Source organism: Sparus aurata, chromosome 11, assembly GCF_900880675.1.
Source record: "Sparus aurata chromosome 11, fSpaAur1.1, whole genome shotgun sequence".
Taxonomy (NCBI): Eukaryota; Metazoa; Chordata; class Actinopteri; order Spariformes; family Sparidae; genus Sparus; species Sparus aurata.
This window is the reverse complement of record NC_044197.1, coordinates 29,835,208-29,907,296: the sequence shown is the minus strand read 5'-3', so window position 1 is coordinate 29,907,296 and position 72,089 is coordinate 29,835,208. Positions and strand designations below refer to the sequence as shown.

Below are 72,089 nucleotides of genomic sequence, written 5' to 3'. Positions count from 1 at the left end.
ATTCCACCCTACCCACCATATTTCACAAATGTCAGAGGTACTATAATATTACTCGTCCTGTGCAAATCAACATCTCACTAATTTCAGGTCATGTTTTGATTAACATTGGGCAGCTTTACATCAGGTGATAAGGCGAGTGGAAAAGTCCAGAAGGTTGCAGGTTCAATTCCCCGGCTCCCGACTGCATGTCCAAGTATCCTTGAGCAAGATAGTGAACCCCAATTTGCTCCTGATGAGCAGGTTGGCACCTTGCATGGCAGCATCTGCCATCAGTGTGTGACTTAGTGAAGGTGACAAGTATTGTAAAGCGCTTTCAGCAGTCAGAACACTGGAAAAGTGCTACAGAATTGCAAGTCCATTAACATCTGCTCTCTTTTGCTGCTAATGTTTAACAGCAGTCAACAGCTGTACTGTGTATTCGGCTATATTGACCTTTATAAGTGATGACAGAGTCAGGAACAACAAAAGGTTGTCATATTCAGGTTCCTTGATCTTAGTCACAGTACATGTGTTTATGATGTAAGACATGTAGACAGTAGGCAAGTCAACTCAAAACATATAGTATGGCTGTTGATGGAGAGACAATCTGTTTCTGAAAGTTAATGTTCCATGGAACCTTGACAAGAAGTGATGTCATTGAGACAGTTGAAACACAGACTTTGTACACCTTTTGTGGATGTGCCACATGAGACACAAACATGGGGTGGCAATTACTAATTCCTCATTCACATGAAATTCCCTGGTGATACTAGTACCCTGTGAACAGGGTGTAAGAGTCTACAGCAAACCAACAGTTTAACGAGGCTGCACTTGATGACATTACATTAACTTTTTCAGAAACATTTGTCAGCATTCTGACCTGCATGTTTCTGTAGATTGTTCTGGCTGTTCTGCTGCTGCTTCTTGTCTAAAGCCGTATTTGCAAGGCAGAGATTGCAGAGATCGTCTGAGGTCTTAATCCCATGCATCTGTAAACTGGCAAAGTATCTCTGATTAGGGCTGCACGATACTGGAAAAAACTGACATTGCGATATGAAAAAATACAGGAATTTTCATCAGATGACCTGAATAGCACTTTATGTTATGCTGCATTTCAAAATGATAGGCATGTATATTTCATATGAGCTCATTGATGCGTGCTTGCGCCCTCCCAGAACTTCCATTCCCCATACTGGCTTACTTTCATTTTTAAAAATTACATCCGTCTAATTTTCCTTCGGGTGCGGGTCGGGCTTTGGTAACAATTTATAGCGGGTCGGCTTGGGTGTGAAAGTAATTTGTGCTAATGTAGGAAAACGGATAGGATGCAGTTTTAACCTGTTCGCACCCACCTATTTTCATTAACTTCATCTATTTAGCATACCCAAATGGAAAAGCTGATAACACAAGAACTGCAAGTCCGAGATGGATGTATGATACGCCATTTGAAAGCTGACAACCTCTAGTTTCTGTGAATGTGTTTATTTAGCATGTACCATACACACAACCAAAATGACATCAGTTCAAACATGGCTCTAAAACATTTTTTTTGTCTTCGAAAATAATAGGTCATATTTGAATAACAATAACTAGGATGTGCTTTATGTAAGGCATATGGCAATATAGCACATACCTTCCTCATCTTGTCAACTACACCTGGGTGAAATTTTAGACTTCTAAGCCTACCCTTATGGGAGTTATGGAGGTTTTAGTTTGTGGTGTCACTGGCGTCCACGAACCTCTCCAAAACGTCTCCAAATGGCCAAATTGTGCCAAATGCTTTTACTCACTTCTGTGACACTGGAAACATTACTGAAGCATTCTGGTGACTATAAAACCTTTCTCCATGATTCAAAACATAATTTATTCACACATTCATTTGATGGGTGGTTGGAGGGGTTTCCACACGCTTCTAGGTGGCCATATTGAGATATTGTCATGTGACAAGACACTACAGAATAGTTACCATTATACAAAAATGACAGACTATACTGAACTGAATTTCAAACAAGGATTGTATTATCTATCAATACACTATTACTGTATGTATAACTGTGCCAATATCAACAAAATATTAGTGTTTGCCATCAAAGTCCCAAGCACTGCGTCGGTGAAAAACAGTCTGAAAAACTGCAGTTGCCTGGTTGCCACTCTGGTCTCCTGCTGTGGTCCGGGCTGTCTCACCGGCATGAAGGCAACTTGAGCAGGCTCAACGTCGTCATCCCCCACATCATGCCACTGTTGTTCCCCCGTGTGGGAGCTATGTGCTCTGGAGGATCCTCCTCTTCTGCCCCTCCCCCGGGCACGTCTGGCAGCACGGGAACGTCCAGCAGTTGGTGTAGAAGCTGCAGCTTCCCCTGAGCCAGAGGGGGCAGTGAAAGATGCAGCGGGGGAGGTAGCACTGGTGGATGCAGACGATCGTTGCCGCATCTGCCGACCAACTTCAGCAGGAGATGGGGTTTGGCGTCTGAGTGTCCTACTTTGAGGCTCCCAATCCACGTCACTGTCAGACTGTGACCTACAAAACACAATGCAATGCACAAATGTTACCAAATATAATGAAAAAATATATAAATGCATTTCAATGGGGTGTTATTTACATAGGAAACAAATAAACACGGATATGATATTATATATTACACAAAAACATCAGGGAAATAACTGTACATAAACAGAATAATTGAATTGGAGGAATATTCCCAGTGTCTGGTCAGTGAAAAAGATCTAGTTCAATTTGTTTACAAGCTTGAAAAAAAAAATCTAAATAAAAGGGAATTAGAGGATAGTCTGTCCCGGGGGGTGGGGGAAGAGAGAGACACGGACGGACGGACGCTCATCGCCGTCAGCCGGGGGACGGACGCTCATCGCCGTCACGCGCGGAGTATAGCGCCGCTGACCTAGCGGTTTAGCAGGGTAGCGCCGCTGTTCCACCGTCTGGGGAGAACCCTGCTTAGGCGGGAGGCAAAAACGCTTGGGCGCCGCGCCTAAGCCGTATAATGGCAGGGAAAACCCTGACATTATAGAATAGGATTACAAGGATTACATAACTTTAGTTGAGTAGTTGAGTAGCTAGCTAGCTAGCTAGGCTTAGCAAGGCTAATTAGGCCCTGGGGCGCTAACCATTTAGCATCATTTATGACATGCTAATGTATACTGTACTGTTCACTGTAATCATAAAAAAAACCCCACCCACTAACTTTCATTCAAATTTCACTCATGGCTAAATAAATAAATAAAACATGATCAAAGATAACGTTACTCACCGATCTAAGATGTCGTCAAGTCCCTGAGCGAACATCTCCTCTCTCTCAGAGTCATACTCACTGTCTTGACTCTCATCAGATGATGCTATAGTCCATTCCTGGTCATCTTCTCGGATATATTTGGATTTCTTCCTGGCTTTCGCCATTGTAAACTCTGAAAATGCCTACGAAGAAATGTAAATGTTTGCTGCGTCTCTTCACCGTGGGTCTGCTGCGTAAAGTCCGCCCACGAGTCGCCAGACGCACGGAAACCCCTCGGCTCATAAATACCTGACCTGGGCACGCCTGCCCTCATTAGAAAGGTAAAATAATTGGCTAGAAGCCTGAGTTATTGACATGTCGATAGCCAATACGCTATTCCTATACTAAGGCAGCGAAAAACAGTAAACAAAGTCTATTGGTCCTTCAAACAGGCAGCGCTCGATCTACTTCAGGGGCTCTGCTGGGGTGAAAACTGAACAGAAAAAGATGGGGACACTTTTATTTTGTAGCTAGCAAAGTGATGAAAACAAGCATACCCAACATCACCATACAGGAACTAGAAAACATTTCGGTGCGGCCGGTAAAGTATGAACTTTATATGCCGGACAAAGTTGGCAGACGGTAAACAAATGGACTTTACAGGACGATATTCACAAGCTGGAATAATTTTATGAAACACCATTTTGATGCTTTTGATCAGTGGATTCTTACGGACAACTGGAATATAGATAATTGAGGAATGGACACATATTATGGCTTTATGGCCGCTTCAAAGGTAGGGAGTCGCCGTGTGTTTCTTGTGTCTCACGTTTACCATGCTGGTGAATATCAATGATTTATGGTTTGGTGCTCATGATTTCTGCAAAATCAACTGGATGAATGAATTGCGGAGATTCTCCTCTTTCTAACGACGTATAGTATGTTCATATTGATGAAAGTTGAAGCGGGATACGTCACTGCGCAGTGTAGACATACAGTCATTTATCTGAAATCGCCCGTCGGCGGGCGGGTGGGTGCGGAGAGGTTAAGTATGGCGTGTAAGGGCGGGTTTTCAAAATAAGACCTGTGCAGGACTCTGCTGTGTGGTACCGACGTAAACAACAAATTAGTTGTGTAACCTCTCGTTGTGGCAACAGATGCAAGGCACTGTTGACACAGAACATGTGTTTGGTCAATATCATCCTTCTTGTAGCCGAAATAATTCCAGATAACTGACGTTGCTTTTCCTTTTGGCACCAAGTCTTCGTTTTCGCGATTTTCTCTTGTTCGTTGCTCATTTTTCTATGTTGTTACCAGCGACTCACTCCATGTGCAGGGGCTGGTCTGCTTCGGCACAATGATTACGAACTAATGTGATTGGTGGATCGCTGTGCATCCAGAGTCTGCATGCATGCAGGGTCTGCATGCACAGTGTGTGTCAGGTACCCTTGAAATAAGATGACTTCATTTGCGTCCTACATCGCAGGCTCTGCGATGTGACTAGTGCACGCACGTACATCGCGATGGCCATGCTCAAACGATATATCGTGCAGCCCTATCTCTGATTATCTATTTGTCATGCCGGTTCCTGCTTACAAACCACTACTGAAGCGCAGCAGGCCAGTGAAAAAACAAATCAGGACCTGGCCTGAGGGGGCAGACTCAGCACTTCAGGACTGTTTCATTCACACCGACTGGGAGGTTTTTAAGACAGCAGCCTCTCAGGGGGACCAGATGGACATTGAAGAGTATGCTGAGGTGGTTACCAGCTACATTGCAAAGTGCACAGAGAATGTCACTGTAATTAAGACTTTCACTGCATGTGGCAATCGCAAACCCTGGTGACTACAGAGGTGCGTTGCTGCTGACAGCCCGAGATGCAGCCTTCAGGGCGGGAGATATGACTACTCTCCGCTCTGCCAGATCTGCGCTCTCAAAGGGAATCAAGACTGCAAAAGGCACCTATGCAGAGAAAATCCAGGGACACCTCTGTGACACAGGAAACACCAGACGGATGTGGCGGGGAGTCCAAGCCCTGAGAGATTACAAGTCCAGGCAGGGGATCAACAACGATGCTTCTCTTTCAGACAGGCTCAACAACTTCTTTGCACGCTTTGAAGCACCAAACCCGACAACCAGAGGGAGAGCTGGTCCCTCTCCACCATCTATCGGGCCAGCCCTCACCATCAACGCAGCTGACACCTGCAGGACCTTAACCAGGGTCAATCCATGGAAAGCGGGAGGCCCAGATAACATCCCGGGACGTGTGCTCAGAACCTGCGCCGGTGAGCTGGCAGATGTCCTGACTGACATCTTCAACACCTCCCTCAGTCAGGCCATCGTCCCCAGATGCTTCAAAACATCCACTATACTACCAGTAGCAAAGAAATCAGTTGTATCCTGTCTGAACGACTACCGCCCCGTCGTACTGACACCAATTGTTATGTGTTCTGAGCGGCTTGTCAAACCACACATCACAGCCAGCCTCCCTGCATTATATGACCCATATCAGTCCACTTATAGTCCCAACCGCTCCACAGAGGATGCAATATCCACCACTTTGCACTCAGTCCTCACTCATCTGGACCAGAAAGACACCTATGCCAGAATCCTGTACATTTATTTCAGCTCAACATTCAATACCATCATCCCCCGGAAACTAATGGAGGAACTCCTCCTACTCGGCCTGAACACCGCCAATGGTCTCTGGATCCAGAACTTTCTGACGGAGAGACCTCAGTCTGTCCATGTCGGAAATAACACTTCCAACTCCATCACGCTGAGCACTGGATCTCCTCAAGGCTGTGTCCTCAGTCCATTGTTGTATACACTGCTAACACACGACTGTGCATCCAGACACGAGGGGAACCTGATCATCAAGTTCGCGGATGACACCACAGTTGTGGGACTCATTCATAGAAATGAGGGATCAATGTACTGGGAAAAAGTTAAACACCTAGAGGGTTGGTGCAGAGAAAATAATCTGGTGCTCAATGCAGACAAAACAAAGGAGGTCAAAGCCTGATCACGCTCCTCTCAGCATCAGTGGCCGCACAGTGGAGAGAGTGGAGAACATCAGGTTCCTCGGAGTGCAGATCTCGCAGGACCTAAGCTGGAATAGAAACACCTCAGGGATCACGAAATGGGCCCAGCAGAGACTGGATTTCCTGAGGAAGCTGAAACAAGCCTCTCTCCCCACCAGCATCCTCAGGACTTTCTACAGTGGTGTGGTGGAGAGCGTTCTGAGGTATTGTATCTCGACATGGTACTCCAGCTGCAGTATGTCGAACAAAAAAAGACCTGCAGAGAATAGTGAGAGGAGCTGAGAGGGTCATCGGAGTTTCCCTCCCCTCTGTCTGTGAACTCTTCCAAAAGTGCTGCAGGAGCAGGGCACTGAACATCATCAGGGACGCCTCCCACCCTCTCCACACATTCTTTGAACTGCTCCCATCAGGAAAACGGTTCCGGAGTCATAAAGGTCGAACTAACATAATTATCAACAGCTTCCTTCCACAAGCTGTTAGATTGATGAACTGCTGATCTGGAGCATGTGCACTGATGCACTTCACAAGCCCTTAGTCATAGTTTTAGTTTTGAATTATTATATTTATATATTGTGTGTTATTTATTATCTTCTGTTATTGATCCTGAAGAAACGTAATTTCATTTTAGTTGTGCTGCTTGTTGGTACAACAAAATGACAATTAAGCTTTGATTGATTGATTGATTGATTGAGATATTTCAGGTAGGAATGAGGTGGTGGACCAATGACTAATTGATGTTTTCATATAGTCACGTCCCTAGCATGGCTAATTATAGTGAACACTTTTAGCTTTACTTGTATATTACAAGCCAATTTGAATTCAGTTAAATTCAAATACAGCGACTTTGTTCTAATGATCAGGAAAGATAATTGTTCACCATGTGCAGTCTGAAGTGAACAAAGAACCTTAACAATTTGATCAAAAGTTGTTTAAAGGTTATGTGATTTCAGATGTTTCTGGCTGATGAACTGGAGTGTCGTACTGCTGTTCACATGAAAAGTCATTCTAGTTTTTATTTCAACATTTTATGATGCTGTCTTCCAGCTCTTACTTCTCATGATTACAAGATAATGACCTCATTATGTCCAGATGATGAGGTTGTAGTTTTTAGTAAGCAACAGCCTCGGATGTGTTAAAAATAACTTTAATATGGCAGACTGTACCTTTGTAATCACACAGCAATCATTTATAATCAGCAGAGATATGGTGGTCTCTGCTGATTATAGTTGGTAAAGGTGACAATGTGCTGCCCTGTCTTTCTAAAACAGGCGTAATATTCCTCCTTTTCCAAAAGCCACCACCGGGGTGGAATGCACCCCACTGGAGTTTAGAACCTGGTTCTCAGCGGGGGGCTTTTAATTTGAAAGTAGCCTTAGTAGCTTTCCGCTACAACAACAAGCGGACACAACCAAACAGCTACAGACACTGAGGAGATGCTAGCATCTCCTTGATCTCAGCGGCTGTCCAGTTGCTCATCTTGATGTCCGCAGATGAAGTGATGAACTGACTGCTGTGATCAGCTGTTTCTTGGTTTTAAAACCCCCTGGCTGTGGGTCGCACAACAGTGCAGGTCATCGACACCTCCGCCCTTCTCACGCAGTGGCTGGCACATTGACGCCTCGGATTTAGATAGCAATGGAGGGGGAAATAAGTGTACCCTCCGAGGCGGCAAATTGGCGGACCAAAACAGACCCCCAATTTGCCGCCCTCTGTCTAAATCCGCGGACCTAGCCGCAAAAAGGACGGCCAAATTTGCAGCTTGCTGCTCAGTCTAAAAACGGCTACTGATTGGTTTGCAGTGTTTTGAGCATGTTTTCATTTTCAGATCATTGTCAGACATCCCATCATGCAAAGTTGAAAAAGTGGATTTGAAAATTGGCAAAGCTGTCGAGATCACATATTTAAAATTTTTATTGTTGAGTGCCAAATCGTTCAATACTGACATTTAAATCTGTGTTTGAAGCTTACAAAACTTGTATTTGAAACTGAAGTTTATTTTCAGAGCGAACCCTGCAGTCTTTCAAATACTTCTTTCATGTTTTATTAAAATGAATCATGATTTGTCCTCATAGCGCTGCCTCGGGCTGGTTCACCTTGCGGACGTATTTTTTCCTATTTACCCCCATGAAGTTGAAGCTGTTTACTGCAGCTGTATTCACACTCTCAGCCCAACTCCATGCCTATTTAAGGGCAACACATTTGCAATGGTGACGCACTATATGATAAATAAGCTTGCTAAAATTTTATCTCCTGCACATTTAACTTGAACAGACGGGGAGAGGGCAAACATGCCAAAATATTTACTTTCTGTTAATTCCGTCTGAGTGCCTTCCTGCTTAGTAAGGCACAAAAATAGAATCAAAGATGCGTAAATTGTTTTTTTATAGGCAAAATCTGTTGAAGTGCTCGGGTTAATAATTCACCAATACCCTTATACAGGCCCATCAAAGTGGATAAGGACCAGGAGATTTTCCATGCAGACCTAAAATGGGTTGATCTTTGAAAACATCCTGACCACGCTGAGCTGTTGATGACATTCATCTTATTTTGCCGATTAATTGTTTCCTTTAAGAAGATGTTTGCAGTGACACTTGTACTATCTTTAGCACAACTCCTCCGGAGAATGAGTCACGCATAGTGTACATAAAAAGACCAATTTTCTTTCTGATATACTGCTGAACGTATGCCAGCCTCAGTATGCTGGGATTCGGCAGCTAAAACACAGGAGCTACAAGAATGTGATAAATCCAGTGGGGCCGCTGTGCTGGCGTGAATTTTATCTGTCATCTAAAATAAATGAGAGTGTGGGAGTAGTTGGGAGGACTCCGTGAGGGGGCCAGCAGCTAGAATCCGGAGCAAACCCTTTAGATTTTAGACTCCTTACTTGCTTTATTGGCCAAGTATGTGCATACAATTTGACTCATCTTTTAACATTGTTTTCAGTATACTCACATACAGAACAATTGACAGGAGGATAGAAATAGACACAGTTTACAATCAGGAGAACAAAGCTGATCAAAGGTAGCCCAAAATACATATAGAACTACACTGCCTGGCAAAAGTCGCCACCTGGATTTAACTAAGCAATTGGTTAAGAGCCACCTATTGGATAATTACTGCATGGGCGATTATCTTTCAACTAGCAACATGTCATTTAACCCCAACTGATACAATGAGTAGTCTCTCATTTCTTAAACAACCATGTCAAAAGACACATCTCGTGGTCGTGGAAAAGATGTTAGTCTGTTATAGAAATGTCAAATCATTGGCATGCACCAAGCAGAGAAAACATCTAATGAGATTGTAGAAACTGCTAAAATTGGGTTAAGAACTGTCCAAAGCATTATTAAAAACTGGAAGGACAGTGGGGATAGGATGTGGTCGAAAAAAAATCCTGATTGTTGTGATTGGCGATCACTTCAACATTTGGTGAGATCAAATCGTAGAAAACAACAGTAGAACTCAGGGCTATGTTTAATTGTAAAAGAAAGAGCATTTCCACACGCATAATGCGAAGGGAACTAAAGAGATTGGGACCAAACAGCTGCATAGCCTTAAGAAAACCACTAATCAGTGAGGCTAATTGAGAAAAAAGGCTTCAATTTGATAGGAACCATAAAGATTGGACTCTGGAGCAATGGAAGAAGGTCATGTGGTCTGATGAATCCAGATTTATCCTGTTCCAGAGTGATGGGCGCATCAGGGTAAGAAGAGAGGCAGATGAAGTGAAGCACCCATCATGCCTAGTGTTTACTGTACAAGCCTGTGGAGGCAATGTTATGCTCTGGGGTTGCTGCAGTTGGTCAGGTCTGGGTTCAGTAACATTATGTGCCCAAATGAAAAGGTCTGCTGACTACCTGAATATACTGAAGGAGCAGGTTTTTCCATCAGTGGATTTTCTCTTCCCTGATGTCATGGTAATATTCCAAGATGGCAATGCCAGGATTCATCGGAGACACAAATTGTGAAAGAGTGGTTCAGGGAGCATGAGACATCATTTCCACACATGGATTGGCCACCACAGAGTCCAGACCTTAACCCCATTGAGAATCTTTGGGATGTGCTGGAGAAGGCTTTGCGCAGTGGTCCGACTCTCCCATCATCAATACAAGATCTTGGTGAAAAATGAATGCAACACTGGACAGAAATAAATCTTGTCACATTGCAGAAGCTTATCGAAACAATGCCACAGCGAATGCGTGCCGTAATGAAAGCTAAAGGCTGTCCAATGAAATATTAGATTGCGTGACCTTTTGTTTTTGGTCGTGACTTTTTTATGGGCCAGGCAGTGTATAATGTACAAATAAGTAGGTGAGGAATGTGTATATACATTATACATTAAAAAATCAGCAATCCAGTCAGCTATTCTGTAAATTGTGAACAAATACTAATACTAATGCAAATAAAAACACATTTATTGTTTATTAACCAAAATCCATCACACATAAACTCTAACATCTAGTGCTACTTTAGATTGAGACTAGACCTCATACTGACAGTGAGAAATGTACGGTCAAAATTACTGTAATTATCACTGCAAACAAACCCTCAAGCACCTGCCTCAACAGCTGTTCTTACAGTTATATAAAGGGCTAGACAATGCAAAACTTGAACCCACATAGGCCCATGTACACAGCCAGTCCACACATGACTGTCAAACAAATGCACACCGATCACCAACATGACATAGGAACTTTGTGGCTGTAACTGAAGTTGATCTAAATGAGCGAGGGACGTTAAGTTGGATCTTTGTTTAAAGATCCTATATTATACTGTTTTTCAACAATTTGACACAGCTGTCAGAGGTCCAACAACACTGTATTTGAAATGTATTGCCCCAAACCCATCCGTGGTTCTTAATTTCAGCTGTCTAAACGTCCCTCAAGTAAGCTCTACTGAGAGCAGGCTGTTTCTGTGCCTGCACCTTTAATGCTTATGGCTATGTCTGTCAATGCCTACCTTGCCTGCTACACGCCCCTTTCAGACAGAGGATGCTGCTTACGCTAGTGGCAGCATGCGCTAATGTGGATGAATACGGTGGATGTAACACTATGGCTCGCCGAGATGCCTTCGTTCAACCATACCAGTTTGACCCAGAACCTGACCCAGAAGGAGAGGCTCCTGAAGAAATACAAACTCTGCGGCTGCAGCAGGACGTTTCAGAATGGTTAGTGTGTCTGAATATGTTACTTAGTTTGTTCCCATGTGTTGTTACAGTTACTACCATGTAGCTAATGGCTAACAGCTAGCAAAAGCTGTGTTTGTCTCAACACAGTCCAACCCCAACTCTTGGACACTGTTCGCATCGTCTCTGTCTCCAGTCTGCACACGTTTCCAGACTTTTTACTGTGACAACCAAGCTCCATCGTAATATGATTATCATTAAACTCACTTCAAACGCCATTGGATAGCGGACCGAAGCGGAGCTAACTAGTTAGCCAATTTCCAGCTGACTTCTCCATTCTTGTAGCCAACTGTAAATACTATCAAAATATGGCGACACTTACCTGTGGCTCGGGTGCAGTTGCTGGGTCTGGTATGGTTGGGACTGATCCTTTTACGAGGGACCACTGTCTCTTCTGTTGTTCTGTAGCTGAGACAGAATATAGGCACTGATGTTGATTTATACAACTAACAACAGTTTGGATGTCTAACTCTGAGCGACGACATTGCGAAACACTGCTATGTAACCGCTGGGCACACCAAACTTCACCTCAGGGATGAACGCCCCCCTCTCAGATATCTCATATCATCGCACAGAGGAGGCCGGCCTATAAACATCTCTCCTTTCGTTACATAATGAAAGGAGCAGAATCCAGACCGTTTTATCAGTGGGTGGGCTGCAGAGACCATGCAGGAATTGTTTGCTTTCCTCATTCTGGGAGTTGGTAAGCTAAGGGAGGACCAGTTTATATATGTAGAGACTAGTGGTGCAACGGATCATCATTGATCCGGGATTCGTTCAGATCAATATCTTCGGTTCGGCACACACATGATCCGCAGATTGATATATGAAAAAAAAAGGTTGTGCGCATCTTCGATCCACACACTTGTTAAGTGCAGCATGGTCATGGCGAGCGGAGGAACAGAGGAGCTTGAACGCCCTGCGTCATTTAAATCCCCTGTATGGGAGCATTTTGGCTTCCCTGTCAAATATAATGATGAAGGAAAGACAATAGAGGATAAAACCGTGACGATGTGTAGGCACTGTGGCACAAGAAAGCCATATGACAGTTGAAACACATCAAGCATGGCCACTCATATAAAGCGACATCACCCCGGTATTTCACTGACAGGAGTGAAAACGAAGGCTGCTCAACAACCGCGGCATTTACAAAGTTATGTTTATTTGTCTTGTCTTTTTTTTTTTTTTTTTTTTTTGCTGATCTGAAAAATGATCCGATCCGCTACTCTGATCCGTGAAACGATCCGAACCGTGACTTTTTTGATCCGTTGCAACCCTAGTAGAGACAAGAGAGTTTTCATAATATGGGACCTTTAAAGTAAGCTTAAGTTGAGTCTTTGCAAATTATTTAAAGGGACAGAACTGTGTTACATTGTCAATGATGACTTGTTTACATCTTTAAATGATTAATTGATCCCTTTTATTTGCACTGAAAATGAACGATGACCATTTGTTGTGGGTTTCCCTCTTGCACGACAAAACCAAAGTCCTCCTTTTGGCTTTTGATATAAAAACTCAGCAGCAACAAAAGTACTAAAAAGAGCCAGCCTCCCACATGTCGTAGAATACACACACCGTGCACCTGGAGCTGGTGCCAGGATGGTTTTCGTAAGGGTAATATGATTTGAATAACTGTAAATGCTGAATATGTAAATTGCACTGTATCTGGATTGATATATTTGAAAACTGTATTCAGTAACTAACAACATTTCAAAGTACTCCGATTCAAGCGAGTAAACATTTAGCTAAATTGTACCCCTGTGCCTGTCCTTACTAAAATTGCCCCTTTCTTCATGACTAAAATCCCATTGGTCTTCTCTTTAGCTTGATATATAACAATTGCATATTTATGTTAACATCGCAGGGAGGATTTAATGATTCTATTCAAGTTTTGTGTCACCAGGTCCTGTGTGTACAATGGAACTTCCTGCCATTGACCACATATTTTAATTTTGGACAAGACAAGCATCTACAGCATCTGTTTGTTTTATACCGGTCATGTGTTTGTGCCGTTCTTGGCCTACAGCTGAAATACTACCCAGAATCTGTTCAGATTCTACGGCCTGATTGGACCTTTATGCAGCGTTAACCTGCTTATTGCTGGATCTTCCCTCCTGCCTTCCTAACGCCCGCCAGCTGCGAGGCCTGCTAATTAAAACCTGACAGGATGATCTGCCACTGTAATGTAATCATGCATGCAATGAAGCACGTACACGCTGACAAGTGCACGCGCACGAGCCACTAATCTCTAAGGCACAAACACACGCACGCGTTCTACATACATCCCCAGGGCTGTGTGTCTGGAACTCTGGTTTATTGTCCTGAGAAGTCTGAATAATAAACAGTGCAGGGCTAATGCCATTTATCTTACAGTCCTGTCTGCTTTCTGTTGCGTTGTTTTAATGCTCGGGCTTTGGCCTTGTGACATGTCTTGACACTTGATTGTGTGCAGTTATAGTACCTTCATTGAAAGACACAATAATCGTTTTTCAAAATAAAAGTCTTACCTGTAGGTAACATCTATTTATAAACTGAGGCCTTTGTATAGTTTGTAAGCATTGTATATAGATTCAGCTTTCAGACAACCCCCGAGGAAAATGCATTTTATAAATGTTTTGAGTGTTTGATACAGTAAAATTGATAAAGAAAAATGTCTGCCCCCCTGTCATTGTTTCTGCTCTATATATCTTCAGTGAAAGGGTAGGATTCACAGTGTTATACACAGGTTTAATAGAAGTAATATATCATTGTAAAGTTTCTTTATCAGTGTAATGTTTTAACAATACAAAGCTAAATAAAGCTGCAAGCAGCGATGAACAGGCGTCGGGGCATGCTGCTATCGAGGAAGTGCAGCGAACCTGGCCCCAATTATTGAGTATGCATCTCTTAACTGTCTGTGTTTCAGACAGTGCAAGAAGGGGTTAAAGGGATAGTTTTTTTTTTTTTAAGTGGGGTCATATAAAGAACATATCTATAGTCGATCTGTTTCCTACCGTAATGAATGATCAGCGCAGCTTCAGTTTGGAGAAGTAGAGAGCCGCTCCAGCCCAGAGGCTCAGCTTTGTACTGCAGTGAACGGGGTCCAGCAAAAAAGCGAAATTAACCACCTAAAACAAGGCTCACGTAAAAAAATCTATATAAGTTCAAGTGTACGTTGTATGGGTAAAATTCACACCGCTTTACATCACCGTCAGACCTCGCTTTCTTTTGGCACTACATTTTCTCAACCGCAGAACCTCCGTATCCCTACGCACTAGCGTAACTGGGCAACAGCTGATCTGCGAGTGGCGGAATACAGCGCGAGGCCCAGTTGCTGGACGAGAGGTTTACTTTCGATAAAAACGAAACTTAACTCTCCGTATCCTTCCGCATTAGCGCTCATGCGTAGGGATACGCTGATCGGTGATTACAGTAGGAAAACAGATCGACTATAGATATGTAATATGACCCCACTTAAAAAAAAACGAACTATCCCTTTAAATGTAATTTCCTGTGTCCAACATGTGGCGCTGTGACTATGACTGTACATTGGCCTATGTGTTCAGGGCTTTATAATTTGGTGGCCTGCTCCTGCCGGTATTAAATATGTACGCTGATGTCAGAAGAACTCCCTGCAGTTATGTTTTGATTATTCATTCATAGTCCACACGCAGCAGCGGCGCTGTTGGAGGATGTGCTCACCTTTTAGTTGCATGTCATCTTGTAGTGTATGATATGGAGAAAAAACCTAGAAATGTTACGTAAATAGGATGATGTTTGTCTGAATTCATGTGTCCAGTAGGTGGCTCTATGGATAACACATTATTGATGTATGGAGGTTTTCAGGGCGACATCGTATACATGTGTGATAAATGTTGAAGTTATAAGGAATTGATTCTTTATGGTGAGGCATGAAATGGATCGCACCATGACACCCACCATGTTTGACAGAGGCGAAAGCTTTGGATAACTTTTCATTTTCATCTGAGGATAATACTGAGTGAAGTGGAGGTGTGTGATGTTCAATCTGTAGGAGGAGTTTGTCAAAGCATGAGTCATGGAAAAGGATCAAAATGCGGGTGAAATGGGAACTTTGAATGAAAATGGGCGACTTCCTGTTGGAGTGACAGTTTAGTACCCCATTGTTTTTTTGTACGTATGGTCATGATACATATGCATGGGGGCACTATAGAGTCCGATGGTAACACCTTCCATCAGCTATCGTCATTAGGGCATTGGCAATAATTGTACCAAGTTTCGTGTTTATCCGACCTACCGATGTGGAGATATAAAATACTTCAATTTAACCCTCTGGGGTATAATTGGCTGTTTTTGACTATTTTTGGATTTTACCATTATATCTGACCTTACCTTGCCTTGTTTGGTGTCATTATTTTCAGCACAACCTCACATGTGTGACTGTACAGTTATTTTGGACAAACTGTATTAACACAATGGACCTAAAATCACAAAAAACATAAAATCCAAGTAGGAAAAAGTTAGTTTTTTTACTGTGAAAACCACAAATATGTTTAACGAACCATTTTTATTACTTGTAATGCAAATATTAATTGTTTTTTTGCTAAATGTGAGCATAAGTTTTTGAAATTAATGAAGTTATATGTAACTCTTTACATTTAAATGCAGGCAATGCCTCTGGCTCAACTCTCCCTCACTCTTTCCTGCCTGCTCCACATTCAGCAGTCTCCTCATTGTTTTGACTCATTAACCAAAAAAACAACTCCACCACACACTAAACACACTACACCAAACACTACATAACACGCTAACTATACACTCAAAACACGCTAAATGTCACAAATCTTAACTCTCGCTCTCTGTCTCTGTCACTGTCAATGCTACTGTCACGCTTCTGCTGCCGTCCCTCGCACTTCCCCCAGTTCCTCAGCAACCAAATCACATGGTTTGCCATATAATTTTGTAATGGCTGGTGTGGTGCCTTTTTCCACCAATAGGAATAGGTGTTTTTTTGCTTGCGGACACTTTCGTGAGAAAAGCCAGTTTTTACCATCTCTTCCTGCGACAAACGCGCAGCAATGTGATGGCAATGTTAGCGAAAAAGCGTGCCGTACATAATATATCGTAAAACGGTTTTACTTGGCCTATCAAGACTGCCCCAATACATATAGTCAGAACCGAGACTCACAGAGGCTCCGTCTCCCTGCTACGTGTGAGAAAATTACATAAGCCTTCTTTTGTCATCTTATGTGCTTTAAGGACTGGAGGGGGAGAGAGATTGTCACACTACCTGAGGTGTCAATGAGCCACAGGTGGGGGCACATCCCCACATTGGAATGTACACAAAGTTTAGATAAGATGACATTTACTGTCCCATCTGTTACATCAAAGGGTCACTGTCCTGGGAAGACAGGACACACCAAAATATCAAAGAGCCATTTATCTGTAAAGAAGATGTTTTATGACTGTTGTAAATGAAGGTAACCTCCTCTCTGTTTCTGTACTTAAGGGATAACAATTTAGAGTTCGGGAGAGAATGCTTTTGCCTTCCCTCCACGCTGCGTGTTATTAAATGACATCTGATTCATACGCTGAAGTCTGAAGTTCTTCGGAGACTTAGCAACTCTCTACCTCACAAAGGAGAATTTCCACTACATACGTCATCTTAAATTGGTCACATGATTTTGACCCGCTGGCGTGTCAATCAACCTCAGAGGGTTAAAGAGCGCCACCTAGTGGTAATCGGCCAAAATTTTGCACAGAGCCTTAGAAGTAGTAACCAGAGTTTCATGTCATTCAGACACACCAATGTGGAGATATGCTACACTTCCTGTTTGTAACGAAATGTGCATGGAGTTGTTATTTATAACTTGAGTATTCTTTGGAATGTTGAAATTCTTTTAATAACTTTTGTCAGGAGGGCCATCAGATGCTATGTGTCATCAGATGTGCAAAGTTTAGTGCATATCGGCTAAATTGCCTGGGAGAAGTTCGAAAAAGTAGGTTTGCGACATCTTGCTAATTTGTGCAAAAAAACTGAGGCAGAAATGTGCGGGGCCTATATGATGAGATTCAGCACAATTCAGTGAACACGTGGATTTAAGGTTTTTCCTTGATTAAAGTGCCCCCTAGTGGTAGCAATTCAAGATGACAATAGATTGTAAAATTTTTCAGCAGGTGTGACCTATATTCCAAGTTTGGTGAGTTTTGGGGTATGATAAGGCAGTGAAAAATACAATCATTTGGGACAAAAATGTCGTCACTACAAACACAATAGGGACCTTGCAGGTCAAGACCTGCTCAGAGCCCTAATAGAGCTGATTCCTTCTTAACCGTCATATTAACAGAAACCACATTGTAAAGAAAAACTTGATGGTTTGGGATCAGGTCATCTTCTTTTCATTGGCGAAAACATGAACATTTTGTAAGTGCAGTTTTATGGGGGAACATTATGACCACCTTAAACAAATACAGACCTAACATTGAGGTCATGACTTGGCTTGCACATATCTGTTTCCCTTTGGTCCTTTTAAACGTGCCACATTACTTGAGAGACCCCATTATCCAGCATATTAAATAGTGAGGGAGACTTTGCTGAACACAAAGTGGAGTCTTGGCAATGAAATCTCGTTTTTTCCCCCCTATTTGAGATAAAGTGAGGACTTCCCATCTAATCTAACCTGCACTACTAAGGCAAAACAGAAATACATGCCAAAAAATATAAAGCCTTGTTCTGACTAAAATAAGAAAAAACTAACATTTGCCTCCAATAATTATACTCCCTTTGCCCAGACTCATTCATCATTTGTTAGGTAACGTCATGCCACTGGATCAGCTCCTCCTTCGTCTTTGACTCATTTGCTGCCTATTTCATCTATATTGATTTTTTTCAAGTTTATTGTTAATTGTGCCAAAGAGCAAAGGCAGAGGCAATCCATTCTAACTCAAACCACAATATCTGTGCTACCTCTTCAGGTGCTGTTTGTTAACATAGTGATGAGAGGTTCAATTGAAAGGAAATACCCAGCACTTCCCCCCTTCATATCTCTATTAAACTTCAAACATTTTAGACAAGATGTGTTTGAAACTCAAAAGACTGTCGGTTAAATGATCACCTCAAGAGACAAGTCCGACGAAGTAACAAAGCCGGCTCTTACATAAGTGTGTTGAGGTAGAGGTATACTTACAGGAAGCTTGATTAGGGGACGAGGTGCTGCTGAGCCGGCGGGCGGCAAGCTCAGCGGGATTAGCTGATAAGGAGCAGGTGTGAAGGCCAGAGAGACAAACTGAGGGCAGCCGGCGGGCAGGTGAGAGATGACACAAGCTGGAAAATACGTGAGAGACCTTCCCCTTTCACATCAGCGGGTCACTCCACGGTCAGAATCTGAGCTATAACTCATGTTAAATAGTAGTGTAAGAATAAACAGGTAGAAGTGTGAGATGTGTTTATTATTAGATTAGATGGTACACATGTATATGCTCAACCATGGTAGTATTTGTTAAGCTTCATTCTGCTGCGCAAGTGCTTCCTTTTATTGGCACTTCATTAATATGTAAAGTCTTTTATAGGTCAACATGCAAGCTCATACTCACTGTATTGGGGTTTTGAGTTGACTTCCACTTTGCACTTTCTGGTTTGAGTTACTATGACTAGCCCCCCACATGAATACAGGGTTAGGGGTTAGGGGTTATTCAGTGCACCCTCATCCTGTAAAGCAGCTAATAAAACTTTAAGGGGTCATTTCAACAATGATGTCAGACACGTAGAATGACAATGTAAACCTGTCAGTGAGTTTTAAGATGCCATTTCATCTGAAAATGCTATATGTTTAGGTACAGCTTTAAGGACAATCATGGGAGCTTTTGGCTTAAATGTGTGCAGAAACAATTATCCCCAAACCAAGTTTTTAATTTCCAAATTAATCCATCGGAGGACACAACAAACTCTAATGAATGCTGTTACAATGCAAGGATTTCTTGTACAATATTGGGCTGCCATATAACATTAAAGTTACAGTGTGTTACTTTTGGTTGATCGAGTAGAAATTTAATATTCATATTTTCTTTTCATTAAGTTTTCTTTACCTTACCATAAGTCAACATGCCTCTACCAGGAGCCCACAACAGAGAAATCAAATACTGGCTCTAGGGACGACCTTTCACAGCTTTTGCATTTTTATTGGCCACTACAGTGAGGTAAGACGAAGGTCGTTCAGTCAAAATTAGAGGGCGCTAAATCCTCCTCGCAGGAGGACAACACTATGACCTTACAAGCAACAATAAGCCCATTTCCTACAGCTGGGCAGAAACAGCTGACTTGTAATTTGTGTGGCCTTTTATTGCAAAAGAAATATTTACTCGACTACTAACATCTGATGACTGTTTGATTTGTAGGTGTAGGCTTAGTACCACTAGGAGCACCCGGGCCCAGTGCTGCTTAGCAACCGTAGCAGACCTCACTACGGTCCCCTCTGGGAGGTCAGCTCCATGTTTTACATCTGGTTTCTTTCTATGGAAGCTCATCAACAAAGATTCGCTTACACCTCTGACTTCATTTATTTCCACATCTCATTCCTTTATGCATTACGCACCACTCCCATTATTTGCCATGAGCTCTTCATGACGAAGTGTAACAGAGAATGCACAAGCATTATCAATTGGTAGAGGAAACTAAAGCTGCAAAGACACTATGTATTTGTGACACAGTGAAAAGTTACCGCACAATTGGAATTGGACTTTTTTGTGGTCACCATTGTTGTCTTGAGTAGACTGCTGCTCCACAGCGCTGACCAGTTTCAATTTATTTATGGCGATGTGACTGTGAGCGCATGCAGGCACAGTTAACTGCCTGCTGTGTGCAACTCTAACTGAGTTGTGCAAACTCAGCTTGTTATATTCGTAGGAGGTGGTCTTCGGGCCTCCTCTGCTGTCCTACTGCTCGGCTTGTGGTACAAAGCATGTGCTCCGTCTCCTGGTGCTCCCCTCAATACAAATACAGCCTGCTGACAAGGTTTTGTAATTCAGTTCTAACTGGAGGAGATTTGCAGGCTTGCAGGAGTGTCCACAGAGTAGTTAGAGACACATGTGAGCTCTGAATTGTTAGGGCAGCTTTTTGGTCATTGACTTAACCAGCTTTCCTGTGGGTGCGTGTGATTACGCATAAACAAATAAAATTACACAACAAAGTGCATAAACACCCGAAGCATGTTCCTTTCAGCTCCGTAACTTACTAAGGTAACATGCAGTCTCCAGCAGTTGTCCACTCGCCGTCCCCGCAGCTGCAGTTCAGCCACTTTATCAGCAAACTTGAATATAGTTGTCCATCTCCCTCTTCTTCCGTCTCATCAAAATTCCTTCTTTCTTTGCAAAGTAGCTCTCCGAAGACGTTTGTTTTACACTCATTTTAGCTAGCTTGAGGGCTTATTTTTTAGGCTATACCGTAACTGAACAGGTACGTGTCAAGTGCACCAATAGGAACAGACAGATGTTGTTAAAAGATAATCAGTTTTTCAAAATGAAACAACTTTCCGAGTATGATCGTCAATATAACGGAAATCAAATAACGTATTTATTCTTTCTCTGTGGCCCGGTACCAAGCGACCCATGGACCGGTACCGGTCGTTCATGGGAGAGGTTGTTTTGTCTCCCTGATGTACAAATCTGTGCAGTCCTGGCTGCATTGAACAGCATCAACTACAATACTCTGTTTATGCCTGGTAGTTTTGTCCTCAGGATGGACAAGTTACTGCCTCTGTGTGTTGCTGGGATATTTTGGAGGTTTTGTCAAAGCAACGGGTTTAAAGTGCTCACACTGATGTGCATCTGTTCTTTAACCCTCTTTGTGGGCACGGTCTTAGCTCGATGGTTTAGGGTTCTGATGACATCACATTTAATCATGCAGCTGGGAATCAGAAATTAAAACAAAATACACAACGATGCATAGCTGTATTTTAATTTCTACTGCAATTATCAATTCACTGAATGAAGTGTCTGTCTGTTCATTTTGGATTAAAAAAAAATCCTTTGGAAAAGGTTCTTTTCTATGACACATATTAGGCCCAGTGCACAGTGTGATAACACCGCCCACATGTAGACTGGTTCCTAGTAAACCTTGCTTTAATCATGCATTTTGATCTGCCATCAGGCTTGAACTAAGGTAACATAGGAAGTGTGTCAGAGGTATCATAGTCAACTATCCTGAGTTAATGGTGGAACAACTGGGATAACTGTGGAAACTCTACACTGTGGAAGAAAAATAACCCTGCTGATGGAAGAGGAGAAACTTTATAATCTAATAACTGAGGTAAAACGAGAATGAACGGACATTATCTAGATGGAGAGCGCTCTGGTGTTAAAGTCTGTTCCCTCACTGACATGTGTTTCCTCTTCCCACCGTGACTTGAGACAGTTCAAAACCATTATTCTTTCTACTAGATCAGTAAGTAACAAAACCTGCCCACGTATCATGACAACATAACACGGCTGTGTTACTCTGCCTTCTAATAGCTCTGAGATCAGGGTTTCCTTGCAACAGGGACGCCAAAAGTAAGTTGGGGAGATGAAAGATTTTCTGTTTTTGCTTTAAAGAGGCCCCCTCTGAGTCTCCACTGTGTTTCACTCATTTATGGAGAGCTTTTAGTCTTTTTGCATTGCACACTAGTTCTCAAGGTGTAGTTGCACTTACGAACATGTTACCTCATCAAAAGCTGTTCTCACTTCACCAAATCAAGCAGGCTTTTGCTGCTTTCAACGACTTGGCCATGTCCGGCTTGTTAGTTACTGATTCACGCGTGCAGGTCACTTTTCTACATTTTTACAATGTTAAACATTTTGTTTACCTCTTTCTCAGTTCATTTTCATTGGCAGTCATTTAGCAACAGTGTTCCCACAACTGAAAGCTGGAAACCAAACACAATATGTCAGAAACACAACATCACTTGAGGCCAAAATGATTCTGATATGGAAAGAATTGGCAGCATTTAAAGCTGTGGCATTACCTCCAGTCTTAAGTGAGCAGATCTGGTGACAGATCAGACCGCTCAGACCTTCACAGAGAAACCCCGTGGGTGTAGCTTTGTCAGCATCGGATCTCGCTGCCAGCCGTGGGTATCACCGTGGGGAAATTACAGAATGCATTATTATTTTCTCATACATGACAACAGATCATTCTTGTTGACAGAAGTGTATAAAAAGCCCTGAAGTCATGAGAACTCTTTGCCATGATGTTGAAAAAAACGACCTGAGAAGCTGACTTTAATGAGGAACTAAGTGAGCAGTCGGCCCGGTCCTTTCTGCTCACTGATCGTCCAGCACCCACGTCGCCTTTTAATGGTCCTTGAGTAACTAGAAAGAACCCTGATTTAAGACCCTGGGGAGTACAAATCAGTTTTTTCCCCCAAGTCTAGATGACATGTCTGAATAACTTTTTACTTAGACGCATTTCCCATATGTTGAAACTAATTCAGACATAACGTTTGGTTTCTAATCTAAAGTCTGATCCAGAAAGATTTAGAAATATCTGTATGTGTTCAGATGGATTATAATTTGTGTTGGCAAGGCAGGCAAATTAGAATGTTATCGTGACATCCGTATCACGCAATCCTGAGTGAGATGTATTCGTCATCTTCTGGCACATTTGGAGGAAAATCCGGTCACATACCGGCAGAAATTATAAAAGATGGAGTGTTTGGGGTTGTAGTCAGAATCATACACTCCTAGCTGTGGTGTCAGTGGGGTTTTTTATCTGCTTTTTCTCTCTTTATCATCTTAGTACATGGTTTCAGGAGCGGTAACAGAAACTTGTTAGTGTAAAAACAATCCCCGGTTTGGGAAACATTGACAGTAAAGCTTCTGGTATGACATAATACTTGTTTTCATCCGAAGCTCCTACCCGGCCTCAGTTAATGCGACAGTGTACGGTGCATGTAAAAGTCGTGAGTTAAACTCAACAAAACATTTGTCAGGAATGTCACTAACCTCCTTTGGGGACCAAATGCATCTGACCTCCTCCATCCGTTTCTAGGAACTGCAGCAGTAATAGATGCGTCCACGCTAGTCTCTGACAGTGTTTGTGTTGGCAGCCGGTTCCTCAGCTGCATCTGTTTCCACTCTGTTTTTCACTCATCACTGACGTGTGTTAGTGGTGTACTCTTCACATGCTGCCTCTGGTCTCTAAAACGATTCATTTACTCTGAGTGGGAATTACAAAAAAAAAAGGGAATAGACTTAATGCTGTTTCCCTGAGAGGGTCTGAGGGATTTCCTCTCTGTTTTCTGTCATGTTTGTCAGTTTGATGACAGTTAAAACGATCATTCCACCACTACTACACAGGATGGTTTTTTTTTGCAAAACACATTTTTTTCACCTGGTATGAAGCCAGTAAGGGATCATTGTGCTCCTCTATTAGCAACTCTGGCTTGGCTGAGCGTCTAAAAGTTACATCCACTAAAAGTGCTTGTTCTTTCTACCGACTGAGGTTCAGGTTTTTATTTCAGAGACAGAGCTGTTTGTTGAGAAGCGAGATCCTTTTTTAAACCATAAAGCACAAGACTCGTTCAAGGAGAGGTGAAGCTCTGAAATCTCACCTAGATTATCAAAATCAGTTGAATGGTCATCCATGACTTTGCTGTCTATACCTCTACAGGTAAACTCCAAACACCTCTCTCCAACTCTGATTTATGTTCGTCATCGTCATCGTCATCGTCATCGTCATCGTCCTTGTCCTTGTCCCACAGCAACCCCCCTCCTGTGAGAGCGAACTCACTCCATTTGTTTAGTTATTATTTAACAATCAGCCTTTCACTGGCAAAAAAAAAAAAAAAAAAAAAAAAAACTTCCAGTGGATATAACTCTGGACAAGTATGAGTCATTTTCCCACCAAACCATGCAAGTCTAGGACACAGGTTTAAAAATACTGGATTTCCCCCTCTCAAACTGGAAATGGTGTGAGTGACTGGGAATTTTTTTTTGCATGTTTTATGAGAACAGAAATTCACTTCAGACTTTCCTTTGAGCTCAATGAGACACGCAATGAGTAACACTGAATATAAACATAGCATTAGCTTAAATTAAAGAACACCATCAGGGGGCCTTTAACATATTTCATTATCCAAATGACAAATATGAAGGATTTTGTGAAATCTGCATTGATGATGCGTTTCCTGCTTTGTCTTTGCAGTCTTAAAGACTCAATCACAAGATGCGAAATAGGTATCTTATGAAGAAAAACAAAATGACAATTGAAAGTCAGGTGTTTCTTCTTTTATATCAGTGAAAAGACTGGGAAGAGTCCTTACCAGCTCTCCATTCAAAGAATCATGGCTTCCATCGTTGTATGAAAGAATAACTTAGACACAATCGCTTGTAAATATTCGATATTTACACATAAAATAAATACATCTTCAGGAATTGTATGCATATATATTTTTATGTGATCCACTCCAAAACGTACATGCAAGGCTACATCGAATAATACATACTCAGCACTGTTTAAGCCCTTATTGATCGTTGACATGTTGACTTGTATGAAGGTTTTGACACCAGACTGGTCAATCTGTGCCATGATTAACCTTTGTCACTGCTGATCAATAGTATTTTTTAGCTTTTCAGATTTGTGTAAAGTAGCTGCATTTTAGGAGACATTTTAAGGACTTAAAAAATGCTGAATATCTAGATAACAATATCTGTGTGTTGGTTAAGACATATATGCTTTTGTTTAATATGAAAAGCATTAAAGAGGAAATATAATCACACTTTATGACTGCTACATTCAACTTAATATTTAGGACACTTAAACACTTCACACCGACACCAAATCCCCCATCACATCCATCTACATCTCAGCATAGTGTTAATAAGGTGAATACCAGTGTTCTGTTACAGTGTGTAGCAATGAAAAATAACTGGTTCAAAAGTCTTAACCTGGAAAATAATAAGTGCATAAGAAAAAATGAAAAGTACATGCAACTTCAGAGTTACGAACTGTGACTTTTTGAATTTACTTGTGTGATTGCAATTCTGCTGTATCCTTAAATTTCCTTTTTTTTAACTTTAAACTTTGACTTTAGACTTTAAAAATGATGTGCTCAATGACTTGTTATTAAACAGATCCTTGCAAGATTATTCTCAGTATCAAGTATTGGCATCATATAGTGCTGAAACCCTGCAAGTTTTCTGTCTCCCATGGTTTTTGACTAGTGTATTAGTGCTAAACCTGTTCAGGACCTTTTAAGTAGCTCCACATGCATCTGTCCAACTTTGGTATCACCACATGGGAAACAGACCTTTTTTTGTTGAAATCACTGCTCTGTTCGCTTCTTTTTTTTCTGAGATTCCCCCCTACTTGTTTTTCCCAACTTAGCAACTTGCAGTTTAGTGGTAGCCAAGGAGCTCGACCACTGAGCCAACCAGCCAGCACTGTTCTCAAGGAGGGCTCTCACAGGACGCAACCAAAGGGGAGTTTGGTGAAATTCCTGTCAAATAACCATCTATGTGAGAGAGTGTAGAGATAAAAAGAGAGCTTTGTTATAATCATTATTCACTCATTGATAAGAGGGTTTGCTCTGTTCCCAGTTATATTATTAAGATGTCAAAATATTTGGTCCGTTATTCAGTGAGTCCACTGATTGAAAACCATCAACAGTCATTCTATTTAGCGTTTTCCCAATGCTTTTTTACCATCATGAGTCATCTTTTCAGGCTGAAGCTTTTTTGCTTGACGAAACTGCAGAGTGCTTATCATTTTGTCATATATTCATCTGGTTAATTTTGATGTAGTTTGCATTGTGACCCCCAGTAAATGTTAGTATGTTGTATTGAAAACAATCGACCATCTGGATAAGTTTTACAGTAAGACTAGCCAGTGCAGGTGAACTATGTGGTCAGAAAGGGTGTTGATGACATGGCACAAACAAAAGTTAAGCAAATGTCAATCTTTGATATAATAGTCAGAAAATAATGAAGAAATCGATGCCCTCCAGGGTGCTCGTGGATTTTTAGCCAAGGGCGCCAAAATAGCCTGAACCAGCCCTGCTTTAAGGCCAAATTATACGCGTACTTCAAAGTGTTGCTCTCCCTAAGACCGTCTCCAAACCGTTGGTATGTAAAAGGCCCAGCTGTAGCTGTGCTGCTGCTTTTCAGGCTTGCTAAATTGTGATTGGCCCACTGACTTGTCTGACCAGAAATTGCTTGCTAGTAGTAAAGACAATATGGAGCAGCCCGAAGTCCTTGAGCATGCTACAGAGTGCATGGTAGTCAGCGGGGTCAAGCTTACCCAAAAGCATCTGTCTAGATAGGTTTTTAGCAAAGCTGCACCACCTTGACGCACATTGAGGTCAGATAATGTTTTCAAGGGATAATTTCACGAGCATACTTTGCATGTGCACCCCAAATGCTGGAGAGCTGACTTTGTGGCCTCGTTGAAAAGACTGATTGATTGACTGTTTTTGTGGGCACTTCTCATTTCTTTATTTTGTGCCTCCTCTACTCCTCCGTCCTTCGCTCGCATCTGAGAAAGGAAGGAATAAGATGCGAGGAGAGAAGCTCGGGAAAGGAATCGAGCATGTACTAACCGAGAAATGAGAAGAGGGGATGAGTGTAGATTTTTATTTAGTCTGTGTTCTTATACTTCTAGCTTTTTTTGTGAGAACCAGTCGGGTTTTTGAGGCTGGTCAGGTGTCAGGTCCTTCTAGGAGACCGTCCTTTTTTTAAGAAGATATGGAATGACTGATGTCAATTGAAGGTCCTCAGTAGTGTAGAAGTTTAAGAACATTTGTGTGTCTGTGTGAGTGTGTTGGGTGGGGAGGGAGGACTATTTCAAAAGGCAGTTTTTACCTTTCATCTCATTCGAAATAAAATTTGGAAATGCAATTTCTTTTGCCCTTTGTGTTTGGGTATTTTTTAGTAAAATAAAAGTCTTCGGTTCTCAAGCTGTCTTACACATTGGCAGTTTATTAGGAAGATTTAATTAAAAAAGAAAGTATTTTTCATGTCAATTTTCATTTCAACTGCTGTTTGAAACCTCCCCCACCCCCCCCACCCATGCTGCTCAGATTTCTGCTCAGGCTTAGTTGACCAGGAGCTCCTGGTACTGCTCAGACCGGAGGAAACGACCGAATGAGTCTTTCTCCATCAGGGCGAAGATCCTCTTCTGGGCCAGGTCGAAGGTGGAAGGAGAGAGATCCACCAGGTTCCTCAGGGTCACATCCTTGGTGAAGTGGTCAATGTTGACCTGTGGTGGGAGGACGACAGGGTATCTTGTCAGAAATGGAGGATGAATGGTGAGCACATTGCACAATACCACATCATCCTAACACCATTTAAGGTAAAGTGCTATCATACTTAGTTAGTCACTCACTGCTTATTTTACCCAGCCACTTGTTATGTTTATTCCAAATTAAACATAAACTGCATCAAGTCATGTGTGCCAGAACATTAAACCAAAGAAAAAACAAGAGAACTGATGTTTACAACAATTGGATCAAAACACTCATCTCACATCGTTACTGATCGTAATTGAATGCAAATTTCGAGCTATAATAAACTGTGTCCTTTAAAAGAGATAAATAATTACTTAAACTGAAAAATGTTCAATTGGAAGTGAAACATGCATCCAACTTTTTACAGAAGTATTGTATGAAACTCCAAGAAGTGTTTTGGACAGTGCTAGGAGGCTATGTCGTCTTTGTGTTAAGCTAAGCTAACTTGGTGCTTCATATATACATGAGAATGGTTCAGAAAATGTCGAGCTACTCCTGAGAGTCTGTAACCTCATCTGTTTACACTCAGTTACACCTGTTTGTTCACCAAACCATCACTCCTTTAAATGTATGCACATTGTTTTACAGGTGATTTGTTTCCAACAGTTAATTCTTTTTTATTTTAAATACAGTGTCAGCTGTTCAGGAGTAAAATATTGGATAGGATTCTGTCTATATTACACACTTTACCCTGTTGAAAATGTCCTCTTATTTATGCATGGTGCATTTGCACATTGCGAAACACATTTGACCTTAAACAAACAAACAGCCTCTTAGCCTCTGCATGAACTGAACTGTAAGTGTGGTCAATTATGGCAGTGCAGAATTGGCACAGAATTTATGTTTTAAATTGAAAGTTTTCCATGTGGAGTTGAGCTCATAAAAAGGGGGAAGTCACAGGAGTCCCTGACCTCTCTGGGTCCCTCAGACTGGATGAAGTCTTCGTAGATCTTCTTGGCCTTGGCGGCCATCTTCACAGGGTTCTTGGTCTTCTTGAAATCCTCGCAGGACATCCAGAACTCGATATTCTCATCGCTGAACTCGGACTGCAGGAAGCTGCGGAAAGCACTCAGACCATCTGATGGAGAGAGGATAAAGATGAGTATCAGAGAGAGAGCTGTATTTAAAGCATGTATAATGATTTAAGCCCCCTTTAATGCATGCTTTTCAGAGTAAATATGCTGAAAATTGTGAACAAGAATATGAGTCACTCTTCCATTAATGTCACAATGACACTGTCTGAACTCTGGACTCAAGCTTAACATTTCTGTTGTGCTTTAAAGTTGGTTTGATTGAAAATATCACGTTTCCACATTAACAGCACAGTTTGAATATGTGCATGATATTGTGTGTATTTTAAGTTGTCATAATGTCATATCTGTCCATTAAAATGTGTTTTCATTTATTTATCCACCCATGGTGATGGGGAAGAAAAGGGAAGAGTATCCTCAGAAAACCACAGACCATCGGTCTCCCAGATTTCATTAAAATAATTAACTTAAACTTCAATTAACAAAAACAGACAACTACCCTCGACATTTTGCTGAATTGAAAAACAAAATCTGGTGAACAATGAACACTAAGCACAGTAGTTATCCCAAAATAATAAGGTTCGAAAATAAGGCTTGATAAAACAACCACTCTTTAAAACCATTGTAATTTAACATAATGCCTGAAAAAGGTCCCATTGTCTGAACAAGCATGTGCTGCAGATGATAAGCGTTCTGTTCTGGCCTCAGGCTGTTATCAGCCATCTAGATGGCTAGTTTGGTTCAAAATAGCACAGAGTCTCAATCAAGCGGCAGCTTTTCTTTTTTTCTTCTTCTGAGACCTGCAGTATAAGGACACATGGAAGAACACACGCACAGGCTGTTTGTGTTTCCGAGCCGCAACAACCAGAAAATGTTTGTTTTTCATGCTTATTATGATTTCATGATGAATTGTGTTAGTTTTTCTTCCATGTTTCAGGAAGTTCTAATTAACTTCTCTGACCTTCACAGGATGAGGAAACGTGTAATCTTTCACAAAATACTGAAAAATTGCTTAATTGAAAACAGCACCAACATCCATGTTTTTTTTTTTTTTATCTGATAGAAGTCGTACATTACTTACATCCTGTTGCATATGCGATTTTTAACTTAAAGGGGAAGGAAGGGGTAGTGCTACATCCGAGAGGCAATAAATCACAGAGAATCCCATGGGAATTAACAAGGAAGAAGTCATAAAGAGTAATGTTAATGTAAAATCTCATGTAGGTAAATAATCGCGGCACAGCAGTTTGCTACAGCCGCGCAATAAATCAACCCTGGTGGAATCATTTAGACTTCTCCCTAGAGATGTAACCATAACACACATACCCTCCATGGACTGATACGCACACAGATGCAAACACATTCACGCAGGCATGCAAACACGGGAGAGACATAAATCTCTCTGCCCCGGACTGCGCTGAAGGAGCCACTTAGAGAGGTCTTTTACCACCTACTGAGCTGTGCAGTGAAAAAGTTTCTCCGTTCACATTAGCTGGCCGGTCACATCTGTACGTGGACCTGTTTTGATGCACAGGGGCAACTTAAGTGACTTATTAGCAGGAGAGTTTACACGTACTGCTAAATACCATTACCCATTAAGAGTTAATCATCAGTCTTGCTGGCTCTCAGGCTCTCTGTGCACTTTGCAAAGTAAACAGTGGAGCCAGAAGTTGGTGTTTGGTATGTGTGGTGGCAGTAAAAGTGTTTTTCTCCCCCTGTGAGTCATGTTTTTTGTTTTTTTTCTCATTCTATACCTACAAGTGAAGCGATCAGGACATCATATATCAGCTCATACCTGTTGCAAAATTGTCATTGCAGCTATCTACAACAGCCTAATTCCAAACTAATTTGCATATTCATTCAAAACTAAGCTATGATATAGTGCCACCATAACGGCTCTTAAGCCCTGAACCCTTAAAGACTTTGATAATGTCAACTGGTAGTTGCTCTAGTGCAAGAGGCTGACATGTTTCCTTGTGGGTTTGGGACTTTTATTTAATCTTTTAAAATTAGTACACACAACAGGAGTACACATATACACAAGACATTTAGTCAGCTGTTGTTAGAGAATCAGTTTCCAGGTGGTTCCCAGGTGAGTTTTTTTTTTTTGCATGTAAGGGCTCCACTGGTTACATCTCAATGCTATGAGCTGTGGGTAAGGCAAAGTCTGCAAAGTCTAATGCAGACGTGAAGAAAGTGGCCAAAATGCCAGCGAGAGAGCCCTCATTCACTTCACAGTTTGACAGTGGGACAGCCCTAAAGCCCTCACCGGCTCACCAGAAACATGTCTCAAAGTCAGCGAATGTGGACGTTGGGATCGGGCCTAGGGTAAAAGTTTGTTTGGTGTTCTCTGATAAGCGATCCTGTTTCAAGACCACAAAGAAACCCTGATTAGACTCTGCAACAAAAACTCAACTATAAACCCTAAAACCTAATAGGGTTGGGCATGAAGATGTGGACGTGAAACCAACTTTGCTTATAATGTCAGGCTGATTGGGAACCCCTGCTGGGGTGTATGATGCATGTGTAGTTGATTCAGGTACTACATCATTATAATCTTCATTCGCATAAAAAAACAAAAACAAATGGTCGCACTGATACTGATGTCCAACACGATATAAATACACAGAAATAATAATCACACAGACTGTACTGTTGCTATGGAAACCAAACCCGGCTAGGTATACTGTGCTGCACCTATTAAAAAAAAGATTCTACAGACCTCAGGGAGGGACTGTTTTCTCCTGAGAGTTGTCACATAATGAAAGCAGGTCTGATTGTTTGAAATAATATTGATCTTTGTGTTTGGTGATAGGCAACCCGAATATGTTAAATGTGTTCCATCATTGGAGGTTTCTTGTTGTGGGAAAGTAACTGAACATCCTTCACCTGTGTTTAATATCTGTTCTGTTTTCAGGTGCTTACATGTGAAACATCTGTCTAATGTTGTGTCAAGTGCTTCATGTTTTTGTGATGTTTTTGGTGTGAAGCAACCTAACTCAATGAATTTTGTGTTTTTGTAAACTGAAGAGTTAGAGTAAAGCTAGATAATGACAGAGGTGGTAACTAGCTGGTCACCTGTACTGTTGATTACGTTGTGGGGACAGAAATCTGTTTTCAGGTCAGGTCAGTTTTATTTGTGTACCCCAAAATCACAATACTTCAGTGGGCTTTACAATTGAACAGTGGTAAAAAGGTTCACAGTCTGTCACAAGAAAGGCACTAAGAACCCATAATGGGACAAAACAATGCAAAGTATGTAACCAAATATTATGGTGAAGACTTTAGGTTCAGGCTCAGCAAGTTGGTTGTCATTTATGTAAGGGCGTGCCTCCAGGGAATTAACGCCAGGTAATGCAGTTAGACAGAATGAAGTGTGGATGTGTGTAAGAAAAAAGTGTGGGTTAAAAAAGACAGTATGAAAGGGAAAACCTACAGTTGTTGTTCAGGACCAGGTCCAGACTCTCACGCCACTGAGTTGCCTCCTCAGGAGTCGGCCTGCACACAAAATCAGTAAAGTCAGGAAGCCTAAACCAAACGTATCCCAACAAATACAAGCTGAAATACAGAACGTTTCCAGAATAGTGTGCTAAACTGTAGGGTGTCGGGAAAAGCTCTCAGGTCTGTGATTGTCTCCTTCATTTTGTAAATGTTCCGATGAAGATCACTTTCAGTGCAGCGGCAGATGAAACACTTTCCTCCTGATTACCACAGGTCTGTTTCAGAACAGTCAACTTTCTCTTTTGAACCTGGAAAATAATCTAACTTTGAAATAATTATAACTGAAATTATAACTGAGGATTCCTTTGGCACATTAGTATCCGAAATGCAAATCAACCTTTTTTTTTATTTCAGCTGTAAATAAGTTATTATATGGGAGACAACATGTTTTATTAGCAAACATTATGTACTCCAAATAAACTCTGCAAAGTAAAAACTGTGCATCACTGTTGTAGCAAAGCCTCAGACAACAAGCTATAAATATTCCAGTGCACATTTGAAGTATCTTTCTAGTGTCACAAAGCCAGACTGCATCCTTTGATCTCAGCTTCCGCTCCATGATTAAAGTCTGGAAAACATCAACTGAGAAGTAATTGTGCCTGGTGTATGTGTCCGACCAATCATGGGAGCATTAATAGACGCTGGACTCAAACTCTGAACAATACAAAGGAGTTATGACTCTCAAACCACATGTCCTTCCTCTTATGTCTAGGCGAAAGTTTCCAAAGCAGCTGCAGTGTTTTCAAAGCATGATATTACTGGAGGGACCAATGGCATGGGCAAGGACAATAAAATGTCATATATCATTCACTATATAAGCTTGTTAATATGAACTCAAGCAAAAGCTATGGTATTCTTCCACCCGGGCCTATGTTTTAGTTTGTAAATGATTCATAATTAAACAAAGTTTGGGAATAGGCCCCGTAAATTGCGTCAGTTGGCGGCCGCGACACAGCTGCAATGGCTGCAATGTAATCCTTTGGGGCAACTGTGACTGTTAAAGTTATGCCAACTAAAAGTGAGTCTTTTTGCCACCTATAGGCTGAGATCAACCTTTTGTCAAAGACGAAGACCCTTTTTGTAACTAGAAACACAAGTCTCGCTCTGAAAACTTTTAATTAGTCAGCCATGACTTTCAGAAACAGCTTCTTGGTAAACTCCAAACTCCTCGCTCCAACGCGTTCGACCACTATCTTCCCACAACAACTCACCTCACTCACTTCTTGAATGAGACTTGTATTTGTGGAGTAAAACGTGGATTTAATTCATCAACAAATAGTTTTATCACTGCCGGAATCGTTTAGACAATGTTGTCTGAGACAAACAACCTCAGCCCATCAGTGGCAAAAAGTTGGAGTTGCCCCCCAAAGGACTACATTGCGTCCACGTGTGGCCATGTTGCGACTGCCATTGAGGCGATTTACTGAACAGATTCAAAATCCATTTCGTGAATATGAATCATTTATCAAAACATGTAAACATAGGGACAAAAACAACAATTAACTGTTTTTATGTTGTCATTCTAAGAGAATATTCAGATGCAAATTAATATTGCAGTGGCAGGGGAGTTTTATGGTCTCAATACAGAACCATAATGACAAGCCTCATCTAATCCTTCGCTGACTGAACTGCGGATTGTTTTTCTTATGGCAAAATAATTAGTTTTTCCAGTTGAACCCACTCAAGGTCTTTCTTTTATTTTCAGTCAAATGTCAAAAGTTTTCAAAATGTTGAGAGGAATAAAACTAAATTGCCTTTTCCTTACAGGATTGCTATGTAACAGTTTTTGCATAAAAAGTATAAAGAAAACATTGAATACATAATTCATCTCTAACCCAGTGTTTTCAGTGTAACGCCTAATAAAATGGAAGTCTTTAAAACTTTTTACCATTTAACATTGACATCTGAGCCAAGGCAGCGTCTGCAAATGTTTACTATCCTTTGATCTGAGGTATTATACCTGCTCTGGGGCTCAGCTCTGCTCTGCTCTGCCACTTCAACCATCAGTTATCTGGTTAACAAACATTCTCCACCTCTACAGACATTCATCTTTTTGATAGAAGGCAGAGAGAGAGACTCACTTCTGCAGCTTCTCCGGCTTCTTCTCAGTCTTCTCAGGGTAGGGGATGATGAGGTCGATGGCATTTTCTGGCTTTTGCAGTAAAACTCCCAACTTCGACTTGATCTCCTTTGCCCTGGGTGACAGAAAGCAGATGAGGACAGCGGCTCTTTTGACAAAGTCTTTGTTTTGACTACTCAGACATGAAACTAATAATAATATCACGATGTTCATCTGAGATTTTGGTGATTTATCATCATCTCATCAATTAGACTCTGATGTATTGTATTCAATAATCAGTGGGCTGATTAATCCAATTTAAAACCGAATTTGCTACAAATACTGCAATCTAAACATGTTTAGAGTTTTCTGATAAACTAAAGAATTAAGTGTTTCTTTAAAGATTGAGTCTCCTCTTCTTGCTAAATAAACTATTTAAAAAACCCTTTTGGATCAGCTGGAAAATGCATCATCACAAAGGTTAAAACAGATACCATGAGAGTTTCTTTTTGATTTTTTTTTGTTGAGATATTTGGTTCTTACAGCACAGCCATGCTAAATAAAAATAAATAAATACAATTTATTTATTATACGTTTTCTACATTTTCTTCAATCACCAGTTGATATTTGAATCAAGAACAAAATCAGAGCAGCATCACATTTTAAAACTAACCAAACAGTTACAGTGGTGATGATTTATTGCAGTTATTTTATTAGTTATAGTTATTTCGACCTGTGTAAACGTAGTCCTAAGTAATTTGCATAAACCAAAATGACATTCAACTGAGCATGAAAACTGGAGTGAGACAAATTAAACCGTTCTTCTGGTCAAAAGTTCTGTTCAAAAAGATTTCTGTGAAACAACCATATTTCAGAAAGATCACGCACATGAAGATTAAGTTAAGTCTTTACAGCGACACGATTTACAATTCATGTTTTTAAATCTGTTTCAAAAGATCAGGCAGATCCACTTTTAAAAGGTTTGAAATATAATTTAAACTTTTTGAGATCCAAAACACATCAGAGGAACACACTATTAAGTCATGACGGGAGAGGTAAATAATGTGATGATGCAGGTCTTACCTTTCGAGGCAGGTTTGGGGTAAGGCAGCTAATCCTTTACACATTTTCCGGCGCTTTCAGTTGCAGTACGTCAGAGTGACTTCAGTCTTCCTGTTAACCTGCTGTGAGTCCCTTTAGCTTTCTGACTCTGGCTTTCAGTGCAGGGGAGTTTTATACAGACATCCTTTGGGCTCTGGGCCAACTTCAACAGCCAATCAGATTGGAATGTGTATAGCAGGGGCAGCGTGGCTGAGGAAGGGTGGGTTTTTTAGATGTGAGCGGCTATTTGCTTTGAGGTTTCAATTAACTGCTGACAGATCCAGCACCAATGTGCAGGATGCATATCAGTACTATTTTTACTTAGTGTGGAAAAGTGCATTTTAAATACAGTAGATTTGATGCTTTACTATAAGAAACATGAACCTGTTTTTCTGCAAAACTCTACTTCTTGCAACAATAGAACACAACTGTTTCAGCTTTTTTTTTACCTTTTTTTTTTTTTAATTTTTTTTTACAAAGAATGCTCCATAACTCACATATGATCATTACAGAGAGACGATACGGTCAGGAAAGTTTGACTTATTAATATCACACAGAGTCTTAGCCCAGACCACAGGAGCCACAACATGTAAAATACTACTTCAGTTATATAAATACAAGCTCTCATCATTACAATTTTGAAGTCAGTAACATGGGAAGTGAACTGAAGAACTGCTTAAATTGCAAGACAACTGAGCAACACTTCTATTTTTGGGCATTTTAAGGGCTTTATTAGACGTTTTGACAGTAGATAGATAACAGCAAATGAGGGAATAAAGATCGGCAACAAAGGTTGCAGTTCATACAAATTCTTATGATGGACATCTAAATTGGTTGATCAGCGGCCCCTAAAACAACATATATCACTGTCTCTAAAACTGTATGACTGTTGCAGTGTAACAACAACACATGTACCACACCTTCATTGTACAGCCGTAGTTGATTGGGTAGGTTTAGGCAAAAAAATGATTTGGTTAGGTTCGGAAAACATAGCGGTTACAAACATTTTTACATGATCTATCTTTACCTGACTTCCTCCTTTGCAACCCTAATAAATACGACAGCCTTTGTCACACTGCATGACTTTGTTAGTTGTCGTATCACGCTACACAATTTTTTGTCTTATATTGGGACTCTTACAGCTATTGTGGTTTGCTCACTCACCAGCTATGCAACATAACATATACATAACATAATAAGTACATGATGTAAATGTAACTTCAGTAACTTTAGTCACATACGTAAGAAACTTACTTTAACCCGAACCCAAGTAGTTTTTTTTGCCTAAACCTAACCAAGCTTTGAACATGCAAGGAACGTCCGGGTGTCCATCACTCAATGCACTGTCATTTTGCTTTGGGAACAGTGAAATACGTCCTTTAAAGAGTCACTTGGAATAAAACTAATTAGTTGTCAAAGTAACAACAGAAAGACAGGGACAGAATGTTTATAATGTTATCCTGATTGTGATTCTCTCTTATTTACTAAATGTTTTACTCACACGACGCAGGAAGTTCACAGCTTAGCTCATTAACTTCCTTTGAATCGCATGTTATGCATATTAAATTTTATCATTAAAAAACTGCTGTATAAAGTGTGTAGGCATGTCTAGTTTTAATAAAACCAAAGCACATAGGCTTAATGTAATGTTGACTCGCGTTATGTGACAGTTGTTCCACTAAAACAAGCAAGGCTGTCAGTTCTTCTACATCAGGAATGCTCAGGTTTCATGATCGGCCCATAGCTTGGCAGTATAAGATTAGTTGGATAACTTCCATTATGCAACCAAGTCCTGATAAAGTTAAAAGTTAGACATTTGTGCAGCTTTCTATGGTGATCAGAGTTCTGATCTGTATTCTTGGAAAGGACTTTTTTAAGTATCAAGTATGAGAAAGCTTTTACATCAACTTTCGTAAACTCGAGAGAGGAGTCACTGTGCTGTAAGTGTTTAACCAATTTGGCAGAATTACAAACCTGCAGCCACTGTTCATAGGCAAATACAAATACACTGACCCACTTCAAGAAAGCAATAGTAGTGAATACAATCCATGCAGCAGTTATTATTCCTCCAAATCCTAATTTACAAACAAATGAATATTACATGAATGTAATTTGTAGGAGAAATGACTGCAAAGTAAAATTTCATGTTTTTTACTTGATAAAATTTTGATAAAAATGAACAAATCACCTAAGATATCGTATTAACAAACAAACAAACAAACCAGACTCAGAAGCTTATATTTTCCTTTGTGAGAGCTGATGTAGCCCCACCTAACATAGCTCAGCTCTTTAAACAGCAGATTCATCTTATTAATAATTTATCTTTAAAGAACAATTCCTAGATTGGTCCAACTGAAACTATTATTTTATTAATGATTCTGCTTGGATTATAGCACGTTTTTATGGAGCCAGAACAGTCTCATAATGGATAAATGCACACTTAAAGGAATAAATGCATGAAAAAGGACTGTATTTGGGGAGTTGTGTGTGTATATATATATATATATATATATATATATATATATATATATATATATATATATATATATATATATATATATGACTGGATACACAAATGCATTTTCAATGCACACACAAATATGCTTCAATCCATATGTAATTAAAAAAAAATTCACATATAAAAATAGGATTTGTAAACATATTTGTGATGTGCACACAAATATTTCTTGTTTTAAGTATGTGCAATAAAAATTCACAAATGTACAAATCGTCAGTTATTTGTAATTTTCACCAAAAACATATTTGGAAGTTGTTACATTGATATATGAATTGTCAAACGTGCATTTGTCTCAGTGCTTTTAATTTGTAAACCTCCCTGCATTTGTGTGCGGATTTTTGAGACTCATGTAGCGCGACTCCGATTATCAAATGAGTTTTTTCTACAAGGGGTTCGTCTGCAGCCAATCAGATGTCTCACTCTTTTACAGCCAACCATATAAGTGCCTCCCCACGAAGGGTTTTTAACTGACGTCATTATAGCACGCAACGGATCTATCCTATGGGGGCCGCCATGACAGATAACTACTTCCGCTGGCGGTGTTCTGTGTCCGGTTGCCTTGCAACTGCATGGCTGACTGCCGCGGCTAAGCTAGCCCTAAACAACTCGCGTTATGTCATAAACGCTAAATTGTTTTTAAAATGAGCTCAGGTACAACAAGTGCCGTTGTTGGTTGCCACAACAATTCATGGAAATTGAAGGTTTTTTCAGAAACGTCTTGTGTAGAACATCAACAACTTCGACAAACATGTCTGAGCCCTGCGCCCTACACGCCATGCTGAGGAAGGAGGAACGGAGACTAGCGTGGCTCGCAGTTTTGACACTAAAATAAATATTTGGGTTTATGAATTTCTTCCACTGAATAGCTACTGCATGACTACGTGACTTCCCTAACCCGGCATTGCACGAGCAGCCGCCTGTCTCCACGACTCCACTTTCCTTCAGCATTATCCACGCTGTATGTTTACCTTGACTGACGTGGCTGGGCTCTACTGCTGCCTTCAGAAATATAAACTTGCTGTGTTTCTTCAACAGTACTTTCCCTATTGTGTTAATGTGCAGGTAGTTGTATGCTTCTGTGCTTTTGTAATTACGTAATTAACTATGTCGATGTAGCTAACGTTGGGCAATTGCTTCATGTCATCTGCCCACTCCGTGAGGACTGTCCTCAAAACTTTTTAAACATCCGTACTGTGTATGTTTTGTCGTTTTCTTTGTGTTAAAAGCCGGTTTTTAGAGCAAGCATGACAGCTACGCTAGCGTAAACACCACAAGTTCAACCGAAAGAGCATAGCCGACTACCGCTATGAACCATGGATAAACTCCTAGATCCGTTGCGCGCTGTAATGACGTCAGTTAAAAACCCCTCGTGGGGAGGCACTCATGTGATTGGCTGTAAAGGAGTGAGACATCTGATTGGCTGCAGACGACCCCCTTGTAGAAAAAACTCATTTGTGAATCAGAGTCGTGCTAGATGAGTCTCAAAAATCCGCACACAAATGCAGGGAGGTTTACAAATTAAAAGCACTGAGACAAATGCGCGTTTGACAATTCATATATCAACAACTTCCAAATATGTTTTTGGTGAAAATTACAAATGACTGATGATTTGTACATTTTTGAATTTTTATTGCACATATTTAAAACAAGAAATATTTGTGTGCGCATCACAAATATGTTTACAAATCTTATTTTTATGTGATTTTTTTTTAACTTATATATGGATTGAAGCATATTTGTGCGTGCATTGAAAATGAATTTGTGTATCGAGTCATATATATATATATATATATATATATATATATATATATATATATATATATATATATATATATATATATATATATATATATTTATATATATACATACACACACAACTCCCCAATACATTTGTGAGTCCTTTTTCGTGGATATATTCCTTTATGTGTGCATTTATTCATTATGGGACTGTTCTGGCTCCATACATTTTCTGTTTGCAATAGTTACTATTTTAAGAAATGATGAAAAGTAAATCCACACCAACTCTTGATTTAATAATACAAGATTCAACCAATGTCATGACTAATGTTCAGTAATGATAAAAGTGAAATGTGAGTAGACAGATTTATTTTCAGAGTAAAATACTATCATATCATACTTATTTATATACACATTTTAATACATGTATTACATACTGCTGTTACTTTAGTTACTGCTGAGTAACTTTAGTGGGCTTTTTTAGTTTGGGTTATTGATTTATACACATGCTGTGCAGAACCAGCACGGAACATTGAAAGTAAACAGTCCTCAAAGTCTTCCTATTAGGAGCCCCATGAGATGAATGTCCAGATATATGAGCCAGAACAGCCCTGGAAAATTCTAATTTCACACAGTTTAATGCTACAAACAAATAAATAAACAGTGCTTCTTCCAAAGGACATTCAGATGGCTGAAAATGGAGACTTGAGCCCCTCAAATGAGTCTCAAGTATGCTTTGAGCCAGAGGCTACCAAAGGGATCTGTTTATTGGCCTGGCTACGTGCTTAGACAACAGAGGTTTCAGTTCCATGTTATTAACGCCTTTGTTGCAGCCAGACAATAGAGGCCTGTCAGTTACATAAGTGCAGCACTTATTGAAATTGACTTGACTTTAATTTGCTGTCTTTGTATCAGTGTTTTTATTTCAAGGCCAATAACAAAACCTGATGCCAATGTGTTTGACTTCATTTTTTTGTGATTTAACCAGAAGATCTGTATTCTTGGAAAGGACGTTTTAAGTATCAAGTATGAGAAAGCTTTTACATCAACTTTCATAAAATCAAGAGAGGAGTAACTGTGCTGTAAGTGTTTAACCACAGGCGGACAATTTGGCAGAATTACAAACCTGCAGCCACATAGACATGTGTACACTCCAAAACGTACACATGTCTGCGGAAAAAAAAATCTGACTTTGTGTTTACTGTGCAAGCTTGTACTTCAGTCTTTAGTTAGGTGAGCAAATAGGATCACATGAAAGAGTCTTTTCCTACTTATTCAAATGTACTACAAGGACCAACACATCATACCTAAATGACTAAATGGGTCATACCTACTGATGTTGATCTAACCAAAGGCTACTTTATCTTATTTACATTTACACAACACACTTTTAATGTTCCTCAACAACTGAATGGGTTGATTGCCAGTGACTCCCAAATCAACTTGAACATTGTAACTTACCAGCGACAGGTGTACTGGACCTTTGTTGTACAATTGCATTTAGTTGGGTTTGGGCAACACCATTACTTGGTTAGGTTTAGGAAAACATGTTGGTTCGGGTTCAATAACTACGTGACTTGTGCAAATGTAGTTACAAATGTTCTGAGGTTACGTATGTAACCCAGTTACATTACATGCAGTCCACCCCAACTGAAGTGTCTTTATGATGGACATAATCAAATGAGAGCATCAATGTAGAGACTGGCCATTTCTGTGCAATTAAAGTAATTGCAGACTATGTGTCTGAATCTGACAAAGTATTTTTGAGGCAGAGTGCTGAGGGCGAGTTAAGGAGTCTCACAGCCTGTGGAAAGAAGCTGCTTTGTAGTCTGGTGTCACAGCACTGAAGCAAAGTTTCTTTTGTCAAAACAATTAACACCTTTTGTCTGCAACAACAAACAATGAAAGTTCCTTGAAGTTGCATTGAATAAACCAACCAACAGAAAAGTGAGTGATTACTTCTCTATTGCGTTTTAGATTCTGAAGCAGCAGAATGCACATTAATGAAACTACCATGAGATTAAACAGGAAAAGTTAAATGAGGGTTTATCAACTGACGGCTGTAAACAATGTACTGTTTGTGTTTATAATGACAGTACAGCTTCAGTATCACCTGCACAGACAATGCGGGCACACAAAGCGACACAGGAGGTTTGCTTTTATTAGAGAATTTCCTGGAAGCCAAAGTTCAGGGAAGGGACAGCCCTTTGAGTGGATGTGTACTTAGGCCAACGGCATTAGCTGCACCACTGTTCAAATAAACTGCCACCAGTTGGCATGCATGTGCTTTGTTTACCATGCTGGCAGAAGATCTCTGCTGTATTTATGGATGTTTATGGCCATCTGTGAGCTCAGGCAACACCATAAAACTGTGTTTTTGAAAGGTAATGGTAAGCAACTGTTTAAACGTACTTTATAAAAAGGCAGTTGATGCAATTAACAAGCACTCACTCCATATGTAATATGCATTAAGAATTAATTATGCAGTATTTTTAGATGCTGCACTGTCAAGCACTCGGTTTCACAGCCACTGAAGCTAAACATTGTAATTATTGGATGTGATGAAAGTACTCATGTAGGAGCTTTTCTTGATGAATACAAATGCTGACAGAAACTGCTTTAATATTCAAAGCCATGACAGATGCTATGCAACTAGAGTAGACTGAATAGCCTTATTTATCTCATCATGAGGGATGTCATGTTGTACTTGTACACAGCAACACCAGGTTCAAGTTCACTGGCACTACCTGTTAACGACAACAATTAGCCCTTTGAATTCAGATGAATTCAGCCACTCATCACTCCATGTCCACATTATCTGCATCACAATCATTATTTTCTATACCGCTATCATCATTTTTATCATCTGAGCATGGCATTTACCATGATTGCTGTCTGCCACGGAAGAAAATTAGGCTTCATAGTTGCCAGATGCTTTTTTCGCCAAACAGGAAGGCATGTGTAAGTGCTTGACATTAGTCGAAAAATACGAGTGAGTGCCAATCCTGGACTAATCTCTCAGTATTGTTACGACTTCTTGGCTCAGATTATACAGATAGCAGACAGTTCTCCTGACATTTCACTCACGTCTCTCTGGTTAAAGGTCAACAATACGAACTCTGAGATAAACACACAGCAAAGCAAGGGTGCTGGGGAGGAGAATGTGTATGTGTGTATTCATGTGTGTGAATGGGAGGAAAAAGAGTCTCATGGTGATGTCAGCAGGTCAGCAGCAGGGGTTCTGTGGTAAATACAGAATAGGGCCTTATTGTTGCCATTTCCTCTGCTGAACTCAGATCAGCCCAAAGTCTTGAACACCCGATGCTCAAGGCTGGAGTATTTTGGCCAGTACACTATGGAGGTAATGTCTTCCTTATTCGCTCCTTTTGGCAAAACACATGTAGTGTACAAAATGTACAGGTTTTGCTTTGCTCATTGTTCAGTGTCTCCAAAATAAAATGCTGGCATTGTAAGTTTCTGCAGACCTTGTTCAAAGTTGAACACGTCATATGTACCATATTGACATTTCCATATTACTATGGATATAATGGTCTGGTTACAGCCGGTTGACACAGCTACCAGGTTGAAGACCACTGTTCGAGAAGGTGTTTAAACATCAAGCATGAAACCACTAATTACTTTTAACAAGATGTCAGGACATACGAGAGACAGACGAACATCATCTTTTCCTAGTGCTAAGTGATTTTGGTGCCTAAACCAAATCAGACCACGAGTACAGTGTTGTCACAACAGAAATTGAACATTTAACGTAAAGAAACATACAGTTGCAACAGGTCTGGGGTTTGCGGAGACATTTATTCTGGCAGTGTTTTGCTTCTCTGCACAGCCATCAATAACTAAAAGCCCTGTTTTTTTTTAATTGAATTTCACGAGATGACATTTATTTCTGCTAACAGAGATATGAGACAAATGATATGAAAATTGATGCAGTTCACATGTCACTTTTGGCCCATTCATTGCCAGTCGACAGGGCCGGATCTATGGGGTTTGCACGACAATGTCTGTTTTAATATGCTTCCTTTCTACTGAAATCAGGCCGCATTGTCTGCATAAATGACATTTGAGAGTAGAATCCAAAAACACCCAATTTCAACCGTAGGGCTACATGATTCAGATGGGACCCAATGGAAGTTTTTTAAAATCTAATTTGAGTATTTTAAACAACAATCATGCAGAAGATGGATGGGATAACAGTTCAAGTTGTGTGGCGCTTTTTTTGTAAACAGCCCTCTACTTCTTCTGCAGCTTCTTCTAGTTCATCATGACTACTATTTTCCCTTGAAGACAGCCCTGAAGAAAGGACAGCTAATAGGTTAAGGGTAGGTAATGAGTTTCTAGCAGGCATACAACAGGAGAAACCAGAAAATGAGCATGAACAAGATTTCACTTGTGTTTATTGAAGCAACTTATTTTGGGTGAATCATATTCAAGTAGAGCAATTAATCCAACACCTTAAATCATCAGCCATAACAGTTTATAACACATATCTCACCTAATGCTGCTTGCCTTGCTGCCCCTAATGAATATGTATACATTTTGGATATTACCATGATGAGACGACTTATGTTTAATTTTTACAGTCTGGCATTGATAAGCCTGAGAGTTATTTGATATCATGTTTATGGTATTTTTGCTGCATAAATACGCAGGGTAGATGCAATTATTAAATTACCAGGTATTTGATGTAGTTGGGTCCATTCTGCGAATACCTTTCAGATTCATAATTTACATTCCATTATGAGACATCATTGAAATCAACGCCAACACGTTCATTCCTTGTATACTTGTCAAAAAGAAAACAGATGTGATCAGAAAAAGAACACTGGTGTTTCAGTTAACCTCCCAATGAACAGGAAATGACATAACCATCCCACGCCCTGAGATAACTATGGTACTCGTCCTAACTGAGTGCTTATGGCAAACATGCCTGCATGACGACAGAGAAGGAGGGAGGGATGTCATCACTGACATATTGAGTAAGGTCCATGACACTGATCATTTTTAACATGATGAGATTCACTGGTGCAAACCCTTGTTCTCGTTTCTTGCTGAGGCGGCCATGCTGAACCTCAGGCATGAGGCAGGCTGATTAAAGAGGTGTCCAGTTTCTCAGTGCTGTGTCCAAAGGCCTGCGAGAGGAAATTAAATCGCTTTTCCCACAGCACCATTAATTGTTTTCGCTAAGTTGTTTATTTGGGAAGGCTTTTCCGGTGAATCTGAAGCTTACACAGGGGCAGAGAAGAGCGACAGAGACTGTTTTCTCTTGAATTATCACGGATTTGTTGGTTACGGAGTCGTGGCATGAACACTGAGGGGAGAGATCAGGGGATAAATAATGATGCCTTCGTTATCATTCCTGCCTTAGAGAAATAAATGAAAATGATAAAATGGATTTTCCGTTGGCGCGGTCAGCCCTTAATGTTAACAATGATTCTATTGCTGGGCTGCATTTTATGTAACAAGGATTACACCAGCTGACCAAATAAAAAATATAATTTACATTGTCACAGTAAACCCCAGACTCCTTTTGCAGGTCTGTGTCTGCTTTCATAAATTTACAGTTTAGACTTTATTTCAGCTGTTGCTGATAGTTTCAATGGCAGCAAAGGTTCTGTTTAAGAATTACAGCTGAAACATTTGAGCTGGACAAAAATGCGTGAGAAACATTGTGTCCAAATGCACAAGTTATCATTTTGACAGCTAAGAAACCTCCACATCTATATCCGATCAGATAAACCTGAAATTTAAAACAACAGGCTTCAGGCCTGAATGAAATGGCTTTTGATAACCACTAAACGTGTTTGGTTTTCAGAGGCCTTAAAATTGATGGTATAACCGAAGGCCAAACAAAACAGGACAGTGAAATAAGCCAAGATATTGAAAACCGCAACAGTTGGAGATGATCGGTCTGCTGTGGTTGCTTTGTGTGCAGTCAGTAAACAGATGAGTGTTAGTCACATGGTGGAAAGCCTTAACAGCCTGTTGCCTATGGAGCTCATGTACAGTATGTTTGTCTTGCTTACATTAAAGAGGGGTTAATGCACCAAGGAGCACTTTGAGACGGAGTCTGATCTGGTGGCTGTCTGACAGTTACATGATGTAGGCCTGTGCTGTGTATGTTACTATGGAAAGTATGCTCCTTAAGTGAGTCCAATCACAGGTCTCAGTGGTTCCTCTTTACAACAAAAACCATGACATTAAAACCATTCAGTATGTTATTACAATAGATCTTAATTTCCTGAAGTCAACATTATGTATTATTTTCTTGCAACTGTTTCTGAGTGCAACACAACCATTTTAAATAGGCCTACAGATTATCAGACAAAATGTAACCAGTGTTGCCAATTTAGCGACTTTGTCGCTATATTTAGTGAGTTTTCGGACCCCTCTAAGCGACTCATTTCAAAAAAGTGACTAGCAACAAATCTAGTGACTTTTTCTGGTGTTACTGCAGACTTTTAGAGACTCTGACGTGAAAGCAGGTATCGTTCTTACACTTCTCGGCGACAGGCGGCCCAGTCCTCGTGCAAGTCCTTCCCAGCTGCAGTCAGAGCAGACGTTCAGCTCTCCGCATCCATACTGCAAATTGTGCATGCGCAAAGCTGGCTGATGTAAATGTAAAATGTTCTTTGTCTAAAATAAATCACTGCGCTAAAATAAGTTAATTTGTAGTTTTACATATTAAGGGTAAACAACATATTTGTATTCACTTTTTGTCTCTCCCACAACATTATTCCTCTGTCCTACAGCATCCATTATAATTAAATGCACATGGCCAGTTCTACAAATTAGTGATTAGAGCCATTTAGTGACTTTCCTTACTGAGGAGTTTGCAACTCAACTCAACTTGTCATAACAATGTTATGACTTGCAAACTTTTTTGTCTTGAAGTAAACATGCAAGCTCAGGCAACTTTTGCCACGCAGAACTAAAAGTCTGTAAAAGCGCTGCACACAACTCAAACGGAACTGTAAATGGTAATGGGTTGACAGCTTTTGATCAAGAACTGGCCAGTCGACAGCTTTGCTGACACAGCCAAACATCAAGCATGTGCAACAACACAAGACATATAACTTAGCAAGACAGCAAATTTACTCAAAATTCAACAGCAACAAGTCCAACTCTGCAGCCAGTCTGCAGCCTTTTATTTAGCAAAGCAGTGGTCAATGACAAAAAAAGCTAGTCTGTGATTCTTGTCTTTTGCTCTGTCACTGTCTCTTTTTCTTTTCTTCGCTATCTCCATTCATTGCATTTCACTCCTTCCCCGCTGGCATGATGTCCATAGAGGTTGCAGAGCCTGGGCCTTAAGTTACGTACATAACGTAATTTAAGCTTCAGAAGTATGATGCGTATGAAGGTGTGGTAAACCTGTTGTTGGTACACTGTAAGATCATGTTGTTTTTGGAGCCATTGGCAAAAGACCTGTTCAATCGTTCATGTATGACGATGTATAGAAGTTATCGTGTCCACATGCCCTAAACTATATACTTCAAGCAATGATCTTTGACTTTTTGTCAGGATTTTCGCTTTGTCATTACATGAAGTTAAAGGGGCTGACTGACCAGCTAATGTGAATATAAATATACAAAAGTGATTTAATTATTTGCCACTGGCATGCTACATCCTGCCAAACCAGATCTATATTCAATAGAATGGGGTAATTCTTTTTAATTCACATTATCATTATAAGAAATATGCCAGACAGATGGCCAGTTCTTTAGATGGATGTTCAAAGCAAAATCGAAAACAAAATACCAAAAAGTTTCGGTATGGCCTTCTCCCATAGAGAAACTGGGATAGGCTCCAGAAATCTGGTGACCCCTTGAAAAAGGGGGATAAAATGTGGTAACATCCCCCGTTACCCTCACGGATAAGCAGAAGAAAATGAGATGAGAAGAGATGAGACCAAAAACAACATTAAAGCACACAGTTTGTAGCATGATATAGTATACATACAAAAACATAACAGATAATGAAAAATTAAAGTACAAGTAACAATGCTAGCTTTACTGCAGTGCACGAGACAACAAGTTGTTGGCTCAAGCTGCAGTCTTAACTGTTTAGCAGCTATTGGGCCTCATGCAAGAAGTGATATACAAACAAACTCTCTTATGTTTGTTTGTATCCTTGATTTTCTCTTATTTTCTTCGCACCCATTCATTTCTGGGATTCGCCACGGTTTTCTATCTACACTCTTCTCTTTGGTGAGAGAAAATTGCAAGACTGGTCGAGAGCACTCTTACCAAGAAAATAAAAAAACATCCTGTTTACACAGTCCACAATTTGTTCGTCCAATGCAAGTAAACATATGTTCTAAATTATAGACACATAAATGAACCCGTATGAGAATCAAATTTGCTTATGTTGATTGTTGATTGTCGGGCCTCAGCTGGACAATAAATTTACGTTGTGACATTGCTGCCATGCTTTGAACTGAGGGTGGACGTTAGGCTAACATTAGTCATGCAGGAGGTATGTCAGAAGGAGACAGAGATGACCTGAGAGTGATAATAAAAACCTGGCTGAGTATTTTTTTAAATGGACATCTCTGGGCACATGTCAGATTTTATTAACTTGCTTGGAAGTACGAGCTGAATGAAGACCCGCACTGAGCATGACTTCTGCCTCACAACTACTATTAATCACGTCACATCACATTATTTTCAGCCAATGCTAACTTCTGCAGCCATAAATAATAACTGCCTGGTCAAGATCTGAGGAGATGCTGTCAACTCTGTTGTCCAATTGTGTGTGCAGCAGAGTCAATAAAGGCCTTATCTTAAAGCTGCTATGTGAAAACACTATTATTGTAAGATATATGTAGCATGTACTACAATAAACGTGTAAGGCACTGCAGATGGATAAATGTTTTGTTTATGTTATGTTTATCTCTTGAAAAGATGTAGCTTTTATTTCGTAGACTGCTGTAGTCTAAGTATTGGAAGGACTGTCTGAATAAAAGGAGAATTGAAATGATGAAAAAGTAGCCATGTGCAGGAATATAGATCACTGAGGATGCCATTCACCGAAATGCATCATTAATAGTTTTGTATTTGAATCGTTGACAGCTAATCGTAATCAAAACATGAGGCCAGTGAAGATTCACACCTCTACCGCTTACGGATTAATGCAATAACCTGGAGCCTCGGGTAAGGCGTAACACGCGCTGGTTTTGGTTCTGGTTTTCCAGAGTTTTGGCCACAGGATCACTTCAGAGAGAGATAGGAGACAGGTCAGGCATTTCACATTCCTCTTTGAACCGTGCGCTTCAGAGAGTAATGTAAGTGATAATATCATTCATGCCCCAGCACATATTGTTCCTGTACACTAATAACCAGAAGGTAGGGATTAAGAAGTCTTTTTCTGCTGTAACTGGATTGCCAAATATCATTGGTGCTCCAGATCCATTCCCATTCCTCAATCAAAAGCTCTATACTGTATTGACGTCCAAATAATATCAGATGCACCCTGCCACTTCTTGAATGCCGTGTTCATTGGCTAGGGGGAGCACACAACTCCTTTGTGCTACAAAATAGCTCCAGGGGGATGAATCTGGCTCCAGGAGCTGGTGGAGAGGGATGTTCGTTTCCTGTACAGTGTCTTTGAGTATTTAGAAAAGTGCTTTTAAATAAAATGTATTATTACTGTTATTATTATTATTATTATTATTATTATTATAGCTGATTGGTAAATTATTTGTAATTCTAAAAAACACTATTCAGTTGAACTTTTATAAAACCCAATTCTATAAAATGTGACATAGGTGACCGAGGTTATGCCCTCACTTCATGGCGGATGGACCCCTTGCAAACCCCCTGACCAGTCAACCACTGGCATGTGCAGAGAGAGAGAGAGAGAGAGAGGGAGAAAATTAAAAGAAATTTAAGACACTGTTGCTGCAGGAGGCTCATTCTGTCGTTCTCTCCACATCAGTGAGCTATAACCACTGTTCTTCCTCTCTAATGCTGTCATTTTTCCCAGACGGTCGACCTTTGCCACGTTACATAACTTTTGCATTTTTCAAGCTAACAAAAGATAAATGCATTGCAATTAAGGTTTTAGCCCTGCATTAACTGTCAGGATAATTGCTGTCTAATCCTGCTTTGAAAATTCACATTTTTAAGCACTGACCGCTTCACATTCTAATCAGAATAGCTGGCTTTTGATCCAGTGAGAATAAAGAAATGAGGCAGAGAGCAGTAAATTCTGAAAATCTGAACAAACACACCATATTTCGGTGAGATTTCACGAATGAATAAGCTTTCTGTACTCTTTGAAACACGTCTGAATCAATAGATGTGTTGCAAGATGTCTGCCTGCTTTGTTATTGTGCAAACATCTGGTCTTAATTACCGAATCATCTACAACAAGAAAATGTCAACACTGGCATTCTGGTAGAACACATGTTGATTAGACGTGGCAGATGTGCTGTTCAGGATTGTCGAGAAGTTAAAAGTGACCTTGAAAAAACATACTTGGAAAAAAAAGAAAGATATGTTGATTGTCTCTCAAATCAGTGTGGAGGCACAGAACACAATGTGCGCTGGGAAAGGCTGAGGCAAAGTCTTCAGGTCAGCCCAGGGGGGAAAAATATGAAAAACAAAAGTTGACATGAAATCCAAACCTGCATGTGCTTAGAGTGGATTTATGTGCAGTTACAGTCTACTGCTGTTCCATCCAAAGTAAGCTCCATTACCTCATGTTGATATAGTGGACTGCTACGTGACATTTCTGAGTGTTCGACAGAACATTTTAGTAAAGTTATAAAGTAGGCAGATTATTTTAATTCCCAATTAAATCACTATCTTTACTTTTATTACCCAAATGTATATACCCTATTTAATCTTTGTCCCATTATTGGATTGTAGTTATTTTAGGATATTTGAAGTTATTTTACCCCCTTTAAAGTGCCTCGCTTTGCCATGTTCAGAGCTGTCTATATACATATATAATGTGCTTTTGTTTGTAAATGGCAGTGGTTCTTGCATTTGTACCAGTATTTGTGCTTTAAATTCAGTGGTGGGTGTCCAACAAATATCCTTTGCTTTACAAGTATAAGTATTGATTCTGCAATACAAAAATACTCTGTTACACGGGTTGCATACCCTGCAAAGGAATTGGTGATGCGAGATGAAGTTATGCTTCACACATGTGTATTTGTTTTTCAGACTTTTTTGTAATCCTTGTTTGTTTGTGAAATGATGGATCATTAAATCCTGTTAGATCTCAAGTTGCACATAAAAGAATAAAAAAAATACTGAATAAAATCTTAATGTTTTTCTTTTGCCGTTAAGTAATCCTGTTGGTGTGATTTAATAAACTTGATTTAACTTTTTTACTGGGATTGGATCCGACTTAATTTAATAGTGTTGGTCCAACATATTTTGTTATAACATTGGTTTAGAACTAAATAACATAGGAGTGTATAACATTGTTATATTTCATTAAGAGTTTAGAGATTACTTCTATCTTCACTCCTGTGAATCAACCTGACTGCAGCAGTGATCAGCAGAGGTGACCTCCATTGTCGAGCGTCTCTGTTCTGTAACATTGACTGCTGACTGGAGCTGGAGGGGAACTCTTACAGACAGGAGAGGGGGGAAAGAAGAGAGAGAGCCAGAGTCTCTAGTGAGTGCTGCGCTGGTGTCCTTACTCACTCTCTGACGTATCGTCTGATTTTTCCCAGGAAATTGTAGCAACGGGCAACCAATTGAAACTCACCCTTACCTTGAGTGGGAAACATGAGATTACACAACTCAACACAATGCATAATAAACTGCAAAATTATATCTTTAATGCTGAAAAAAAGCAATTTAATTATGTGGATATACTTCCCGGACTTAATAAAGTTTATTCAAAGAATAACTTTAGAGCTTACGTAAAAAGCACAACAGACATACAACAATTTTACCTTTATTTGTTTTTATAACCGGCATCAACAGAGTTTTTTCATTTAACATACAACTCATTGTCTATTTATCATGGGCACTAATGGAAAAGTTTAGAGGGTGAATCCCTCTTTACACTGACTGCATTAAACTTTAACAATGCATTGTGAAGTGAAAAATACAACATTTTCCTCCGAAATTGTGCAAAAAAACCCCATTAAAATAAAGTACAAATACCTCAAAATTGTCTGACCAGTATTTGATAAATATACTATTCCACCATTGCTTATGTCGTTATGCTTAAGGCTTCATTCCAAAGGATTTGGAAATACTTGAAATAAAACATGCACAGAAGTGGGATCCCTGATCCTTCTCACAGTCTTGACACTTTCCAGAGCCAAGATTAAATCAAACTTTAACTCCTTACTGAAGGTGAAATGGTTCATCAAAAGTAGAGAGATGACGCAGATATTTAGTATGTGAGGCCTTTTTTTTTTTTTTTTTTTCCCGGGCCTGAGTGTGATCCTGAAAGGACAGAGGATGTGAACTCTGAGGAACTAAGAGTCACTAGATAGCACAGTTTTCCTTTTTCACAAGGGACCCACGCCAGGAGATTTCCCACGCTTCCAGTGTAATAATCTGTTGCTGTTGCTCTCCCTCCTCTCTTACCCATGCATATAACGTTAGTCATGACTTCTCTCCTCCGTTCTATCTGCCCTCCTACCACACTTCTCCTCCTTGATGTCTGCTCTATTAAAGTACCGTGAACACATTGTCTTTGTGCAGTAGGCATTACTGAGGACGCACCATGGGAGGAAGACACAGTCCCCCCGAGCCACACTGAGGTGTGTCTGCGTTGGGGAGATGCACATGTCCAGTCCATGGGGAGGAACTGAGGAATGTGCACATTAGGTCATCTACTCCAGATCTGCTCTCGTCCTAACGACCACCGAGGGGAGTTGCGCCTCATCCTTGAGGAAGCATGAGGAACAATGTGTGTTCTCGGCACCTATTTTAAACTCAAGGTCACTAGTTCAGTACAGCCATATGTGATGAAGACGGTTATAGCTCTGATGGATTCAGTCTTAATTGTGATGAACATTCAGTATGTCTTCTCCTGGGTACATTGACTCTGTCAACGTTCAGGCATTTTACGACATGGCGCACACGGCTGAGTGCAATATCATTTATCGAGGACAGGAATTTATTAACATTTCATCATAGTCAAGTCTGATTAAGAGTTTTGTGTTATGTTATATCTTTATACAGAAGTAGCTGTTTGCACCGTATAAGGCGTAATATAAATTGAAATATTACCCATCTATGATGTCATGACTCCAACCAAACCTTCACCTCCGCATCATCCCCTCATGACCTCAGCCATTCAGGTTTCATGTTAGTCTTCTGGGCAGACGTCAGACGGGACTTTAAGTTCAGCCTTTCACTGCCCCCTAGTGCTGAGCAAGAAACCTACAATCAGGCATTCTATAGGCTAAACTTGAAAAAATCTGCTTTTGGCAAAAATGTGTTAAGTTTAATAAAAAAAAGTGTTTGCTAAGTTTCTGAATAATGAGACTCAGAACTCAAAGTTGCTGTATATTTGAAACATGGGGCTATATGGAGGAGGATATACATGGGGAGAAATGAACGGCAAAAAATATTAGGGCTCATTCTTATAAACAACTTTACTAACTGATATAATTTATATGGGCATCATTTTCTTTTTCCTTCATGTAATTAACTTTTTTTTTTTATTTCCAGTGTATTGTCTAGTTAGAGTACCGGGAGTAAACTAGTGATGGGAACGGCAGTTCTTTTCACTGTACTGAATCTCTAGAATCCGTTCATTAAAATGATTCGTTCAAAAGATTCGTTCACCGAATCGTTCAGTGCTCTCCAACTCCCTGAACTGATAAGCAGCCAAACGATCCGTCATTCAGTTCATTAATCAGCCCTGAGGTTTACTTTCACTTACTGAGAGACGGTGCGTTCACAGACTATAGTACACAATCATTTGCTGGAGACGCAGCGCTGCTTTGAGTGATATACATGCACTAAAATTATTACACAGTGAAAGTGTCCTCTGTGCACAGTAAAATCAATTAACATGATGCTACACAGATGCTAGCAACACAGCGCTAGTTTTAGCAGTAGGTTACTGGACGTGAATCAACTCCTCTGCCCTGAGTGAGTGACTGACACACAGCGCCACTTTCAGCACAGTACGTGAACGAGATTCGCGTACTGGCGTCGCTCCCTCGTTCGCGAACGACCTCGCGAACGAGCTGCGGAGAACGTGAATTACGTTACCTGCTGAGAATCACGTTCACGTTAGTGACTGTGCAGTAAAATCACTTAACTCCTCTGCCCTGAGTGAGTGACACAGCGCCACTTTCAGCACAGTACGTGAACGGGAATCACCTCATCAGCGACAGTTCTCTGTATGCAGTAGGTTCACGAATCATGAACGAATCAGCACAAACGTGAATCGCGTCCTCACAGTTCTGTGTGTGAGTCGCGGCAGTTCCACTCCCCGCCGGCATGCTCACTGCTGAGCTCAACTGAACTGAGAAAGGAATGAATCAGTTCAGGAAGTGATTTTGTTCACTTCGTTCACTGAAAAGATTCGTTCTTTTGAACGACACGTTCGCGAACGACACAACACTAGAGTAAACCAACTTTAATATTTCTGCCCTGATGAGGACCCTGTGAGGTTAAAATTTGCCTGAATTTAACTGCTGTACTCGAAGAAATAAAGGCTGAGGAACGTTGGCATTGAGGGACATGAGTTGGAAGCAACCACACATGGGTCTTATCATAATTTAGTTTTTATTGCTTTTGGAAAAGCTGTTTGAAAAAGGCCAGTGTGTAGGATTAAATGGTATTTAGTGATAAGGCTACACCCTGTTGTCTCGCCCTTCCCTACGAGAGCCAATGAAAATGCAAAAAATGCAAAAGGCCCTCTCTAGAGTCAGTGTTTGGTCTGTCCATCTTGGGCTTCTGTAAAAACCGGATCCTTCTCCTTCTGTAGATATAAAGGGCTCATTCTAATGAAATCATAAAAATTCTTAGTTACAGGTGATTATACACATATACATAAAATGAAAACATGATTATGAATAACATAATCAATTTCTGCCCCTAAATTATTAATCAAGTCCTTCACACTGGACTATTGATGTCAGAATCAATACTACATTAATTTACCATTTCAGTGTTCGATTGCCAAATTGTCACACAATGACATTCGACTGAATCAAAATGCCCAGCGTCCAAATATGGTTATTACAAATGAAACCACTAGATGTCAGTATTACATTATGATTATACCCTGGTCCAAGTGCAGCACATCTGTAATGTGATGGACAATGGACAGCACATATGGGATGCTGTGTAATACATGAACAAAACGGAAAGTGATACTTTTCCTTTTTTGACTCAAACTCAACTAGACACAATACAAAGACAGAATATTTTACGTTTTCAATCATCAGCCTTGTAGATATGTGTAAATATACCATTATCCTGAATTTGATGCTAGGAACACATTTCAAACAAGCTGCTGCAGGGACAACAACAGACTGTGAAAGATGTGCAATAATCCAGAAACACACTGACAAGCCATTTTTCGGTAAGCACAGTTTGATTGCAAATGCGTTTTACACAGCATCCTAACTTCTTAAATGAAATGATGCCCACGATGCTCTTCTAACATGGTAACTGTTACTGTTCAGTGACATCCTGCATCTTAAAATGTCGGTTTTATGTAACTAAAAAACAAAACAAAAAGCAAAATGGTGTTGATCCTAGTGGCTGTAAGTTCAAGTTTTGAACAGAGCTATTAAAAACCTTTCTTCCATGACTAATGTTGCAAAAAATAGTTAAGACGAATCTGTTAATTGTGCCCTGGTTGTATAACATTTGTCATCTGGAGCATCCTGCCCTGTGGACTAGAGGTCAGCTGAGTTTTAAGCACATCCAGTGCTATTTATGGGTATACATGTAGCTATAAATGGTACAATCGTTTTACTGTGCTTCGGACTTATTTTGGCAGCAACAGCACAAACTGTGAGAACTTTACACAGTGTCAGCCTTGTTGGAGAGCATCAATTTACCACTTATGCCAGAAATGTTGAAACACTTCAAACTGGTTGTGTATGGGCTTCCGACAAGTGACCTCATCTGATCAAGTGAGTAACAATTGTAATCTCTGAGAAGCAAATGCAGACTGTAGTTCATATCTTAGACAATGGTAGTTTCTTTTTAACTCTGTGGTCAGAGGACCATAACAAAGATGGTGAGTTTTTTACCAAACCCCCTGCACTCTGCCAGTGAAGCTCTGCCCTAGTCAAGGAAGAGGTTGTCATATAAATGAATGAATCATAATCTTGTTTGCTGCCATCTAGCAGTAGTTCTGCACTTCACATCACAAAATGGTGCAATATTACATTACATTACATTCTAGCTGTCAGTGCAAATCATTTCCACGATGGAACATATAGCATTGAGTTATTTGTATTAAAGAAGCTACAAAGAGCTTTCATTTTGTTGAATATGGCAGCCTCTGTGGACTAAAACAGTATGAGCACCAACGCCTTGTGTCTAAAGATCGTGTTAGGGAGTGCAACAGTGGTTTGTATCCTGACTGAAACATAATCCCAGATTGGCCCAACGAATAGAAGTTACATTGGAAAGACGTAGTATGGGCTGTCTCGCAAACATCTTCCCAATTGGCAAATGCTCCCTATATATCTTCCTAACGTAACTCATGCCAACATCTGCTATTGGTGCTATAATACTGTTCACTAACTCGGGTCACTCATTATCCATATCTTTTTTCATTTGCTGTTGTTGTTTGGTCATGTTTAGGCAACAAACAAAACAGAGAATAATTATAACTAATAATATCATTTCCCCCATATCCCCCAAACTTTTGTTTGAAACCAAAATGTTTTCCTCTAAAAAAAAAAAAAAAAAAAAAAAAACTAACATAATCCTCTTGAAAGCGCCCTGCAACAATATGTCGAGTTACACAGTATTACAGATGGTCATTGCTATGCTTAGATCTAGATAAAAATATCAGGGGTTACTATGGAGAAGGAGGCAGCAGAATGAGAAGTTCATATGTATCAGGCCTGTGGACCAGCTGTTGTCCACCTGACACCGGCTCCACTCTATGCTGATGACATCTGAATACACAAAGTAGAAGTTTAGCCACATTTTGTTCTGCTGGTGAAATGCACTATAGCAAAGCAATCGCGATGGAATTAGTTAATTTACTTGGAACCAATTAGATAACAAGCATTATCATCAAAACAATGTCAATATTACCTAACTGGGGGGCTCAGAGGATTCTGTATTATCCCTCTGTTATGTCTTTTCTACAAGCTTGGTTTGTAGCCTGGTAGCAGCTTTGCTGTCATTTATTACCTGAAGTTGATGGCTTGTGCAAACAGTTGCTCAGGTCGTTATAAGTTTTATTGCTCTTCCTATTACGTTGATGCGGTCACATCATCTCTCTGTGCTTCCTGTTTGCTCCACAGCTCCCTCTCATTCACACAATATGGGACAAAGGCTCAGAGCAGACGGATGCTGTCATTAGCTGAGTTCTTTACGACAGACAGCAGAGCATGTTTCCATGGTGAATAACAGCTCTGCACAACATTGGCAGCAGAATGCCTCATAATCGAGAGCAAATACACCATGTCATTGTCATTTTTATATCAGGTGATGTGAATGATTAAACATGCAGAATCTGGCTATTTTCACAACTACGTGCAGACTCCACCTGAGCATGTTTACATTTGATGTTTTGTCCCTGTCACTGGTGTAAATGAGACACTCCAAATACACATGACTTGAGCTAAAAGTGTCATACTAACTGTGAAATGTGAAGTGCTACACTGTCGTACATACACATGTGGTTCTGCTCATCTTATATCCCAGACATCAAAATCAGTTTCAAATCATGACTTTGTTCAATAAGGACAACACATTTCATTCATTTTTCATACTTTATTTCTCAAATAATTTAGTTTATTTCCTGGTACGTAAAAAAACACAACAGTGATATAAATAATATAATATTATATTGCACATTTTTCATCTTTGTTTCGTAAAAATGCAAGTATATTACAGGCAAATAAATACAAATAAATACAGAAATCATGAAATTCCATACATGCCTGGTCATAAACAGTGTAAGACTTTGACAGATGAAACATCACAACCACAAAAGTTTGCCTCATGGCAAAAAAAAGTGCTTCTCCTTCTCTGCCTGCCTTCTCGTTTGATTGTCACTCAATGTGTTAAACTCTCAACTGACTTTGCTGCCCAAACAACAGTCCACTTAAGGCATCAACAATTCAACTTCTTTCCTTTCGTCTTCAATCTATCCTCATCTTGGAATAGATGGTGTCTACAGAACACACCCGTTCACAGCTGCTCTCGTGACGATCTGCGTCTGCAGCCGCGTCCATCTTCAAGATGCAGCACCTAATGCCATGCCTATCTTGCCTTCTCAACCCTTAAGGCGAACACTAACAATTCTCCATCAGCTCGCCGGGAGATTTCACGCCTTCTTTCCCTGCTTTGTGGCCTTGGCGCTCGGTTTAGCTTGGCACACTAGATCCCTGTAGGACGGAGAGCGGAGGAAGCGGGGGTAGCAGTCTTTAGCCATGAGCATGTAGATCCTGTGCTGGGCCATGTCGAAGCAAGAAGGGGAGAGCTCCTGCATGTTGGCTTTGGTGATGTCACGAGTTTCATGGTCAATGTTAATCTGAAAAAAAGGAAAAAGACACAGAGCGAGATTAGTCTTTTTTGTCCATTGTGTGGATCTTAGCGATTAGAAATCACAAATGATAAAATGTATGTATAATCTCTGAGTATAGCAGGAAAGTGAGGTTTTTGGGCAACATTAAACACAACATTAACATTAACATTAAAAAAAGGTGCGTCTTTACCTCCCGGGGAGCGTCACTGCCGATGAATTCATCATAGATCTTCTGGGCTTTGGCAGATAGTTTGGCAGGGGACTTGGTATTTCTGTAATCCTCACATGCAAAGTAGAACGCAATGTTCTCCTCGCTGAACTCAGATACCAGGAAGGCTGTGAAGGCACACAGTCCATCTGAGAAGAGAGGGGAAATTTGATTAGTTACGGTGCATAATGACCCCGCAAGGGCTGCATGTGTCTACAAGTGTGTGTGTGTATCAAGCTTTTCCCGGCACGTGCAAATTTTGGTGCGTGTATATCAGAAAATGCAAAAATCTGGATATTTAGGCTACTTACATTTGCTTGAGAGGAGTTTCTCAAAGGACTGTTTCCACCTGAGGCATTCTTCCAGGGTTGGCCTAAAAATAGATGACGCAAGGTTAGATTCAACGCATAATTACAAGTAAGCACACAGTGATGATAAATGTGAAATGAGCTGGTAATATTAGATACTACAGAATGTGTGATGCTTACTTATTTTGCCCTATTTTGCAGCCGGGTAGATTCCAGTTGGGTTTTTGCAACATGCTTCCCAGCCTTGCTTTCAGCTCCTTTGCCCTGTGAAGAAAAGAAAACAGGTTAGAATCATTTTTTCACAACCAGCTGATTGTGTACCGACGAGCCATTGCAGTGCACTCAAATTCAGCACAGCGTGAATCCACACTCAAGTCTAAATTTAGCTCAACCTAAATCTGACAGTCGCTTTTAGCTTCAAACAGATGCACAGAGCGGAGAAATCCAAACATGTTTGCATGAGGCTTCATGTACCTTTCCAAGCAGCAGGTAGGCAGCGATGCTAGTCCTTTACACATAGCAGCAGGTTGGAGATGGTAGGGGTGGTGTCTCGGTCAGGTGGCCGTTAAATATCCGTTTAGTAGAGCTCAGGGAAGAGCGAGGTTGTCTGAGTGTCTGAACAACGCTTGAGCAGAGGCTTTATAGCCCTACCTCCCCTGCCTCTGATGTGTCATCATCCTTTTCAGCCAATCCCAGAGAAGTACTAAGAAAGCAAGAGAGAGAGAGAGAGAGAGAGAGAGAGGGAGGGAGGGAGATGATGAAGTCGGGACACGGGGGACAATATGCAAGGACAAGGCTGGGAAATTACTGTCAAATGATAAAAGCTGCCGGTATTCTATGCTATGTTTCTCTTGCATGTCCCTGAAAATGGCACTGTGGATCTTTTAGTGTTTTTATTCCGGCCATCTGTCAAAAGTGTGTGGATGTGAGAATACTATATATATTTTCTGTTGTGCATACGGTGTGCTCACAGCCTGGAAACCGGCTTTTAGATATCAAATTGAGAAAGCTTTAGAACAGTTAGTCACTTAATTTTTTTCTGATGTCATTTAATTGTCATACTTATTCATTAGCCTTATCATGATAGCTTTTACTGTCAAACTTGTGTATTATCGTCAGCTACCATGTGACAAAACAGAGCTTTCAGCGAGTGATTTCCACCTGTGTCAATAAAAAGGTGTCATTCAGTCACTGACAACCCAACGAGCCGATCTACTCACAACATCCTGGTTTGTCAAAATCGCTTCTCAGCATCTCCTTTCTCCCTGCCTCTTGCTCTTGCTCTGCATAAAGAAGACATAATTGTATAGGCAGCTTGATATAGGACCACCCTGGTGGCAAACACAATCACACTCAGCCTCTTTATGGGCCTGATAAAAGTGTTAAATCCAGGGAATACCGGGAAGGAAACGTAGCATCCACTCGGTGTACATCCAGCGTGCTTACAGTAATATAATTATAAAACCAACTACTCAACACAATAAAGCCGAAGAGGGACCGGTACCCATATGGTGAGCTGCAGGTTGCTTATCGAGGATTTGTTCGTCATATAACTCAGATTAAATTGACATTAGATAATCCAGGGAAGAATGGAGACTCTAACATATATTATTTGCACCACTTCACAGTGGCCTCTAGCTGGCATGTTACCTGATTAAAGCAGAGATGCAAAACAAATAATTCATAACAATATATGCATTATACAACATCCGTTTCTGTGAATTTGGAGTTCTTGCTTTTGTATCTGTGAAGCAGCGAGACCAAGGGCCAGCGGGGCTCACACAGGAACCAGAGCAGGAAAGGAGCTCCAACACCATTTCCCAAATGACAGTGGAAACATTGTATGGCACCGGTTGTGTAAGTCTGTAGCCATGGATGTTTCCAGGAATTGAGAACCAGAGGGGCGTGTGACAGATGGGTGAGTGGAAGTAAAAGCTTCACACCCCTCTGATAAAATAGAAACAACATTTGGTGTCAAGTGTCCCCGGGTTTTATTGAGAAAAACCATCACATTTCATAAGTGATTTCTTAAGAGGCAGCCAAAGATTTATTTTCATGACAAACTGAACTAATGAGTCATAGACTGATATTCAGTAAAAGATGTCGGTCAATGTTTTCCTCTTGACAGACAGAGAGAGTCCAACGTCAAGAAAATGTCTTGGTATTTACGGTAACAAGAAATAATTACTTCTTTGAAGGCAGTTACAGAGGATTAGAGTGCATGCTTACTGAATGTCTTAAGCTTGAACCGGCAACTTGATCCAAGATATAAATGACAGTAACGCTTTCCTTGAAATATTCTGAAATTCTATTGAATAAATGACATTATTTATACAGTTTATCTGTGCATCTCAAAACCTTGTTATTGACTACATTGACAGTTGTGCATGTATAGTAGTTAAGACAAATCTAAAAGAGCTGGCATATAACTAACAAAGTGTGGAACTTACACATAATGTAATTTGAAAGTTTTTGTAAATATTCTACAATAACCAGATGTATGGTGCACCAAAGCTCTGACTGGCGCATTAGACAACTGGTTTAATTATTCGGAAACCGCAAACAATATAATGGCATAAGTCACTGTATACAATCATGAGGGTCTGTTGGAAGGAGGAATAACATCCTCAGCTTTGGAGAAATATCTAGAATATAATTATTAGAATCCAATCATTGTTTGTTTTTGGACTTTTCATGGAATTTGTTGACAGTAAAAAAAAAAAAAATGAATTAAATTGGCAGATTTAGTTTAGTTAAATTATACAATTTGGGATTATGTACCAGAAAATTAGGGCTTTTTTCAAGCATTCAAAGAAATCCAAGCATTTTACTGACGTGATATTTTGTGCAACAGTGGAGGTAGACTGGATCCTTTATCCTCTCATCTATCTTTGTTACTTAATTCATACCTAACCTTAAAACAAGAAGTTTAGTTTCCAAGGCTTACCAGGAACTTCACCAAATGTATCCATTTTCGCCGAGGCAGCTGGTATAAACAAGTACAATTTAGCCCTAAAACAGTTTAGGCCAGAAGAAGGACATCCTGGGGCTTAAAAAGAAGCAGTGCAAAGGGCAATGCCTGTGATACACAAGCATTTAACAAGAGCTCGCAGTGTACCAAGACAACACATCACTGATTAGGTTGAGTCAGCTAATGCAGAGTGGATGGCTCCGGCTGGGAGGAAACAAAACTACATAGGGATTACCTAACATGTCCAGATTCATTGTGGTGGGATTTAATTGCAACATTTATTGCCAGCAAAGAACAAAGATCTGTCTGCGAAGCCTGGGGGAACCCGGCCACCCACTCACCTACTCATATGCTCACACTGTGATGTCAGCACACTCCTGCACTTCTGTCTGCGCGAACGAGAAAGGACAACCGGAAACGAGAGAATAAAAGAGCTAAGGTGTGCAATGTCGTTGAGCGAAGGGCTTCTCTAGAAACCAGGGATTCGCTGACCTTGATGCTGGCTGATGCAACACACACATGAATCGACAATAACGAACTGGACAAAATACCTCACATCAGTGTTTGCTCCTACAGTAGGTCTATTATTCTGATGCTACTAACGCTAAAAAACACTCAAAATTAAGTTGAAGTGTATATCTTTTGATTTGGCCTTTGTTATGACACATAAATATTTACATACCTGTTGTCTGCTTGCCATCTATAGTATTTTACATTCAACGCTGTTTATTTTTTTCCATGAAAAATAAAAACAAGAAAGTTGAGAAAATAAGGTTGAGATAAGGCTGACGCATGTTAGTTCTCAGAAAAAGGAATTGAGATCTAACAGAGAGTTTCTTTGTTCAGTGATAGTCTAGTATTGTCTATCATTGCCTTTGGACAATCATAATTTCCTTTACACTGATGTACTCTACCATATTCCCACAACATTTCATGGTCTGATTTAGGTCAATCTAGAGCTATAGGTCGAATGGTATTTGCTAACAGACTCACTGTTCTTGATGAACACAGATGCTCTCAGTATTGATGCTGTGTGAAGGCATTTCTTGGAACACCCGGAAGCATCTTTGCCACTCTTTCAGTCCTAGAAAGAGATCTAATTTTGGAGAGGCGTGATTTAGGACAGTTCTTTTGGGAAATGTGAACAGTTATGAATTGTGGTCAGGCCTGCTAATTCATATAAACTTCTTGAACGCTGTGCATGTTGGATCCAGGAAATCTCATATACTTTTGACCAGGAAATGATTACTGTGAACAACAGACACAATGTATCTAAAATGAGAACAGTTAAAAACCTTTGTTTCAACAACATTTCAGTAACTGTACTGAAGTTGTTAAGATAGGGTTATGCTTTATTTTTTTCTTAGCTTGATTTAAAAGGAAGTAAACTCAACCATCAATTGGAAAAGAGTTGCTTTACAATTGCTTGGATTTTCGTCTATTATTTGAACTAGCAATTACAAATTGCTTTTAAAGGCACACTATGTAATTTCTACTGTCAAAACAAAACAGGAGATGGCTACAGAGTATTGTGTGGTGAGGGCCGGGCGGAGTGGGAGGTCAGAGACGTTGTCCAGCTGCTCAGAGCCAGCTAACTCTGGAGGAGAGAGTTGGGTGGAGAGCCATAAACGACCAGTCACCTGGATTCTGCTCTCATTTTTCTGTTCTGGATTAAAAATCTTCCCACCATTAAATAGCTACCATTGCTCCTTCATGTTGTTACTGCTCTTAGTGATGATGCTCCCCTTCTCACTGTGTGCGTCAGCTGTTTCAAGTCATTGGTTACCTGATGGCTTTTGGTCGAATAAAACTAGGGTTGTGCTCCATTGCAAGGTTTCCTGAAATACAAGTAGCTGAGGGGAAGGTCTGCACCTATTAATCATTTCACTGTCAAACAAATGTTTATTCACAAAGAGCTACTCAATAGACAAGGGGTCTCATGTTTAGTTCTTTAACCCGGTCATGCTCTGAGAAGGCATTTTTCTCCCTCAAAACCAACACTCCAGATCAAAAGATAAACTGGTCTTATATCCTTGAAGCAAGTCCTGAAGGTGGGCTTTGTATCCAAAGATGGGACTATCTTTCTTGTAAAACTAACTAAGATTTATTTAGGAACTCATATATTTGTGTCAAAAGCATGTGACATAGAGGGAGTCAAAGTGCTCAACACTAGAATTGACGTCTGCAGACGTTTTGAGGCGATTGCAGCAAATTAATTAATTGTTGTCGTACTACTTTTTTAGAAAACCACAGTTATTTACTTATTATTTAAAAAATGGCCTTTATGGGAGAAGACTACAGTAACACAAACCCCAATTTATCTTGAATGTGTCAACTCCAAACAATATATCACACACCAAAGTAATGCATCACCAGGCAATCCTGATAAACCAGAAATGACATTTACCTGTATGAATGAGTGTGAAATGAAAGGTCGCCTCTCACTCCAGGCTGCTCTATAGCCTCAGGACAGAATGGAAGCTGAGGCCATCTCAGGACTCTCGCATCTTATGGCCCTACTTTACCTCAACCCACAATTCTATTCTTATTATTTGCATTCGGAATAAGCCCCACCACCTCATGCTACCTGAAATTGGAGGTTCTCTTTCATCTCAGGCTGTCCATCTCAAGCCCGGTGAAGCCCTTAAAGTTTCATTTGGGCTCAGCTGGGATGAAGAGAAACCTCATCCTCAGCCCAGCGTGTTCCTTTCACAGTTTGACTCTATCTGGGTTCTGCTGCGGGGATTAGAAAACAGGACTGGGATCATCCTCTCTTCAGGGTATGCTGTTATGCCACCCTCCCTGAAGTATTGTCACCTGAGAGAAAATGACAAATCAGATGATGTCCCTGGTACCTTACTTTCACCCCAGAGTCTGTAACAGAGCAGCCTGAAAACAAAAAAGACCACCAACAGGAATAATAGTAAGTTATTAAGATGGTATATTACACCCTGATGGCAATCTGTTATTGGTTGTTCTGCCATCTGAGGTTGAGAGCTTTCTATTTGGATAGAAAGTAGGCCAAGTAGCCGAGGAGAGTCCTCTTGTTTGTATCCAGTGGTTACCATAGCTGTATTCCATTCAGAATGAGAATCAAACCCCATTAGTACCATACCTGTTAGAGGACATTTACTTTGTGTAATCCGTCCATCTTCTTAAAGGGACACACTCACTAACCATCACCAAACAGAAGGAAATGTATATAGAGAATAAGAAGCATGCTTACTAAGCTAACAATGCTAGCTTACATCACAGCTCAGCCAAGGAGGACGCCATTTATATTTACATCTTGCTCTGTCACCAGATCAGGCCTTTTATTCATGAGGTTTCGCCTACGCCGTCTCCTGCATGTTGATATAGTCTAGTTTGGTTAAAGTAGAATAATCCACAGGCTTTGTTGTGAACAGTTATATGTAGGAACTATGTTGAGTTACTGGGCATGATGACCGGAATGACACATTGCTGACGAGTTTTTCAGAAGTATTTTTAAGTCACAAACTGGTTGCCATTTTGTCAGTGACATTACAGAGACGGGAGGCATCTCTTAATCCCTAAAGAACAGTGAATGTTTGCTACCCATTTGAGCTAAAAGTGGCTGATGCAATTGATGATATCAATCTGTCTCTTGGCCCTCATGCTTAGCATGAATTTAAAAACATTAGAATGTGTTCAAATGGTAACAGCAATACAAGAGGGGGAAAAAAAAGGAATTTAAATATAGCCTGGAACCCTCTTTTGACTGTTAGCTGTTTTGTATATTCCAAACACTTGGTCAGTTGTGTTCCCAAAATGGCTGACAGCACAATTGTCACCAGCTCAGCAAGTTGTTTAAGTTTTTTCACCAGCAGCTAAGAGTGCTAGCTACAAACTTTGCACTTTCACTTATTTTGGCAAAATATTTGCAGTAGAAGTATTGAGCATGCCCTGTGCAGCAAGTGGATTACAATGTTTTGAGAAATTTCTTGCCCTTGATACATTTTTCCCAGTGAAATTGGGGCAGGTTTAGAAGCCATTAGCCTACATTACACAAGCATGTGGGACGCACCATTCGAGCCTCGGTGGTGACTGTGTTTACACTCAGGTGCCGGTCAAGTAAATGGGCTACTCATTGTTCAAATTATTACAACATTTTATTTCTGAGGGTGGACAAAATATCTCTTTTACTGCAACAAAATTTACGAGAGCTACAAACTACAGCCCCCCAAAAATTACAGTAAAGTTAAATTAACTTCTTTCTAAAGAATTCCACAAACAAAAGGTTAGATATATTGCAGAACTGATGTGTTTGACTCCATTTTTTATTTTTTATTTTTTTTTGGTTTTCCCCTTTTAAACTTGCAAATCTCAGTCAACTTTTCCTTTGTAGATAAATCAGGACATTGAGTCGGAATTGGAGTCAAAATTAGGTTTTCTGTGGAACATTTAGTTACAAACAGTATGAACATCTTGCTCCTTCTGTTTCTATTGATGATGACTAAACGGCTATAAAACTATTGTGCTCTGGAGGACAATTCAGTCCTCCACATGCTTCAACCAGGAGGCACCTTTGTTTCCGCATGAAGCATTAACCAGCTGTTAAATTTGTTCTGCTTTGTGATGCCGATCGCAAATCTCTCCACAATACAGGACGTACACATTAGGCCTGAGAACAAACAGAGCGAGCAGCTGTTCCGATGACACACTCAAACTTAACTTAACAAGTTGTCTTATAGGTGAACTTCCAGTGCACCACCAGGTTACTGATCCATGTGTGCACCCTCACTTTGCAGTCAATAAAACTGAATGGAGACAAATGTGGCCAAGACCTCTCTGCAGGTGACGTTACGCCAGGGGAAGTGATGAAAACACAGCAGTGGTAAATCATTTTCCAGTAACAGCCACGTGCTTAAGGATTGATTGTGTTTGCCGTCTATATGTGTGGGAGAAGAGAAGAAACAAGAAGCAAAAAACAAAACAACAACATCCCATCTCAGGTCAATGCCACAGGAAGTGTCAGTAATGTTTCCCAGCACTACGTCTGCGTGTTTGTTTGGATTTTTTTCTGAAGGTCTTTCAGAGCGGTGACTCAGTGGAGAGCAGAGGGGGACAGCGGAAACACCATTTAAATGAACCGGTAAATGGAAACATTCAAACAGAAAAACGAATTGCTGGGAAATTCTTGCTAATGGACCTTCACAAGATAATACATGGTTCAACCTAAAAAAAAATAATTAATTGATTCAGCTTGCTTCGGTTCTGTTTTTTTCTTTTCTTTGTGTAGTGTTTAGTTTGTTTTCGAGTAATATTAGTTAAGTAATATGAAGAGAATAACGCCAGGTATATTTCCATTTACTAACAGAAAAAACATTAATGAAGGTTTTTACTATACTGGTGTCTTTATGATGTGTATATATATGAGTTCAATATCGTCATTCATCACATCAGTATATCAGTCTAGAATTACATGGTTATCAAATGTTACACTCAAAGTTCAATTACCTGCCTTGAACATTACAAAGATAATGTCCTTGTTAAATTGATACCCCAAATCTCTAGAGATTCGAGGTATGGTTTGATTATGGTTCATATTTCTTAAACCAAAATTACAGATTGCTTTCTTTTGCTTTAATCTCAGAATTCTGACTTTTTTCTCAGAATTCTGACTGTAAAGTCAAAACAAAAAAAAAAATTGTGGCCCTAATCCTCTTCCGTAGATTTCCAACACAGTCAAGCACATACTTGTACTATGTTACCAGATAGATAAACTTTAGTCCCATGGAAGATGTTTTAAAAAAACACAAATAGAGCTGATGTATGTTGTTGTCTAACCTGGAAGTTGGCATCCCCCTGGTCCCCTCAACAGACAGCATATGGGCATTTTTATATGGGATTTTGGATCATTGCAGAAAATACATTCTGTGACGAACACTTAGCAAACACCATTTCTATGATTTTTTAAGCATAAATACAGTGCTAGGCCATAATATAATACACACACACACCTTTCCAACTTGAAGATTAGGCCATTTGTCAAGGAGTTACAAAAGTTTGCAACTAAAGTCTACCTGGAAAGACGGACTAGCGAGTAGATGAGTTTCTATCTTCAGTGTAATGTTCGTGACAACCTCTAGAGTCTCATTAAGCCACTTAAACAACCACCTTTACAGACACGTAAGATTCACAAATCATTTTTAGGTCTTAGGACTCATTCTAAACGTTTTGGCGACACATTTTGGTAGATAATTATGAAGGAATCATTCTGTTTCTGAAAGGATTAAACAAACATGATAACACTGAATTAGTGAGCTTTGGACAGGATCAGGCTAGCTTTGTTTCAGTCTTCATATAAGCAGAGTGTGCCATTAACTGCCTCATGTTATGCTCAGCTGGGAAAGAAATGAGCTCATTTTAGAATGCCAATCCTTTAAAATGAAGAAATGGGTCATGCAGTTTTATAAGCATGCTCTTTTAGTGAGCAGAGAAGACAGAATCCTTGTTTGCCTGAACTGTCCCATATACTTGCACTGTGACAGTAAACAGATTGCAGGGCTCAGTTCTATGAAACATGTCTTTGTAATTTATCTTTATAATGATACTGTAGTTTTGGAACTTTGATCTTTCTCAGAATTATTTCTTTTATGATTAAAAAATACAGAGATAGAATGAGGCACAGTTTTATCTGGGGTGACAAATATTCAGTGAAATTAGAACGGCATCCTCCCACATAGAACTTTCTATTCACAGTTTGAACAAGAGGTGCAGGGATTTGTGCTTGGACAGTTATCTTTTCCCAACCCTCTCAACATTTGTGAAGTGTTCCTGTTGGGTCTCTGTGGGAGTGCGTCTGGCAGTGTGTAGGAAGGAGCCTCAGGTTGCTCATCTGTCTGATCCGCCTCTCGGGAGGAGAAGAGCAGCCTGCCGCAGGCCCAGCCAGATGCTCACTGTGGCTGTTAAACAATAACCACTGGAGTGTGCTCCCCCATCAGCAACACTGTGATCCGTAACTTCTCCCAGGGGGCCATTTATACAGAGGTCAGCCGAGCCTACAATATGCAAACTGTCCAGAGATTCAAAAGCGCTAATCTGTGAAATAATTTATCAGTGCTTTTCATTGCCGGTGTTCATTGCTATGAGGTTTCTGCACTACTTTTGCATTTTTGTCGGAGATTGCACTCCATTCCTTCACTGTTAATTATGTAAGATGTGTATAGTCACAAGTAACAACTACTTTAATTCTTAAAAGTTGAGAAATCTGTTGGCTTGAAGTAGCAAAAGTAAACTGTGAATGGAAGTAGTGCAGTTGGCAACATTGGTGCATTGAGCAGTACTTCCTCTGGCAGTGTAGCACAAAGTCAACAAGAAATCACTTGGCTGGGCATTGTACAATACAGTACCAGGTGGTATGCTGATTTTATAACAAGAGTCAGTCTAGCAGATCTGTTTTATATAACAGTGAGCTAAATGCTAACAATAGCATGCTAACACGCTCCTATCCTGCAATAAAATGTAAGTGGGAAGCCAACAGTTCTGAGTTGGTATTTCAAATCTGATCAGATCTGAATGCATCCCAGAGCACCTGAATGTGTCGTGAAAACATGGATGGTCACAACCAACTGATACTTGTATGACAAATCCCTGAACTTTACAAGTAACTACAACAGCTGATTAAACAGATTAGCACACTTGCATTTAGATTAGGGCTGGGACTTTATCGCGTTAATTGCGATTAATTAATTACAGAAAAAAATAACACGGCAAAAAAAAATAACGCATTGAATCGCAGTTTATTTTTGCACTCCAAACAGCGCGGAACGTTGCTCATTGCACGAGTTCCAGGCAAACCCGTAATACTGATGCACAGGACACAACATGAGAAATAGAAACCAATGAGAAGTCGTTCCTTGGTTTGGTGGGCAGTTTAGTTTTAAGTTTTTAGTTTTAAAAAAAACACTGGAAACCTGGATAAAAGCACAGTTGTGTGCAAATTGTGCAAGAGAGAATTTGCCTATCACCAGATCACTTCCAGCCTCCGCTACCACCTCAATGCCAAACATGTTGCAGCTAGCACAGACAACGCTCCTAGTTCGAGCAGAGTGGCCAATCCACACTCGACAAGATGACAGGGTTCACGACATACAAATGAACAAACGCACGGGCGAAGTGGATTGCAGTGGACTGTCAGCCACTCTCGTAACAATCATGATATTCTTTATTCATATTGCACTTTATGTTAAAGCTCAGTGATGAAAATAAACACAATTTTGTTGTTTAACCTAATTTATGTGTCCATTCATTGATTCAGTCATACACCAAAATCCATTTATATTGAAAAATGTTGCTTCTCGTGTCAAATATTGATATGCGATTAACTGAGATTAATAAATTACAAAGCTTCTAATTAATTCGATTTTTTTTTTATCCAGTCCCACCACTAATTTAGATGAGAGGAGTAGGTTCATACTGCATGCTCACAAAGACTGTCCAGCACAAATCAATTAAATGGACAACAAACACTACACAAAATAAAAAGTGATGACGAAGTCATGTTCTCTGTGTGTGCCGATATACTGCTGCGACATCGTGTGTATTTATTTCCATGAATTTGGGCTTGGTTGGACCTTTGTGGATTCTGACTTGTTCCAAGTACAGTGGAATGTACCATTATTCTCAGTGTTAATATTCTGGTGTTTAGCAGGAAATGCTGACCTTGGTCACCATCTTGACATTAGGTAGCAGCATGATAACATTTGCTTATTGGCACTAAACACAAAGTGCAGTTGAGATGAATGTGAAAGTCATTATTTATGCAGGTATTTAGCTCCAAAACAAAGTATGATCCAAGTGAAAGTCTGAGCTAAGGATCATGCTAGTTAAAAATTCAGAAGATAAATCACCAAAGGGATTAGGATTCATGAATATCTGCATGTAGTCAAGTAGTTTCCATTAAGTTGATAAGAACATATTTTTTTTGATAGGTGATGACATTTTATGACTTGCTGGTGCTGATTGAATGAAATCAAAATATGGGGAAACATGAGTGTCTGTGCCATATGTCATGCCAATGTCTATTTATGTAGTTTCATTGGCAGTAGCATTCAAAGGTAGACATCGACATCCTCCATTTTTAAGCTCAGTCCTTACTGCAGTCGCTTGGGTTTAATTCCAGCCTTCTGTCTTATTCTGAATTTGGGGATAAAAAAGTTTCTTATGTTGTGTATACAGTTAGCATGTAGTTGGGACACAACACTTTCATATTCAGGCTAGAAGAACGCGATGAACTTAAAGAACAACCAACTCACATGTCACGCATTGGCATGGCTAAATGAGTTTATATTGACTTTGTTATAAATTATTGACTGTTTTGATGGATGCAGCCTCTGTGATTACCGATGTTAATCAGTGTCAAGTCAATTTTCATCGTACAGATCACAGAGTTGCTTGCAGTTGACTATCCATCTGGACAGATAAACAAAACCAAACACTCCATGGCTGAAACAAATGGTGTTACCTTTAAAAGCTAGTGTTTATTATGTATTTTTTTTAAATGTCAGTTCTTTTTAGAGGACACTCCATAAAGAGTCCTAAGTGCAGTCCTTGAAGCACACGTGACACAGCACATGCCCTGTTTGTGAATACTGAAAGCTCTTTAACTGATTTGATTTAGTCAGCAGATCAGACAGAAATGCCATTTTGGATCAAACAAGAACGTTTTTTCAGACTCCATTGGAAATCACTTCTTCTGACTTAGGTGGTGTGTGTGTGTGTGTATATGTGCTGTCACGTGTGCTTTTCATTTTATCCTCCAGCATCCTTTAAGCCCCATAGGTTCACTATTGTAACAATCCTCATGGAATCCACTGCAATAATAAACCTTTTTAAACATGTCTATGTTGTGTGTGTGTGTGTGTGTGTGTGTGTGTGTGTGTGTGTGTGTGTGTGTGTGTGTGTGTGTGTGTGTGTGTGCAAGAGAGGTGGACTGTGATAAGAGAGCAGCAGGGTTATCTGAGCTGAGTGAAACCGATTTCACATCCATGCATAAAATATAAGCATGATGCTCCAACAATAGCAGCTCCAGAGCGTTGAACGACTGCGACTTGTAGGTGGTCCTCTGCCGGTAAAGCTCACCCCGGAGAAACGACTGATAATGATCAACTCGTTGTGAACACCATTGTTTTGGGGGTTTTTTTGGGTGGGGTTGTGACACGTCAGGCTCAGACAGAAACAGGTTGATATTTGACTCTTGTCAACAATCACGAGGGCCACACACCGTGAATGTACCTGCTGCCTTGGAGATCATAACAAACAATCAGTAATGTCAATACAAGAGAGCAGCAGGTAGTGTTATTCCC

The 72,089-nt window shown here is 40.2% G+C and overlaps 2 protein-coding genes and 1 long non-coding RNA gene across 3 annotated transcripts; all 3 read right to left on the bottom strand.

Annotated features, from left to right (window-relative positions):
- Positions 1-18,580: 18,580 nt before the first annotated feature.
- LOC115591631 (uncharacterized) lies at positions 18,581-23,544 on the bottom strand. The gene is made up of 4 exons (XR_003985987.1): positions 23,367-23,544; positions 22,388-22,724; positions 22,229-22,288; positions 18,581-18,714 (listed from the first exon to the last, which is right to left on the bottom strand). It is a non-coding gene; the product is annotated as an uncharacterized LOC115591631 (long non-coding RNA).
- Positions 23,545-24,635: 1,091 nt separating this feature from the next.
- On the bottom strand, positions 24,636-35,451 carry LOC115591630 (regulator of G-protein signaling 5-like). Its single transcript, XM_030433777.1, has 5 exons — positions 35,321-35,451; positions 34,260-34,373; positions 32,114-32,175; positions 28,558-28,724; positions 24,636-27,618 (listed from the first exon to the last, which is right to left on the bottom strand). The coding sequence occupies exons 1-5, from the start codon at positions 35,362-35,364 to the stop codon at positions 27,454-27,456; spliced, it is 552 nt and encodes a 183-aa protein (XP_030289637.1). The 5' UTR covers positions 35,365-35,451; the 3' UTR covers positions 24,636-27,453.
- Positions 35,452-57,497: 22,046 nt separating this feature from the next.
- On the bottom strand, positions 57,498-59,427 carry rgs16 (regulator of G protein signaling 16). Its single transcript, XM_030432345.1, has 5 exons — positions 59,265-59,427; positions 58,971-59,054; positions 58,794-58,855; positions 58,465-58,631; positions 57,498-58,280 (listed from the first exon to the last, which is right to left on the bottom strand). The coding sequence occupies exons 1-5, from the start codon at positions 59,306-59,308 to the stop codon at positions 58,074-58,076; spliced, it is 564 nt and encodes a 187-aa protein (XP_030288205.1). The 5' UTR covers positions 59,309-59,427; the 3' UTR covers positions 57,498-58,073.
- Between the last annotated feature and the right edge of the window lie 12,662 nt (positions 59,428-72,089).

What these genes read in the sequence shown, in the direction of transcription:
- rgs16 (XM_030432345.1), bottom strand. Translation starts at nt 59,308, where the DNA reads ATGTGTAAAGGACTAGCATCGCTGCCTACCTGCTGCTTGGAAAG. An exon ending in GAAACTCCTCTCAAGCAAAT is followed by an intron (nt 58,632 to 58,793) that starts GTAAGTAGCCTA and finishes CTCTCTTCTCAG; the next exon opens with ATGGACTGTGTGCCTTCACA. An exon ending in GCAGTGACGCTCCCCGGGAG is followed by an intron (nt 58,281 to 58,464) that starts GTAAAGACGCAC and finishes CCTTTTTTTCAG; the next exon opens with ATTAACATTGACCATGAAAC.
- LOC115591630 (XM_030433777.1), bottom strand. Translation starts at nt 35,364, where the DNA reads ATGTGTAAAGGATTAGCTGCCTTACCCCAAACCTGCCTCGAAAG. An exon ending in CCCCAAACCTGCCTCGAAAG is followed by an intron (nt 34,374 to 35,320) that starts GTAAGACCTGCA and finishes TCTGTCACCCAG; the next exon opens with GGCAAAGGAGATCAAGTCGA. An exon ending in CCTGGTCCTGAACAACAACT is followed by an intron (nt 28,725 to 32,113) that starts GTAGGTTTTCCC and finishes TCTCTCCATCAG; the next exon opens with ATGGTCTGAGTGCTTTCCGC.